Below are 72,089 nucleotides of genomic sequence, written 5' to 3' on the forward strand. Positions count from 1 at the left end.
TACTCTGGATGAACTATTTGGATGAACTATTCCCCCCCCCCCCCCTTTTATTTTTATTTTTTTATTATTTTTTTTACCACAGAAAGTCTTGAGATTTTCCCTCTGGTAAATAATATGAGTAGGTAGAGAAGGTGGAGAGGGGAGGGAAAGGGGAATGAAAAAAATAAGGAGGAGAAAAGGGAAGAAAAGAGAAAGAAAAAAGAGGATGAAAAATTAAAGGGAAAGAAGGGAAAAAAATGGCCCCTAAGCAAAATAGGCGTTTTGCTGAGTATACAGGTCCTTCAAAAATTTTTTGCATATTGTGATAAAGTTCATTATTTTCTGTAATGTACTGATAAACATTAGACTTTCATATATTTTAGATTCATTACACACCAACTGAAGTAGTTCAAGCCTTTTATTGTTTTAATATTGAATATTAATATTAATATTAAAAAAATTTGCATATCATGAAAAGGTTCTCTAAACGAGCTATTAACCTAATCATCTGAATCAACTAATTAACTCTAAACACCTGCAAAAGATTCCTGAGGCTTTTAAAAACTCCCAGCCTGGTTCATTACTCAAAACCGCAATCATGGGTAAGACTGCCGACCTGACTGCTGTCCAGAAGGCCATCATTGACACCCTCAAGCAAGCGGGTAAGGCACAGAAAGAAATTTCTGAACGAATAGGCTGTTCCCAGAGTGCTGTATCAAGGCACCTCAGTGGGAAGTCTGTGGGAAGGAAAAAGTGTGGCAGAAAACGCTGCACAACGAGAAGAGGTGACCGGACCCTGAGGAAGATTGTGGAGAAGGACCGATTCCAGACCTTGGGGGACCTGCGGAATCAGTGGACTGAGTCTGGAGTAGAAACATCCAGAGCCACCGTGTACAGGCGTGTGCAGGAAATGGGCTACAGGTGCCGCATTCCCCAGGTCAAGCCACTTTTGAACCAGAAACAGCAGCAGAAGCGCCTGACCTGGGCTACAGAGAAGCAGCACTGGACTGTTGCTCAGTGGTCCAAAGTACTTTTTTCGGATGAAAGCAAATTTTGCATGTCATTCGGAAATCAAGGTGCCAGAGTCTGGAGGAAGACTGGGAGAGGGAAATGCCTAAATGCCTGAAGTCCAGTGTCAAGTACCCACAGTCAGTGATGGTCTGGGGTGCCATGTCAGCTGCTGGTGTTGGTCCACTGTGTTTTATCAAGGGCAGGGTCAATGCAGCTAGTTAGCAGGAGATTTTGGAGCACTTCATGCTTCCATCTGCTGAAAAACTTTATGGAGATGAAGATTTAATTTTTCAGCACGACCTGGCACCTGCTCACAGTGCCAAAACCAATGGTTTACTGACCATGGTATTAGTGTGCTCAATTGGCCTGCCAACTCTCCTGACCTGAACCCCATAGAGAATCTGTGGGATATTGGGAAGAAAAAGTTGAGAGACGCAAGACCCAACACTCTGGATGAGCTTAAGGCCGCTATCAAAGCATCCTGGGCCTCCATAACACCTCAGCAGTGCCACAGGCTGATTGCCTCCATGCCACGCTGCATTGAAGCAGTCATTTCTGCAAAAGGATTCCCGACCAAGTATTGAGTGCATAACTGAACATAATTATTTGAAGGTTGACTTTTTTTGTATTAAAAACACTTTTCTTTTATTGGTCGGATGAAATATGCTAATTTTTTTAGATAGGAAATTTGTGTTTTCATGAGCTGTATGCCAAAATAATAAATATTAAAACAATAAAAGGCTTGAACTACTTCAGTTGTGTGTAATGAATCTAAAATATATGAAAGTCTAATGTTTATCAGTACATTACAGAAAATAATGAACTTTATCACAATATGCTAATTTTTTTAGAAGGACCTGTACATCTGTCAAAACAGGCCAGAAAGTGGCGGAATCGGCAAAAATTGAATAATTCTTAAAGTCTTCAAAGGTGCAAGAGCGGGACAAAAAGAGTAGTATGATTTGTATGTGGAAAAAAAAAGGAGAATTTAGAACGGAAGAAGTATTAGATCATTACATTCACGAGGTGGAGGTGGAGAGAGAGGACGTAAATGTCTTGTCCAATGATGAATTCTCACCACTGAATTAAATCTTGGGCGCGGTAAAAGAAAAATGGAGAGTTAATAAGACATCTCAACTCAACTTGGGGTAATTCAGACCGATGTGGTTCTGATAAAAGATGATGTCTCCAAAATACGGGACAGAGTAACTACCATAGAAAAAACTGTGGAGGTCCTGGAGAAGGAAGTTAAAATGCTTAAAACGGAAATCCCCATGTTGAGATCTGAGGGTAACACCTTTGAAAAAAAAGATGGTGGATCTGGAAGACAGGTCTAGACGATGCAATGTGAAAATTGTGGACCAACCTGGAGGCATGGAAGGGGACAATCCTGGTGATATGATACACAATTTAATTCTGGAGAGGTTTGGAAGGCAGCATTTCTCTCCATTGTTTTTTGTGGAAAGGGCCCATCGGGTTCCAGGGGGACACTCGCGGACACTCCTTGTGAAGATACTTGTTTCACTAGATAGGGATATGATCTTGAGAAGGGCAAGGGAGTGCCCCCCTATTCTATACAATGGAAATAGACTCTTCTTTTTTCCTGATTTTTCTAAGGATATTCAAGAAAAGAGAGGCAGTTATTCTGAGGTTAAGAGACGACTTAGTGAAAAGAACACTAAATATTTATTTTGTCTATCCGCCGAAATTGAGGATAATCTTTAATAGTGGAACATACTTTTTTGATACTCCTGACCTTGTGGTAGACAATAACATCTGATCCTGTTTTTTTCCATTGTGGCGAGTGGAGAGGGAAAGGAGGAGAGGTGGTCTCAGTTGAGAGATTTGTCCTAAGATGGTGGTGGATCAAGAGCTGGAGGGGTGGGGGTGGAGGTATCTAGTTTATGGGGTGGGTTGCGATGCGTCTCCCAGGTTGGGGGGGGAAGAGGTAAGAACTGTAATTTTTTATATTATTTTGGCAGATTGATGTCAGTTAGGATCCCAATCTGGAATGTTCGGGGCCTTGGTGATAAATTAAAAAGACAAGCAGTTTGTGATCGGGTTCGGAGACATCTCCCAGCGATTGTCAGCTTAGTGGAGACCCACTTTACTAAAGGTGAGATCCCTCGACTTGGTGGGGGTTGGGCCATGCAGACCTATCATTCCACTTTTACCAGTTATTCCAGAGGAGTAACAGTACTAATTCACAAAGAGATCTATTTTGTCTGCCGGGCCTCCTCCATCGATAAGCAGGAGAGATTTATTTTCCTTTATGGAAACTATGCATTTTGGCTTTTATTTATATTCCTTCCCCTTCTTCTCTTTATGTACTTAACTTTTTACTAACTTTTATGGACCAGTGGCCGGAATGCCCTGTCATTGTGACGGGGGACTTTAATTGTGTTATTGATCCAGAAAAGGATAGGGTTTCCATGGAGAGAGATACGTATATTCCACGTCAAGGGTCTCCTTTGTCCCGTTTCTGTCAGGAATCTGGCTTTGTGGATATTTGGGGATATCTAGGGAAGGTGAAGCGAGTATGTTCCTGTGTTAGTAAATCTGGGAGGTCGATGTCTAGGATAGATTTAGCCCTGATAAATAAAAACTATTTGAAATATATAAAATGTATGAAATATGAGGCTAGGTCTCTATCCAATCATTTACCTCTCTCCATTGAGTTATGTATGGTGGATGATAAATACAGTGTTAGACCTCCATTTAAATTGAACCCTCATTGGATTTTTATAATGGATAACCATGAATTGATTAAACAGGAGATAGAATTCTTTTGGTATAGTAATTATAACTCAGCAAGGACCCATTTGGTGTGGGATGCATTTAAGGCCTTTATGAGGGAGGTGTTTATTAGTAATATTTTTAATTTAAGAAAAAGTTATGCGAAGAAAGAGAGAGACTTGCAAGAAGCAGCGGCTGCCGGTATGGATGAATTTTCCAGTAACAACACAGAACAAACTAGGGAAAGTCAGGCTTTTTCTGGCTTTCTTCTGGATAAGGCTCAGCAAAGGCTTTTTTTTAGGGGACAAATTTTTTTTTTCTGAATTAGGTCGTCCAGGGAAAATGTTGTCTAGAGTGATCTCTAATCAGGATCCCCAAAAAGAGATGGTTAGCATTCGTTCTTCTGAAGGCACAATTATTCAAGATCAGGAATGTATTAAAGAGGCATTCGTGAGATATTTTCTGGAATTGTATAAATTAGAAAATAGTGCTTCAGATGAAGCGATTGATTCATATTTGGATTTTATCTCTCTTCCAGTCCTTACAGATATCCAAAGAGAGTCCCTTGATGCGGACCTCTCTTTAAAAGAGTTAGAGGCTGCTTTGAAAGCTTGTGTGGGAAACTCTTCTCCAGGATCTGATGGACTCCCATATGAATTTTATCGCAAACATAGGGAGGTTGTTTTTCCCCATCTTCTGAAGGTATTTATTGAGGCAATAGAGGACGGTAGTCTTCCGGAATCAATGACAGAGGCAGTAATAGTACTAATATTGAAAAAAGGCAAAGATCCCCTAGACATGAGTTCATATAGGCTGATTTCCTTACTTAATACAGATGTTAAGCTTTTCTCAAGGATTCTTACTACTAAAGTTATTTCATCCATTATACATCCTGACCAAAATGGGTTTATTCCTAATAAGGGTACTCATTATATGGTAATGTGCACCACCTTTTTGCTAATATTCAATCCTCCCGGTGGGTCTCTCGCTCCATCCTGTTTTTGGATGCCTCTAAGGCCTTTGACAGGGTGGAGTGGAGATACCTCTGGAGGGTGTTAGAGAAGATGGGATTTGGTATTAAGTTTATAAATATGGTTAAGCTTCAGTTCCCCAAGGCGAGGTTGAATATTAAGATGCTTACAAGGTGTATTTCCTTAGGGAGAGGTACTCGTCAAGGATGTCCACTTTCTCCACTATTATTTGATATTTATATTGAGCCCCTTGCTGTTCAGGCAGAATCCTAGGATTGAAGGGTTTGGGACATTGGGCACAGAAGACACGTATTTCCTTATATGCCGATGATGTTTTATTTTATATACAACATACTAATACTACTCGAGTTGTTAACTCCTTTGGTGAAGTTTCGGGTCTTGATATTAATTGGTCTAAAACTATTCTTATGCCTTTAGATAGATTAGAACCTCTGGCTGAGGAGTTGTCTAGCAACTTGAGGATATCTGATTCACTTGAATATTTGGGTATTACTATTTCTTCTAAGATTGAGGATTTCTTAAAGCTTAATTTGATCCCATTGATAACTAAATTGAGATCTAAAATAAAGATATGGCTCCAACTCCTGTTATCTACAGCTGATCAAATATCCCTGGTCAAGATGGTGATTTTGCCCCAACTAATGTATATCCTCAGGAACTCCCCAGTTTGGATTAAAGATAAGTTTTTTTAAACTGATTGAGAGAATCATAAATGATTTACTTTGGGGGAGAAAGCGAGAAAGGCTTAAACTGGAGTATTTTTTATAAGCTGATGGAACAGGGAGGACCCCCGCCGATCAGCTGTTTTGAAAAGGCAGCGGCGCAACAGCAGCGGCACGGCCTTCTTACTGTTTACCGCTGGCCGAGTGACGTCACCACTTGTATCAACTGGCCTGGGCGGGGCTAAGCTCCATTCAAGGGAACGGAGCTTAGCCGCGCCCAGGCCAGTGATACTAGTTGTGACGTCACTGGGCCTGCGGTAAACAGTGAGAAGGCCGCTGGAGCGCCTCTGCCTTCTCAAACAGCTGATCGGCAGGGGTCCTGGGTGTCGGACCTCCGCCGATCAGATGCTGATGATCTATCCAGAGGATAGATTATCAGTTTAAACAAAGTGCAGAACTCCTTTTAATAAAGGAAGGGGGGAAAAAAAGCAGCTGCTTGCCTAAGAAAGAAGATATATATAAATATAGTTAGAGCATATTGTGCCCTCCAAGGACAACAGAGCTTAGTTTTTGTTATGTAATGGCGTACATTGTTTTCGCACAGACAGTCGCTGTCTTAGTAAATGTCAAGGATGACACATCATTATTTTTTACATCAGCTGCAGAACACCGACAAATAAAAGAACCAAAAACAAATAACTAATAAAAGAACCAACAGAAAATTAACTTTATTTAAATGGATTGACCGAGCTACAGATATTGATGACGTATCATCCAGTAGGTCCAGTATCAGATTGGTGGGGTCTGACACCCGGCAACCCCACATTCAGCTATTTCGGGCAGCCGTAGGGCCAGAAATTATACAGTGTATGCAGTTGGATGCAGACAGCGCGATACACTGTGTAGTGGCCGTGTTGGGGTACTGCAGCTCAGCTCCCATTCAAGTGGCATCAGCATCATTGACCGTAGTACACATGCGTCAACACATTATGTGGAACTGTGCATGCGCAACCCAGAGTTTGTACCACGCATGATTTGAGTTTAGTGTTGGGTGATGTAGTACAGCCATGGGGATAGGGGGGGATAGGATATACCACCAATGTCAGAAAGATACGGGTCCCCCAACGTGGATGAAAGCGCATCGTGCATGCATGGCACGCTATCCGTTCACTTCTATGGGAGTTTTGAAAATAGCAAAGTGAGCTCGCTTGGCTATTTTCAGAACTCCCATAGATATTAAAGGAGGGTGGCCACGTGGCTCACTCTCGTTCACTTTGGAGGCTTCGTTCTAGAGAGGGGACTCACACCTATTTGACACTGGTGGCATATCCTACTCCTTTAAGGACCAGGCCACCTTTTGTTTACATTTTTTCCTCCCTGCCTTCCGAGGGCCATAACTTTTTTACTTTTTTGGTCACATAGTCATATGAGGGTGGATTTCTTGCAGGACAAGTTGTATTTAAAGTTGTGTTTTAATGCCACTATTTAATTTACTATATCTTCTTTTAAAAAATGAGAAAAAAAAAATGTTCTTTGTGGGATAAAATTGAAAACAAAAATGCAATGAAGCCATGTTTTTTAGGTTGTGTTTTTACGACATTCACTGTGCACTAAAAATGACATGACAACCTTATTCCGGGGATCAGTATGATTACAGCTATACCAAATTTATATAGTTATTATGCTTTAATGTTTTAAAATAAAATAAGGCTACTTATGGATCCGGTAGGGTTCAGCAAAAACACTTCCGTTACTGATAATACAGCCGTCTGCATCCGTTATGAACGGATCCAGTTGTATTATCTTTAACATACAGTAGCTAAGACAGATCCGTCATGAACTCTATTGAAAGTCAATGGGGGACAGATCCTTTTTCTATTGTGTCAGATAATCCATCCCCATTGACTTGCATTGTGGGTCATGACGGATCCATCTTGCTTCCCATCCCAGGATGGAAAGCAAACCTGCACCATACTGCTCTCCAGTATGGGAACGGAACGGAATGCATTTTGGAGCACTCCATTCTGTTCAGTTACATTTTGTCCCTATTGACAATGAATGGGGGAAAAAACGGAAGCGTTTTTTGGGGTATTGAGACCCTATGATGGATCTCAATACCGGAAAATATTAACGCTAGTGTGATAACTTTTTATATTTCCCTCTAAAGAGCTGTGAGAAGACGGGCAAGTTTATTGGTACCATTTTGGTAACCAAAAAACAGCAAATGGGCATTTTATTTTATTTTTTTGTCCATTACAAACTTTACCGCACAGGATACATTTTTCTATAATATTAGTTCGGATGATTTGAGATGCGGCAATGCCAATTATGTTTATTTTTTTATTGTTTATTTTTATATGTAAAATTGGAAAAGGGGATGATTCATGACTTCATAATATTTTAGTTGGTTTTTTAAAATATTTTTTTTAGTCCCCGTATTGGATTTGAACATGCGAACGCATGACTGCTTATAACATAGACTGCAAAGTTTTCTTTGCAGTCTATGGATTTCCTGTTGGCTTCCTATTAAGCCCTGCTGCAGGCCTGGAAGCCATCACAAGGCCCCAGACTGCCATAGAAACTGATCGGAATACCAAAATTTTGCTGAGTTGTTCCGATTAGAGAACGGAGAGAGCTGCTGACAGGGGTTAAATAATGCAATTTTGGGATGCAATATGTATGGAATAACAATTATTCAGATTTTTGTTTGGGGGGAGGGAAGGGTGCGATGGGAAAAAAGAAAAAAATTCTGCTACTATTTTTTGTTGACCATATGATATAAATTTTATTCTGTGGGTTGCTACAGTTATGACAATACCAAATGTATATAGTTTTGTAAATCATTTGTTTTGTGTTGCACCAAGATCTTTAACTGTGTGAGGGCCTGTTTTTTTGCAACACAACTTGTAGTTTTCATTAGTACCATTATGAGGTACATAGGATTTATTGAATAATGTTTATAACTTTTTTTTCAGGAGAGGGGGTGAAAAAAAAAGAAGGAAATTCTGGCATTGGCTTTAGCTTTTTTTATTTTTTATCCCCAGGCGCTTGCTGTGCAAGATCAGTAGCATGTTCAATTTATCATACAGGTCATTACGGATGCAGTGATACCAAATGTGTCATTTTGTTTTTTACTTTCTTATGTTTTTGCGAAAATAAGTGAGATTGTAAGAGAAAGGGGGTTGTTTGTATGTTTATTTGTTTTATTTACCTTTATACATGGAGTTTTTATATTGTTTTGAAAAGTTTTTTAAACTTTTGGAACTTTTTTTTTTTAGTAGAGACTTGAACATGCAATACTCTAGGCACTTCTATGATACATGACAATTGGGGGCCCACCAAATCCCTGTTCACTGTAATGGGATCTTTTGGGGGGACAGCTTTTTGCAGGAACATACCACTGCATGCCCCTTGAAGTTTTCCACATATTACACTCACAAACTGAAATGTATTTTTGGGGATTTTATGTGATAGACCAACACAAAGTAGCAAGTATGCGTGAAGTGAAAGGAAAATGATGCATGGTTTTCAAAACGTTTAATAAATAAAAATCTGGAAAGTGTGGTGGGCATTTATATTCAGCCCCCTATACTCTGATACCCCTAAATAAAATCCAGTCTGACCAACTGCCTTCAGAAGTCGCCTAATTAGTAGAGTCCACCTGTGTGTAATTTATTCTCAGTATAACTACAGCTGTTCTGTGAGGACCTCAGAGGTTTGTTAGAGAACATTAGTGATCAAACGCCATCATGAAAAGCAAGGAACACACCAGACAGGTCAGGGATAAAGTTGTGAAGAGGTCTAAAGCAGGGTTAGGGTCTAAAAAAAATATGCCAAGCTCTGAACATCTTACGGAGCACTGTTTAATCCATTGTCCAAAAATGGAAGTAGTATGGCACACCTACCAAGACAGGGCTGTTCACCTAAACCGACAACCCAGACAAGGAGAGAACTAATTAGAGAAGCATCTAAGAGGCCCATGGTCACTCTGGAGGAGCTGCAGAGATCCACAGCTCAAGAGGGAGAATCTGTCCACGGGGAAACTAGTGGACTACACAAATCTGACCTTTATGGAAGAGTGGCAAGAAGAAAGAAATTTTTGAAAGCAAGCCATAAGAAGTCCCGTTTACAGTTTGCCATAAGCTATGTGGGGGACACAGCAAACATGTGGAGGAAGGAACTCTGATTAGATGAGACCAAAGTTGAACATTTTGGCCTAAATGCAAAACACTACGGGGGTCCCTATGGCGAACTTAAACATACAGCCAGAGCCACAACGGAATGGTTTAGATCAAAGCATATTCACGTGTTAGAATGGCCCAGTCAAAGTCCAGACCTAAATCCCATTGAGAGTCTGGCAAGACGTGAAAATTGCTGTTCACGAACTCTCTCCATCCAATCTGACTGAGCTTGAGCAATTTTGCAAAGAAGAATGGGCAAAAATGTCAGCCTTTAGATGTGCAAAGCTAGTGGAGCAAAAAGTGGTCCTACAAAGTATTGACTCAGGGGGGCTGAATACAAATAAACGCCACACTTTCCTGATTTTTCTTTTCTTTTCACATCACACGTACTTGCTACTTTGTGTTGGTCGATCACATAAAATCCCAATAAAATATATTTAAGTTTGTGGGTGTAACGTGAAAAAATTTGGAAAAGTTCACAGGGGATGAATACTTTTTTTTTGAAGGCACTACATGTACTGGTGAATGTGTAATAGGCCAGTAACCTGCGGCTTCCGAGTCAATACCCAGTGCTCCACATACTAATGGAAGCAATTCTGATAACATTATAATAGGGAATTGCTTTCCACTTTACTGAAATGGTGGTGGGAGTAGAGTAATCATGGCTCACAATTCTCATAAGTGGTTCCCACTTATGGTTGTCTTCTGTGATAACATATGTTGGGTTTGTAAATCAGGACAGTTCTCTGAATGGAAGAGAAGTAAGACATGGCAGTGCACCTGACCCTCATCAGCACTAGCTGAAGATCTCTATAACTCTGCATTCCCAAACAGAGCCATGAAAATCACTTGCAGCTAAAGAAGTGCCGTCCATGTGTCCATGATTGTTAGGCTTCATGCACATGACCGCATCTGTTTTGTGGACTGCAAATTGTGAATGCGCAAAATACGCTTGCATTCTGTGTGCTGTCCGCATTTTATTTGCGGACCCTTTGTTTTTAGTGGGTCTGTGGTCCACATTTTGCAGACATTATATATCTTTTTGTGGAACAATTGTGACATGATCTTCCCTCCTCCTCCTTCCTCCCCTCTCACAGCATGCAGTCTCCTACAGTACACAGACTAAGGCCTGTATTAGACCAGCAAATTAGGCTGACAATTGTTGGGAGGGAAGTGTTCCTTCCCGACAATCGTCTGCTGGTCAGTGGAGGAGACTACTGCTACTACATGCAGCGATCTCCTCCACAGCATGGGGAGGAGCGATCATTACGCCATCGCTCATCCCCATACTGTCTACATTTTGCCAGCAGCAGATCGTGATGACACGATCTGCAGCCGGCAAAAGAGGATTTTTAAGTATGCTGAAAGATTTCAATCGCTCGTTCATCGGCAGTTTTACACTTGCAGATCATCGCTAACGAGTGTTCCTGCGAATGCTCATTATCGATAAACTAGCCAACATTGTGACATGATCTTCCCTTCTCCTTCCACCCCTCTCACAGCATGCAGTCTCACACACAGACTAAGGCCTCATGCACACGACTGTATTGTGCGGTCCCCAAAAAACGGATCCGCAAAAAAATACGGATGACGTTTATGTGCATTCCGTATTTTGCGGAACTGAACAGCTGGCCCCTAATAAAACAGTACTATCCTTGTCCATAATGCGGACAATACTAGGACATGTTCTATTTTTTTGCAGAACGGAAATACGGACATATGGAAACGGAATGCACATGGAGTACCTTCCATTTTTTTGCAGACCCATTAAAATAAATGGTTCCGTATACGATCTGCAAAAAAACAACGGAACGGACACAGAAAGAAAATACGTTTGTGTGCATGAGCCCTTAGGGAGAGAGCTTGTCACATAATCTTCCCTCCTCCTCTCACAGGATGTGCAACATGCCACCCCCCATGGTGGATTGTGTCCCAGGTTTATCGGAATGCAGAATGGTGTGGTGCAGCCTTAACAGTCTCTGTTTGTGTGACGGTGCTCCTACCTGGATACCGTCAATCCCCAGGGTTAGGCTCCGAAGCAAAAAAGGGGATGAATAATGGTGGAAGTGGAGAATAAATCAAGTCCAGACCTTTATAAAGTAAACTTGCATCCAGACAATATTTAGGCTTTCTCTTGGTTCTAGCAGGTTTTGGCATAAACTGGCAGCCAAACTTGAGTACTCTGCTTTATCTCTCTCACTGTGGTGCTAATCTCGGCTTTAATCTGGTCGCTGGACTTTAGGGCTGTTCTGGTACCTGTGGGGTGCCTTTGGCTGTTGACCCCCTTGCAATATTCTGTCTGTAAATCTGTAAGGAGTCGTGGTGCTCTATGAGCTGCTTCCCTCTGGAGAGACTCCTGGTGCAGGAGGGGGAACTCTCCCGTCGCTGCTACATCTTGGCACATATTTTCATCTCCACTGTCTAGACTAGACTGGAATTAACTAGAACTGCACATGCAGCCTTACACACATCATGCAGTCTCACGCTCGGGCTAAAGGCCCCCATACACATTAGTGTATTGTCAGCCAAATCAGCTGAGAACAGCAGGTTCATCCAACAGTGTGATATGTGTAGGGAATTTCCGACTCTCCCCCGACAGATGTCGGAAAGAGAAGGATTTGACAAAGTGAATATTTTCGCCCAATCCTTTTGTCTGGCAGCAGTTTTCTCCTCTCTCCCCATAAAAAAACATACACATTCGACCAAGCCGAACGTGCATGTATAGCGGTGAGTTAAGAGAGAGTCGGAAGAGATTACTGTTGGCTGAACCTTATGGAGAGAGCTTGTGACATGACCATGACTCCTCCTTCCTCCCCTCTCACAGCATGAAGTCTTGCATGCTGACCTAAAGGGGTTGTATCACTTTAGAAAATAGCATTTATTTGAGAAAGTTAATATCAGGCACTTACTAATGTATTGTGATTGTCCATATTGCCTCCTTTGCTGGCTGGATTCATTTTTCCATCACATTATACACTGCTCGTTTTCATGGTTATGACCACCCTGCAATCCATCAGTGGTGGGCGTGCTTGCACACTATAGAAAAAGCCCCATGAGCTCCCATGGTCTAGGCCACCAGTGAGGCTGGCGTCATGCCAACGCCAGCGAAACCCTGGATGAGGTAGTACCAGTTGGTTCTTTACCACAGTGCACCGCGCACGCCACTTAACTGCCCCTATGTAAATTTGAGTGGCATGGGGTGGGGATGTTGGTGCAAATCTACAAGCCTACAAGCAAGGAACTACTTAGATATATTACAATCTTCCTACTATACACATGCACCATATAATGTCATCGTAATTATTGCAGCCAGTACTACAGGAATGCGAGAGCATTACTGACCCCCCCCCATTATCGCCTGATGTGCTGCAATGAGAATAAATAAGGAAGAATCCTCAGCAAGGAAACCACCTGTAATGTTTTCTAAGTTCTTATAAATTCCTGTATTTTCCCGGTTGTAGGTCTGCACATCCACCTGATACATTCAGCACATGGAGCTCTAGCACTGCGGTGCTGCATGGACTGTAGGTCACGTCTCAGCAGGCTCGTATTACTTTTCCAAGAAACATATGGAAATCTTGTTTTTTCCTACGACTATTTTATGAGCACCCTCCAGTACTGCCATCAATCACTCCACGGTGCAATCATAGGAGCATTTTTCAAGTGACATTGCATATAGCTGCTGGGTTGTAATTATGTGGCTTCATTTTAGAAAAACAAGGTATAGGGTCCACAGTAAGGGTGCGGTCACACGGTCAGATTTCTAGATGCAGATTTGTAAGTCAAAATCCGAAGTGGATCAAAAAAGGTATGAAAGAAAGTATAAAGGACAAATACAATTTTTAAAACAATTTTTTTTATTTTATTCAATATTTTCTAACTCCCTAGCTCTGTAAATCCCCAATAAGTGATGGGACCTGAATCTGTCACATATATCCTGTGGATATGCCATAAATGTATATGATAGAATTCCACTTTGAAGCACATTTAGATGTATGGGTTAATGTGGCCTCTTTGTATCCAAAGCTGTTCCTGGCATTTTACCAAAATGATAATCATTAAAGGGGTTTTCCAGGTTCAGAGCTGAACCCCATGCAGCCCCTCTGATATGAACATTTCATGCTCCAATGCTCCCCCTTGCCCTGAGCTGAATCGCGCAGGGCAAGAGCTTTTTTGCAGATCCGGCGACGTATCGGGTCTCTGCTAAGCGGAGGCATCTTTAAACCTAAGACCACCTTGAATGCACATATGATCCGCACAAATTTTCAGGCAGATTTATGTGTTTCTGCAGCATATCTTCACCAAAATCCAAAGACGACAAGGAATCACTACTGGATCCTCTCTTCATTCTTCTCAACTTACAAATAACAATACTGGCCTTGAAGAATATCCTCAGAGGCCACTATGGACAGAGAAAACATGGCACCTCTACCTAACTCATAACTTCCTGAACTTGGGTCAGGTTTTCCTGATACCTCCCCTGATATACAATGGGACCTGACAGGTCGGTCTACTCCTCCTCTCTGTTTGATATTGGCTCTATCCTACTGGATTTTTGTGCTTCTTCCTCTCCTGATGTGGGTCAGGCCACTCTCCTGTTGGCATCTTGTTTGGAGCCCTCAGTCTGTGCTAAACTGCAGATGCTAAGGGAGATAATACAGGCACTGCTGTCCAAATATGACGTAGATTCCCTGGTGCAGCATTTCGAGCATTCACAATAGGAGGCTCTGGAGGTCATCAGAGGAGAGATAGTTTCTACCTGACGTTTTATCTTCTATCCCAGGGTCTAATTGGCTATCCCCAGATTGCCCTGCTCCATGGCCTCAGCATTCTAAAAAGAGTGACCATCGCCCTACTGTTAGAGGTGATGTTCTAGAGGCTATGTTCTAACTATCCTTCCTCCAGCTCCAGATCGGTCAGTGGACCTACCTTTGGTGTGTTGAATTCCTGCTGTAGCCTGACACCCCTTGTCATTCCAGTGGAACTGCTATCATTTCATCTGATTGACTACACTAGGTTTTTCATGGTTGTTATGGCCTACTTGTTTTCTAATCTTATTGCTGGAACTCCATTGACTATTCGTATCTGGCCTTCATGATTTCCATTAGTGGTCACTTAAATAATTTTTTAACCTGCGACTTGATTTATATTGCTCTTATCCAGGAAACTAATATGTGTAAAGACAAACCTTTAAACTTTCCATTTGGTGGTTGCCCACGGTCTACCACAACTGCATGCCTGACCCTAAATCTTGTGCAACTAGTATATTGAAAATTGTCCATAGACATAAAAACCATGCAACCATGTCCATGGACTAAAAACACGTGTACAGTGTGTTGCAGGGTTTGTCTAGTATTGGAAAAACCTGGCTACCTTTTTCCAGGGGCGGCACCGTCCCCTGTATGTAGGTTGTTTGCAGTGCTGCAGCTCTAACCCATTGACTTCAGAGGGGCTGAATTCCAGGCACAGGCAGTGTATGGAGGTGGTGCTGTTTTTGGAGAAGGCAGCCATGTTTTTCTGTTCCTGGAGAACCCCTATAAATATGATGTGCTATAAGATAACTGTTATATAATTTAAGGGATTGACTGCACACCTATATCAGGAATGCCCAACCTGCGGCCCTCAAGCTGTTGCAAAACTACAACTCCCAGCATGTTTGGACAGTCTACAGTTATTAGGGCATGCTGGAAGTTGTAGTTTTGCAACAGCTGGAGGGCCGCAGGTTAAGCATCCCTGACCTATATTAATACACAAGTAGTATGAACGTTCTGTATAGGAATGTCAAGTCCTATATTTAAGGTTTTCAGTATAAGAAGAGGCAGAAGCACCTACATGTGTAAGAGATGCCTTTATCTAGTCTATATATGACTGACAGGGACAGACATGATGCTTCTCTATAGGGGTTGTTGCTGGAAGAAGACCAGAAGGCAGCCACACAGAGGCCTGAGAAGGGGTCTCTGACCTACAATGTGATACCTTCAGGATGGACACACTGACATGGACAATGTACTGATGAACCTTAATACATTACTCCTGTAATCAATAAACTTTTACGAAGACTGAAAAAAATGCCAAATATCACATACACTACATTTCGAGAGAATATGCGATTTTTTTAAAATATTTTTATGGATATTTTACACAGTGCAGTTCACTTTTAAATCCACTTAAAATAATATATATTATAGTATAAAGAGCAGCTGAATATTGATTGTACAGAATAGTTGTGTATCTCCTGAACTTGGAAGACTTTAGCTCCTGGATGCAAACCTCTATCCTTGATTTGCAAAGCATTCGTGTTTTGTTCTTCCGCTTTTATTTATTCCCAAGTTAATAAAATATGTTCCAGCAGCTGTATGCATCACAATCAGTCAAGGAGAGGGATATGAAAATGCAGATAGTGTACCAAGCGTCTCTGTAATAATGACAGCAGAAACCATATTGAAGAATGCACACAAACAATAAACTATTGTCATGTGTTTAGCACTCGCTCCGTCAAAAGTTCCCACTTGCCACAACAAGATGAACTTATTCACGTGGATTCCAGAAGTAGACTGTATGTGTGTACAAAAGGAAACTTACTTCTCTCTTTGTCCTAGGCCTACAAAATGTCCTCAGGAAAGACAAAAAACAGCTTTGTTCCATAGCCTAAGGTTGGGTGGGAGGTGAGCATGAGCAAGATGGAGGCCGTCATCGCCCCAACTTGTCAGGGCTAGGTCTAAAAAGCAGTCCTGACTTTTGAGAACATCAGGAGAGACGTAGCTCAGATTGGACAGGCGCAGGGTCAGGATTTGGCCTAAGGCCTGCATTACACCAACAGATCATCTGACAGACGTTCTGGCCAATCATTGGTCAGATGGCCTATTACACATACAGATCTTTTGTTATACACTATACCAACTATATTGGTATGGTTGGACAGATATTGGTCAGATAATCTATTGATGTAATGCAGGCCTTAGCCAAACCAGAGGTGCAGCGAAAGGACGGTGCTACTACTGGGGTCCCTTAAACTAAAAGTTTTTGTTGTGACGCCAGTTTGCAGTGAAGCAACAAGGGACAGATTCCTCTTGAGTAGATGGTGTTGGTGGTTGGTACCCAGGGTAGGAATTCCAGAGTGGTGTTGGGTGGCCTAATGTCCTTTAGTGGTGTTGCACTTGTCACGGTGCTCCTACCTGTATACGCTGGAACTCCAAGCGTGGCCGTCCGTTGCAGAAAAAGGGGTAGTTGGTGAAGGGATAAAGACATAAATTGAGTCCAGACCTTGTGATGAACTTGATAACAGCTTTACTTAAATAAACTTTCATCAGGCAACAATCGTCCAACTTTATCTTGGTCACCAGCAGGCTTTGGCATGAATTCTGGCAGGCAAACACACTCGGCCCTGCTAGATCTGTTACTCTCTGGCTCTGCTGTGCTGTCGGGATTAAATAGGAACTTTTCCTTTGCTGTATGATGCAACTTAACTTTAACACAGAAATATAGTGATTTATGCAACTTAACTTTGGTCTGTCACTGCTTTTATCCAGAGGAGCTTTCTCTCCCTGGCTTAAGAGGCTTCAGGCTTTGGCCTCTAGGACCAGCAGAGCTGAAGGTGCTCTGCTGGCTTAGGCAGGGCTCGCCAAGCCGGGACGAACTCCCTGCTGGACAACCTCCCTTGGCAGGGGGTACTCTCAACACAGACTTTCACAAACTAAACTCCTCTCTAGAGGGAGAGAAGAGAATGGAAAAAAGGGTCCATCATCTGTCCCTGTAGCTCTGCCATCACTGACACCATATGCTGGTGAACCAGGCACATTACATCAAACATGACAGTTACATGGAAATAAATATAGACATTTTTCAGGATCTGGAAATAAGTGCAAAGATGACATTGAATCGACCATAGGAAATAGTGGAGAGGTGTAAAGGTGGTAATGCACCTCTGGAGCATTACAGAGGCAGCCAAGATCTTTAACTCAGTAGAATTGTCTTAGAATATTTGGATTTGGCACACCGTTCCAAAAATTGGTACAAATTTTGAATGCTACCCCTTTCCATCTGATAAATTGAGAACTAACTCATTGCTTTTCGGTTCACAGGGGGACCAGGCAGGGCAGTAGTTTAAGGGCATCTGCATGGGAGGCAGGGAGGACAGGACTGGCCTCTATGTGGATGGCATGATTTGTCTATGTCCCAGCCAGATTATTATACAATGACATTATATACAGTGACAGTATATACAGTGACATGACATACACTATATATGTGTAGGAAATGGACGGAGCGGCTGCCGAGTCTGTTCTGAGAGCGCTATCTTGGCTAGCCGCAGGAGTGAGGGTTGCAGGGGGATGCAGCCTGTTCAAAAAGCAGCGATGGCCAACCTGCGGATTTCCAGCTGTTCTAAAACTACAACTCCCACCATGCTGTGCAGTAGACCTATAGCTGTAGGCAGTTTGGGCATGCTAGGAGTTGTAGTTTTGCAACAGCTAGAGAGCCGCAGGTTGGCCATCCATAACATAGGGGTTGGCCCTCGAAAATAATTTCCTCTGAAGGGCCCAAGGAACCCAAGTTCGACACTGGGGAACTATTTGGAGTTGATCAATCTATGGCCAGTCCTGGAAATGTACACTCCTTTCCAAAACCTCTGTTACTGCTTCATTATATTGTGCAAATGGATTGGAGGGAAAATAAAACACGCCTCAAATTCAGTCATGATCTAATAGCCAATAATCCCCTATGGGACAATTGATGCCTACCTCACCTTGTAATGTTCAGACTGTTGAGATATGGTGTGGTGCTGGTGCAGTGGTGTAACTACAATTGACTGGGCCCCACAGCAAATTTTTGAATGGGCCGAGCAACTTCTTTGCAACCCCTAACTCACATAGAACCCCCACTCCTGTGGCTAGTCAAGACTGAGCTCTCAGACAAGACCCGTTAGCTGCCCGTAAGCAGCCACTTCCCCTACAGCTATACCCCTGTGCTGGTGTATGAATATTGGGTGACCTGTTCTCTCCACCACACGCCTTTTACGCCGCTGGACCTGTTGCAAATGTAAACTTCCTGCATGTACGGGGACACATACACCACTTCAGCCAATGTCACTGCAGAGTGTGGCAGGGGCAGTAGGAGCCGGGACCCAGCGGTGGGGATCAGACACGTACTGCATGCTTCCCTCCACAGTAATGTATAAACATCAGGAATGCCCGTCTAAATTAAACAAGGAATGAGGAATATGGTGTAATTCATCCTTAACTCATTGCCTCCCAAGCTTCGTCAGACCATTGCTTGGCAACATCATGTTTTTCCCCCCGCTGTTCCTCCCGCACAGTATTGAATGCCTACTTAATATTCTGCTATGTTCCCCTTCAGATTAGCATCACCAACTGCAGCTTAATTGAATCCACTGCAGAAATCTGCACGTAAAAGTGTAATAGTTTTTCCTTTTTCTTTTATGGTTTATCTTTCTGGTTGATATGATGTCTTGTATTTCTCCTTATGCTTAGTTATAATTGCAATTTACCTATTATATGATTTGAGTTTTATTTTTATATCCTCTGTTTCAATGACAAGTTGACAGCTGTAAGTACCGTGTATCTACTGAATGCTATGTAAAATTCACGGAAATGGAATGTATAATTTGTTGGACTGTTGCAACTAATAAACTAATTTTTCTTTATTTGCTCATGCCTGTCACCAACTCCGTAAATACCATATCATCAACACAAAAAGGAAATTAAAACTAGAACATAGAACATCTAATCATATGGTCAGGTTCTAAGCATTACCTCCCCTACAGTGCCACATACCAAAGTGCAGCACAAAATACTTTCCCAGCAGGCAAAATAAACACCATATTGCAGCATAAAATGCTACCCCAACAGAATCATTCCTACTGACAGCCGTATTATCCCCTAACAATCCCTACTCCTAGTAACAGCAGCATTGTCCCCCTAACCACCACTCCTTTTCTGACAGCAGCATTGCCCTCCAACCACACCTCCCCCACTGGCAGGAGCATTCCCCCCTCCTTCCAACCCCTCTCCCACTGCTAGTAGCATTGCCCCCCCCCCCTTCCCACCCCTGCCCCACTGGCAGCAGCATTGGCCTCCTAACTAATTACCAGTTATCGTCTGTACAATGTAAATAATAAAGTCAGACAACCAACATGAAATAAATGTGTACATCTGCTGTAACTGCAATGCAAAATTAAATTAGCACAAAGTTGTATAAGTACCCTGTAGGCACTAAGATACAGGCACCTGCGTACAAATGTGAGGTTATTAGCGCACAATTTGATGAAACTGTGTGAACGAGATGGGTCTTTACACTAACCAGTGTACCTGTACAAGAGGAGACTTACCTCTCTTTCTTGGACCTAGGCCTACAACATGTACTCAGGATGGGTAGTAACCAGCTTAATGTTATACTGATCATAAATAGCTTTATAAATCCAGCAAGATCAGTAAACATTGATATAAGGGGGTAACTGTATTGAATATATATCCAGCATGTTATTAATTAGACCCCTAAAATAATATTTTATTAGGTATACGTTAAAAATCCCTAAAGGATTCACTTATAAGCTATAGGACATACATACAAAGAGTGACCATAACCCACATCCAAGAAAGATATATCGTTATTTGGGGTAAGGGGAGATTGCTGTCCCTAAGTCTACCCCTGTCCTAAAGCCCTTTGCCCAGGGAGGGCTCCTGATGGTGGAGACCCCCTGTCCACGTGCCTATGCTGCTAGCCCTTCCTACTCCCTATAAGAGGTGAAGAGAGGCATGTGGACTGGTTTTGAAGGTAAGGGATTAGGATGTCGTATTGGTCAGCTATAAAAATAGACTGGATGGGAGTTAAACAATTAAAGACACACTGGTGATACAGACAGACACAAAAAACACGAATATACGGACATACACTTATTTAGTATTGGTGTTATAACTGTATACTATCTAGGGTTGACGTGGTAGTCAAACACCTCGCTTAGTCTAATTAATAACATGCTGATCATAAATAGCTTTAGACAGATGGGAGGTGTGCACGGCCAAGACGGAGGAAGTCATACCACCAAATTAACATTATCAAATACAAGCTGGTTAGTTATAAAGGCATTATGTTAGTGAAGAAACCTATCTGAAAGAGGTCTCCTTGTCGGGGCAGGTAGGCTCCCACAATGTGATCAAAATGTGGCTCACATTTAAAGGGGTTTTCAGAGATTATGATATTGATGAGCTATCCTCGGTATAGATCATCAATATCAGATCGTCAGGGGTCCAACACCCGCTTAGCTGTTTGAGATGGCCGCGGTACTCCGGTGAGCGCTGCGGCCTCCTCTTAGCTTACCAAGCACGGAACTGTCCATTGGATAACAGCTGTGCTTGGTATTGCAGCTCAGACCCCTTCACTTGAATGGGACTGAGCTAAACCTAGGCCATGAGACCAATAAACGTGACAGCTGAATGTCAGGAGTGGAAGTCGGCCCCCCACTGATCAGATATTGATGACCTTTAGGGCTGTTTCGCAGGAATCGTGCTCCGTGTGTGAGCGTCATCATCTGCTCTGGACACTGGAGGCATATATAAGTATAGTATGGCCTAATGGTACTTTACTGGCTCCGTATTACTCAGAGGTTGTATGGCCATGTGCATAAGACTTTATGGAGTGATCCAGCAATTTTTTTGTACATATAATGCTAACTCACTAGAAATATTCTACATCCTTATTGTATCTATACATTTTGATGCCCTTATAGGTAGCTCTGTTGTGTGATACCAGTCCAGACCATGCATTCCTATGCAGACGCACGGTCAGTCTCTCCTGTGTGGCTATCTTCCTACGAACTACATGATTACATCATCATCTATCAAATCCCTCAAGGCAATTGTTGAACCACTCCCTTTCTCACCGAGCCTGCCTTTCTTCGTTCCACTGTCCGTCCGTCCGTCCCCCCCCCCCATACATCCTGCTGAAGATATCATTTCTGCTTTATCCAAGGGACCAGGAATGAAGTGATATTGTAGGTCTTTTTTTACAATGATTAGCTACAAAGTTATAAAACCGCTCTGACTCATACTGTCTGTGTGCAGAATTTCCAGTGTATCCAGAGATGCAGTATCACACTGCTGTACTCTGCCTCCTAACAGGGAGAAACCTATCACAAGCAGAAGGCAGGAGAGACAGGCTGATGCTGCATCATATAGGTTACACTGAGGGGACAGAGGTTCTATGTCACCGATCTATCAGTTGCAGCCCTTATGTCAGACTCGGAGCTGAGCAAGTGTAGTAATGCCAGATGCATGATGGGAAATGTATGCTGCATTAGGGGAACCACATCAGAGGGGAAGGATAGCAGCCAACCCATAAATGGCACATCCATTAAAACATGAGGCATACACAAGAGCCTCTACATTATTCGCTAATTATAGCACATAGCACTATATAGGCAAATAATAATATGTAGTTTGCTATACGCGGTATGCATCTGTGACCTAACAGCATCAGGTCCAGGACCCAGCAGTACTTAAATGCTAATGATCCAACTTCTGAGTAATAAACTTTGTGTGCAATCAATACCATCAACCTGAACTATGACACAGGCTTTATTAATGTAGGATGGAGCATCATTTATGATGACATTTATATATTGTTATATATTACACAAAGCAATTAACCTATAAATTCCGTCATCTAGGCTGTTAGCTGTTTGATATACTTTTAATGGTGCACTTCTTCACCGCACTATTTAAAAGGTTTCTTCACCAACAGGTCGTTTTAAAGAATTTGGTCATCACTTGTACTTGACAGAAAGAAATAGATATAAATATCAGAATAGCCATCTACATGTCTTACTAATATCTAAAAGACATGCCATGCTGCCAACCACTAAGTTCTCTGATTGGCTGCAGTGGTCACATGGTTTAACCACTTCAGCCAATCAGCCGCAGATTGAAGCAGAACTACAAAGTGCTAACTGTATCTGCTGAGGCTCATCTTCTCAACTTACCTCTCACCTCCCTGTATGAATTGTTCTAATAAATGTGATGCATTGCATGTTACCTGTATGTAGCAGAGCAGATTTATCAAAACTTTCTTTTTACCATTAAAATCAACACAGAAATATCTCAAAATTGAAAACGTGTGACTTTTATTATAGATCCTTTAAAAACAGAAGTGTCATGCTGGTGTGCACAAACAACCTAAGCTCTGTGTTATTTGCAATAATGTAATGTGCTGTACTGCTCTTTTGAAACCAGCTGGGGGCGACATTTATCTGGAACACTGTGTGTACTGTACAGGACCCTAAAGAAGCTCCCGTCCTCCCCGTAGAGGATGATTTCCAGTTTCTAGAACCTCTTTCTGAGGGGCCACTTCTAATAGATTGAAATACAAGGTGATCCATAGAGAGAAAACAATTTATTAAGGTTATAATTTAATCACCTGAAGGAAAACCTCCAAAATGTAACTTTTTTTGTGTAGATTTTGAATTTAAGTCTCATAATTTTTCCCCACGTTCCAGCGGTTATCACATTTTTTTACTTTTTTCTCAGTTTAGCCATTTGAGACCTTGAATGAGTTGTAGTTTTTATAAGAACTATATCACCATATGGGTCACATATCATATATGAAATTACTTTAAATAATTTTTGGAGAGAAGAAATAAAAAACAGCACTTTCTGAATCTTAGATATTCCTCTAGAGATAATCATTCTCACTATTACTGTAGCATGTAATGGCTAGAGAAGCAGTATGCAAGTTTTACTCCTAAGATCCAGTATGGACAGAATGGGAACAGTGTTCAATGTAAACTTTATTGATGTTTGTGTGTGTGGCTTGCAAGGGTATAGTGTGACTTATTTGACCCCATGATTAGGGCATTGGTAAACATCTGGATGATGGCATCAATAAATGGCTTAATTTGGCCCAGAGGGGGGAATTAGGTGAACAAGCGCAATTTTTTTCAGTCCTTTACTGATTGATGGGGGGGGGGGGGGCTGACTGATAACATGCACAGATGTCCATGTTACCCTCTCCCTGGGGTCATGTACAGTTTTACAGGGAGAAAATATATAGCCCCTCACTGCCCCGCCTCCTCATCCATACTAGTGATCACAGAAGGAGATATGCTTTAACCATTAACTGTCACAGAAGGTGTACAGGAAACAAGACAATACAAAATTAATATATGACTCACTGGATCCAAAACTAAGGAACAAAAAGGGAGACCCCTGCATAAGACCTGGCACTCTCCCTGACTGCTCAGCCTATGCAAACATCCCAATGGTAGATGATCGCATATCCTCGTACCTCGACTGTATAACACCTGAACACCCTATAATAGTGAGGGGACACGACCACCGGCTCCCTACACTAGACACGGAGGGAGTCAGGGTCACCTGGGATCCAGCAAACAGAAAATCACAAATGAATGTACAACACTTATCTTGTAGAAGACTGGGAAATAGGATCAGCATGCACACACACACCAGGAAGTTGTATAAACCGCACACCAATGCATTATGGGGAGGAATTTAAAGGGATGCAATCAGTCCAACTACATGACAGCTGAGAGAGGCTAACGAGATGAGGAACTGAAAACCAAAACAAAGGAAGCTCAAGGAGGAGGTTCTGAAAGGCATCTGTCAGAGCTTCTCAGATGTCTGGTGGTGACATTAACATCTTAGGCTACAACTGAGCTAAAGTGGACTTTTTGCCCTGTTTTAAAGCTGGCAATCTAATCTTTGAAATAAGACTATGATTGTAGTGCAAACCTCTATAAAACAAAGATAAAGCCTTTGGAGATTGTATCGTAAGTGAGAGCAGTAGGTTTACGCAGCTCTCAATGGAGCTTGCTTTTATGGCTGTTACTCCGGTTGTATGGCAGCTAGCACCGTAATGATAGTCTTAAAGCTTAGATTGTCAGCTTTATAACAAGGCCAAGATCATGGCTCTAGCTTAATTGTAACCTGAGATATTAAAGGTTAAAGCAGATGTGATCTCAGACAAATACTGTAAGGTTTGCAGTCTGATTCTCAGGACTGGTGGGGGTTGGAGATTTTAGCTGCCAACCAATTATGAAATGATGATGGCTAGAAATACCCATTTACCATGAGCTTAAGTCAAAGTCTTCTGTATTTTGTAAACTGCTCCAATATGCAAGAATTTTCAATGTACAACAATTGGACGGCTAGGAAGATCCTCCCACATAATCGTAGAGCTGGCTAATTTACAAGACAATATGGGCAGATGTTTAGTGGCGGAGTGGGCATCAGAACCGTGAAAAAATGGGGAGAGGAAAGGGCCCATGGAGATCTGGGTAAACATGCTCTACATTTGTTCACCCAATCCTTGGCTTGACAAAGGGTCCTCTTTGACTGTAACGCCCCATGTACATTTGGAGCCAGCCCTGATTAGAAGTCTTAGCCATAATGGATAATCTTGACCCCTTTTAGTACTTGATTGGAAAATGGAGATGACAACAGGTTTATGTCATAGTATGACCCCTCTAGGGCTCCTTTTGTTCATGATTTGGCTCTCCACAGGATCCAGAGTTTTCTGTTACCTCCCTAATCACAACCTCTTCGTTGCCTCTGAATGTAATTGGAACAAATCCTTCTCCATCTTCGGTGAGGATGATCCACTTTGAACCTAGAGAAAACATCTATATACTTTAGAATGTTCCTGGAATAAAAATCAGTTTTAAAGGTATATTAAATATTTTCAAGATCCCTGCTTGCTGTCATAAATCTGTCCTGGTCATGTGATGAACACACAGGTGCATGGCTTATTTCAGTACAGTTATCAGAGATGTCAGACATCTATGTCTATCACATGACCAGGACAGAGTTGTATCTACTGGAAGTAAACAATTAACCCCTTAATGACCAGGCCATTTTGCACCTTCGTGACCAGACAGATTTTTGCAAATCTGACATGTGTCACTTTATGTAGTAATAACTTTGGAACGCTTTTACTTATCCAAGCCATTCTGAGATTGTTTTCTTGTGACATATTGTACTTCATGTTAGAGGTAAATTTGAGTCAATATGTTTCTCCTTAATTTATAAAAAAAATTACTGATAATTTGAATTTCTCTGCTTTTAAGGCAGATAGTGATACCTCACAACATAGTTATTACTTTACATTTCCCATATGTCTACTTTATGTTGGCATCATTTTGAAAATGTAATTTAATTTTTTTAGGACATTAGAAGGCTTAGAATTTTAGAAGCAATTCTTGCATTTTTTAAGAAAATGTCTAAAACCCACTATTTTAAGGACAGGTTCAGTTATGAGGTCACTTTGTGTGCATTACATAGTAGAAACCACTTAAAAATGGTCCCATTTTAGAAACTATACCCCTCAAGTTATTCAAAACTGATGTTACAAACTTTGTTAACCCTTTAGGTGCTCCACAAGAATTAAAGGAAAATGGAGATGAGGTTTCACAATTTCACTTTTTCGCAGCTTTTCCATTTTAATCAATTCTCACCTGTAACACAGCAAGGGTTAACAGCTAAAATAAACCTAATATCTATTACCCTTATTCTGCAGTTTACAGTAACTCCCAATATGTGCTTGTCGACTGCTATATAGGCGCACTGCAGAGCTTAGAACAGATGGAAAACATTATGGCTTTTGGAGGGCAGATTTCACTGGAATAATTTTAAGGCGCTGTGTCGCATTTGAAGGTACCCTGAGGTACCCCACAGTGGAAACCCCCAAAAAGTTACCCAATTTTGGAAACCTTGGCTGTAAAAAAGAAAAATAACATATTTTACTGAAAAATTTCACTTTTTACGCCCAAGTTTTTCATTGTCACAATGAGTAACAGGAGAAGGTCACCACAAAATTTGTTACCCATTTTCTCCTGAATACGAAAACACCCCATACAGTGCCTTGCAAAAGTATTCACCCCCTTTGACTTTTTCATATTTTGCTGCCTCACAACCTGAAAATTAACATGGATTGTTTGAGGATGTTCATCATGTAATTTACAGAACATGCCCACAACTTTCAAGTTTTTTTTATTGGGAAGCAAACAACAAACAGGACAAAATAACTGAAAAAGTCAATGTGCATAACTATTCACCCCCTAAAGTCAATACTTTGTAGAGCCACCTTTTGCGGTAATCACAGCTCCAAGTCGCTTTGGATTAGTCTCTATGAGCTTTCCACATCTTACCACTGGGATTTTTGTCCATTCCTCCTTGCAAAACTGTTCCAGCTCCTTCAGGTTGGATGGTTTGCGCTTGTGAACAGCAATCTTTAAGTCTGACCACAGATTTTCTATTGGATTGAGATCCGGGCTTAGACTAGACCATTCCAACACATTTACATGTTTCCTCTTAAACCACTCATGTTGCTTTAGCAGTGTGTTTGGGGTCATTGTCCTGCTGGAAGGTGAACCTCCGTCCTAGCCTCAAATCACGCACAGAGTGGGACAGGTTTTGCTCAAGAATCCCTGTATTTAGCACCATCCATCTTTCCCTCAACTCTTACCAGTTTCCCAGTCCCATACCCCCAGCATGATGCTGCCACCACCATGTTTCACTGTGGGGATGGTGTACTTTGGGTGATGTGACGTGTTGGGTTTGAGCCAGACATAGTGTTTTCTTCTATGGCCGAAAAGTTCCATTTTAATCTCATCAGACCAGGGCACCTTCCTCCATACATTTTGGGAGTCTCCCATACGCCTTTTCACAAACTCACACCGTACCTTTTTGTTTTTAGCTGAAAGTAATGACTTTCTTCTGGCCACTCTGCCATAAAGCTTAACTCTGTGGAGCGTACGGCTTATTGTCGTCCTATGTACAGATACTCCAGTCTTTGCTGTGTAACTCTGTAGCTCCTCCAGGGTTACTTTAGGTCTCTGTGCTGCCTCTCTGATTAATGCCCTCCTTGCCTGGCCCGTGAGTTTTGGTGGGCGGCTGTCTATTGGCATGTTTGCTGTTGTGTGATTGTGTAACACCCCAGAGTTATGTTACTAAACTCTTCTACCTCACTACAACCTGTTAAGGGCATTAACATTGTCATCTTGTGTAATTTCATGTAATTTCCTCACAATTGTGCATTCTAAGCCTTGTAAATGTATATTGCTGTCATTTTCATGTTCACCAGCAGGTGGCAGCAATGTGTTCAGCAAGGACTTGGTTACAGTTTAGTGTTTCTGAACTGGAATAGTTCATTCCAGTTCAGATCCCCCTCAATGAGCAAAAGTGGGCTGTCCCATATCCTGCCTCATGGGTGGGGAAGGAAGTTAGAGTTAGTGTGCCAGCCACCCCGGCTAGGGGAAGGTTGTGCATGTAGGAGCTCCCAGATATAGGGCTCCAAAGCCATGATCTTGTCTCGGCTGAGACAATTGATCATTATCCCCAGCCTGAGCCTTGCAGCCTCAGCTGGAAGAAAGCAAGCAGCCACCTCCAGTTACAGGAAGAAGCATACCCTGAGACAATAACTGTGAGTAACGTCCAGAGACCCAGGGGAAGCCAAATTCCTCCTCAGAAAGTCAGTCCCCAAGACAGCAGAAGACAGTCAGTGCAGAAGATAAATTCCTGCCAAATTACAGAGCTACAAAGCAGACGTCCTTTTCCTGCAAAAGCTCCAGGCACAAGATAGAGCAGAAGATATATTCCTGCCACACATTGCCAATACCTGCTGAGACCAAAGACTATTGCTGTATCTCGCTTGGATGAAAGCTGCAACTAGTAAAGACAAGTTTGAACTTTACCAAAGGTCTGGATCTCAATTACTGCTGCAAATTCCTCTATTACTCCTACTAGTACCACACTCATTTTATTGCAAGTGAGCTAGGATAGAGGAGTCCAGCCGTACCCAGGTAGGAGACACCGTTGACACTATTACTACTACCATACAGAGACATTACACCACTCTAGCATTCCTAACCTGGTACATGAGTTATAACACCTTAAAAACACCTTATAGGGCCCTGTTAGTACCCTGAGCACGCTGCAATTGGCGTCACAAAACAAACAATAGACTGTAATACACATATCCTGGCCCACTGCATAATTTGGCGTCCGTGTAACCGTACCACGGTGCGGCTCATTGCACATGTTCTTTCCATTTGGTTATGATAGATTTGATGGTGCTCCTGGGGATCATCAAAGATTTGGATATTTTTTTTTATAACCTAACCCTGACTTATACTTCGCAACAACATTGTCCCTTACTTGTTTGGAGAGTTCCTTGGTCTTCATGGCAGTGTTTGGTTAGTGATGCCTCTTAGGTGTTGCAGCCGCTGGGGCCTTTCAAAAAAGGTGTGTATATGTAATGACAGATCATGCGACACTTAGATTGCACACAGGTGGACATCATTTCACTAATTATGTGACTTCTGAAGGTAAATGATTGCACCAGAGCTTTTTATGGGCTTCCTAACAAAGGGGGTGAATACATACGCACATGGCAATTTTCTGTTTTATATTTCTAAACAATAGTTTTATTTATATATTTTTCTCATTTCACTTCACCAACTTAGACTATTGTGTTCTGATCCATCACATAAAATTCTGATTAACAAAACATTGACTTTAAGGCTGCAATGTAACAAAATTCAAAAAAAGTTAAGGAGGGGTGAGTACTTTTGCAAGGCACTGTAGTACCCCAGCATCTCAAGTAAATATAACATGGGGGGTTTCCTTACGCCTGAATTACTATCTTAGTGTCCATTTGACAAAATAGGTGCAACGTTACAGTCCCATATGGGAGTTATGATATGTATTACAAGCAGAATCCAATCCAGTTTCCTAGTGACCTATAATATCCGTATAATTAACACATATGGACGCATCTAACAGGCCAGCACATTGGATACGTTACCAAATTTCATTTCAATGGTGTTAAAGTGGAAGGTCTCCTGCAATGTCCTGAAATGAAGCTTTCCATGACACAGGAGAACAGCTCTCGCCTCGCTTGCTTGGTCATTGGATGAGTTCTTGGAATAAAAAGTAGAGATGAATAAAATTAACAGCAGTTGGGGATAGTTCATCATTATCAGGGGGGAAGTGGTCCGACACCTGACACCTCCACGTATCGCTATATCAGGCTGCCACAGCGTCAGGTACGGAGTGGAAGCCGAAGGCGCCATACACTGTGTAGTTTCCCGGCACCAGCATACTGAAGCTCAGCTCCCATTAACCTGAATAGGGGCTTAGCAGTAGTACCCTGGCTCCAGCGCCTGATCGCGTCATTGCCAGTTGTCAAACTCCTACCAATCTGATAGGATAGGCCTCAATAGTAAAATCCTGGAAAACCTTGTCATTGAAGTGAATGGGAGCATTACTGTGGTAGCCTATTCCGTCCACTATACAATGGATGGAGCTGTGTAATTACAGTCCTGAAACAGCTGATCGGCAGGGGGTGCGGGGAATTAGACCCCGCCAATCAGATATTGATGTCCTATCCTGGGTATGGGTCATGAATAGTAAAATCCTGGAACACCACATCTCAGAGTGTAGAGACACAACCTAATAGAAAGTAAAGCCCTGCCATCTATTTAGTCATATATTTCCAGGAAGAATAAACGAGGAATAGCAAAACAAGAAAAAATTCTACTGTTAAACATACTGCAAAAAAGTAATGCAATGGGATGAAATACCCAAGTCCATCAGGATGTAGAGGGAACCTGAGAAAGGGCTCCTTATCGGCAGTACACATGGGCTGTATTGGGAAGGCTCCTTTCCTCTAGTATTTCTCTACATTCTTACCTATCAACTGTCATTTATATTAATGGTTTCTTATGCTTGTGGTGGATGGGGCCTTTGGGCCCCAGATAGAGGTATTCCAAGGCCTCACAAATTTTAGATAACAACAGGAACCAGGGGCATAGCTAAAGGTTCATGGGCCCTGGTGCAAGAGTTCAGCTTGGTCCCCCCTTCCATCATTGCTTTGTGGCCAGGGGCAGGGAAGCACATTGCCTTCCTGCTGCCTGAGGCAAAAATGTAAACTGCACCCTCAACCATGCCGAATTCTTGACCTAACACCTTCCCTCCAGCCAGAGGTGTAACTTGACCAGGTGCACCTTCTATAAAACAGGTGTCTTCTCATGTGGTACAAGGGTCTTTGGGGCCCCTCAGGCTCCTAGGCCCGGTAGCGACTGCTATCTCTGCACCCCCTATAGCTACGCCCCTGACAGGAACTGTTCGAAATTACAGCAAGAGACAACGTACTTGTCCCTCATGATCATGCGCTGCCGCACCAGTGCAGCCCATCGGTCTCCGTTTCCAGCATTGCATTGACGACATCTCTAGCTCTGGCCTCAGTGCAGTACCCGAGAATAGGGTACTTGCAGATTGTTCTTGATTTGATGTTATTTAATCTGTTAATGCTTTGCATTATGCTTTATATGTATTCCCAAAAGCTGTCTGTAGGTGGCACTATTTAGGCTACTTTCACATTAGCGTCTTTCTTTTCCGGCATATAGTTCTGATCAGTTTTATCCCCATGCAATGTGAATGAAGAGTAATCTGTTCAGGATGTCTTCAGTTCAGTCATTTTGACTGATCAGGCAAAAGAGAAAACCTAGCATGCTACGGTTTTATCTCCGGCGAAAAAAACTGAAGACTAGCCTGAATGTCGGATCCGGCTTTTTTTTCCATAGGAATGTATTAGTGCCAAAATATAGGAATGCCGGATCTGTCCTTCCGGTCTGCGCATGCGCAGACCTTTAAAAATAAGAAAAAAATTTATACCGGATCCGTTTTGCCTGGTGACACCGGAAAAACAGATCTGGTATTGCAATGCATTTTTCAGACTGATCAGGCATTTTTCAGACTGATCAGGATGGAATGGAACTGCCTTCCGGAATCAAACAACGCAAGTGTGAAAGTACCCTTAGTTATTAATACCCTGACTCAGCAGAGGGAATTAGCTGTGTAGTTAGTATTGCATCAGACATTTCAGTTCAGCTCTGCCTGCTGTTCAGGGCAGAGGCTAATTCAGCTCCAGGAGAAATATAATTCCTGTTAAGAGAACAATCCCCAAGGGAAAGACATTCCTAGTCTGTTCAGGATCACAAGGCTGTGCAAACTAGCAAGGTATTCCTTGTTTATGTCCGATATAGACTTTGCTGCTTGTGGAAGTGTAATACCCTATTTCTATGCAACTGTTATTGTTCATGTAATGTACCTGGTTCACCAGAAGGTGGCAGCAAGCATGGGAGAGCTACATTTGCAGAGGATAGAACCTTCTTTCCATTCTCTTCTCTCCCTCTAAGGAGGAGTTTAGTTAGTTAGAGGTCAGTGGAGAGTACCCCCTGCTTGGGGAAGGAAGCAGGTCCCCGTCTTTGCTGGACGTGTCCTGCCTAAACCAGCTAGAGCACCTTCAGCTCTGCTGGACACAGAGGCCAAAGCCTGAAGCCTCTGAAGCCAGGAGGTATAGATTCCCTGGTATTAATCTAGAGACAGACTACAGAGAGAAGTTGCAGCATAAAGAAAGAAGAAAAGTTATACAGTAAGCTTGTTAGCACAGCAGAGCCAGAGAGCAACAGATGTAGCAGAGTTGAGTTTGTTTGCCTGCCAGAGTTACTGCTAACACCTGCTGGGAACCAAGACAAAGCCTTAAACGGCTTCTGTCACCCCGCTAAAGTAATTTTTTTTTTTTGGGCTACTTAAAATCCTAATACTGCGACATATCACTATATAGTGCTCTTACTCATTTCGTTCAGTAGTTTCTTAAAAAAACAGACTTTTATATTATGTAAATTACCTCTCTACCAGCAAGTAGGGCGACTACTTGCTGGTAGCTGCCGCATCCTCCTTTCATAAGACACCCCCTTTCATGTTGATTGACAGGGCCAGCGAACGTGCTCGTCCTCTGGCTGGCCCTGTCTGCGTTCAAAATTTCGCACCTGCGCCGTACCGGTCTTCAGTCGGCGCAGGCGCACTGAGAGGAGGACGCTCGCTCGCTGCTCCTTCCTCAGTGCGCCTGCGCCGGGTGTAGATGTGACTCCAGCACCTGCGCCTCCTGTTTTGCACCCATACAACACTCATAACACCAAGGGCACCCGACTACCATCAGGCAGGAGCTCCAACATCAGAGTGTCCCCCAAGGGAAAAAAGGGTGCACCCTCCTATCTCTGCATGGGCGCGAGGATTACCACTATGAATGATTATTGCATCCAGATCCCTATACCACTCCCATCCTCTGCTTGCTCGCGGCAGTAGTCAGGGACGTCATCTCTGCAGTGTCAGTCTCTCTACATAAAAATGACATTCCTGACGATGACATGTCACCACTGTGGGCAGCGATTGGCTTCAGCCATCACACGGGGCAGCCAGGGACCTCATTCATGCAGCATTGGAATGGAGAAGCAGCAGACACGCGAGTCCTGATATTTTCTACAATTTTAGGGCCCAGGAGCCACTGCTATCTCTGAGAATACTATAACTGCTGGTATATGTGATGTGAGATACAGTATAATTCATTAACTATTCATGAACACACTGCCCCCATTAATCAAAAATATCTAACATACAAAATGGCCGCGTTGGACACAGCAACCAATCAGAGCTCCGGGTTCATGTATTAAACTGCTCTAGGGAAATGAGAGCTGTGCTGTGATTGTTTGCAACAAGGTCACTTCTTTATGTTTGAAAATTTTGATTAATGGCTCATAATTTTTTTTCACCAAAATCAAGCTGAACTAATGCCCTGTGGCCAGTACCCTGTGCATAGTGCACCCAGTAACCACCCTTTATGTGGTATGCTCATTCGCTATTATGTGTGTTGTATGATTAGTCCACTACCCAGTCATCACCCTGTACGTGTCGTACCCAGTTATCACCCTGTACATGTCGTACCCAGTCATCACCCTGTGCGTGGCGTACACAGTCATCACCCTGTACGTGGCGTACACAGTCATCACCGTATATGTGGCGTACCCAGTCACCATCCTATACGTGGCGTACCCAGTCATCACCCTATACGTGTCGTACCCAGTCATCACCCTGTACGTGTCGTACCCAGTCATCACCCTGTACGTGGTGTACCCAGTCATCACCCTGTACGTGGCGTACCCAGTCATCACCCTGTACGTGGCGTACCCAGTCATCACCCTGTACGTGGCGTACCCAGTCATCACCCTGTACGTGGCGTACCCAGTCATCACCCTGTACGTGGCGTACCCAGTCATCACCCTGTACGTGGCGTACCCAGTAGTCACCCTGTACGTGGCATACCCAGTCATCACCCTGTACGTGGCGTACACAGTCATCACCCTGTACGTGGCGTACACAGTCATCACCCTGTACGTGGCATACACAGTCCTCACCGTATATGTGGCGTACCCAGTCATCACCCTATACGTTGGGTATCCAGTCATCACCCTGTACATGATGTGCTCGGTCGTCACCCTTTATGCCCAGTTATCACTCTGTACTTTTTAGGCCCAGTATTCTCTCGGTATGTGGTTTACCCAGTCACCACCCTGTATGTGAAGTGCACAATCATCACTCCATTTTGTGTACACAGTCATCACCCTGTACATGCCAATCATCACCCAGTATATGGTATGCCCAGTTATCACCCAGTGTGTAGTGTGCCCAGCCAGCACCCAGTGTGTGGTGTGCCCAGCCAGCACAAAGTGTGTGGCGCGCCCAGTCATCACCCAGTTTGTGGTGTACCCAGTCCTCACCCAGTTTGTGGTGTACCCAGTCCTCACCCAGTATGTGGTGTACCCAGTCATTACCCAGTATGTGGTGTACCCAGTCATTACCTAGTATGTGGTGTACCCAGTCATTACCTAGTATGTGGTGTACCCAGTCATTACCCAGTATGTGGTGTACCCAGTCCTCACCCAGTATGTGGTGTACCCAGTCATTGCCCAGTATGTGGTGTACCCAGTCATTGCCCAGTATGTGGTGTACCCAGTCATTACCCAGTATGTGGTGTACCCAGTCATTACCCAGTATGTGGTGTACCCAGTCATTGCCCAGTATGTGGTGTACCCAGTCATTACCCAGTATGTGGTGTACCCAGTCATTACCTAGTATGTGGTGTACCCAGTCATTACCCAGTATGTGGTGTACCCAGTCATTACCTAGTAAGTGGTGTACCAAGTCCAATTGAAGTGAAAAACAGCAGCACTCTCCAGCCTTAATCCTTAATGCTTTATTTTCACCAAGACAAATGCGACGTTTCGATCAGTGTGATCTTTCTCAAGCAATCTAACATTGTGAACTCAAAATCAAATACATATACCCTGCTAAGCTGGTCATCTGACCTAATCAATTATGCAAATACATCATTAAAAAAGACTGTGTGTACCACCCCCATTTCTGTTCGTCTGACAGCGGGGTTAACCTGATCCACCATATTCAAACTTTATCCATTGTGCATACATTAAAATAAAACTCCATCAACTTACTGTGGTGTGAGGTGTGAACCTGGGGAATCCGCTACTGTCGCAATTATAGCTATGTAGAAGGCCGATCGCCTCTCTTACTACGGCGTTTCTCAATCTCCAAAGCGCCTGCGCCTGCGTGTCTCACCCATGACGTCAGTCTCAGGACGCCCGGCCAGTGCCATGGAGACCGAGCGCCTCTCTTCCTCGTCACTACCAGGATAGTGTGCGCATGCGCGCCTAGCCTCAGCGGTGACGGGATTCAGCGTCTAGTCCCGCGTCACTACGTAGCGTCCCTAAGGCTGTCGCCATGGAGATTCCAAACATCTTGTCTTATGTGAAGTTCACAAGCCAGTTCAGGCTTTCATGTTTGTCACTATGCACGTTCACCAATCGTATGGGGCAAATCGATCTAGATTTATTAAAATTAGGGGTTGATTGCACATCAATGTTAGTTTGATTTAAGAAAGCTATAGGTGGCTATATGTACCAGGTGTCCACTACTCAACCATATCTTAAGATTAGAGTACCCAGTCACTAAGTTTAGCCTCATGATGATTGATCAAGGGTCCATAAACTCATATACAAAGAGTGGCACTACTCAATCCAGTACAGTAGGGGTAAATATCCCCCCTGTCATGGAGTGAGCTTGTGCCCACCCTCACCAGACGGACATGGTGGTCCTAATGGCAGTGCGTCTTCCCCTGTTATGGGGTCAACGAATGTAGCCATAGTCCACCCCACACATTTTTTAGGGGGGCATACCCTCCAAATCGAAGGGACATCCGTCCTATGAAGCCAACCATTCAAACCCATATAGTCGGATAATAGGTATCCCTGTCTCCGGGTATACATCTATATTTCCGACCAACCTAACGGTAAACCAGTTATCATCATTTTTTGTTATTTTGCTGTGTTCGCCTAGTGAGGGGACAAATTTTGTTAATTTAGATATACTAGATGACAATGTGCTGGTTTCACTACCTTTCCATATATGGGAGAATGAGATGCACAGTTTCTGTGGAACAGCCGTATGAAATTTATATATATAATAGAGGGGGTTGAAGTGCTTGAGATGACCTAGTGGTCGGAAATATAGATGTATACCCGGAGACGGGGATACCTATTATCCGACTATATGGGTTTGAATGGTTGGCTTCATAGGACGGACGTCCCTTCGATTTGGAGGGTATGCCCCCCTAAAAAATGTGTGGGGTGGACTATGGCTACATTCGTTGACCCCATAACAGGGGAAGACGCACTGCCATTAGGACCACCATGTCCGTCTGGTGAGGGTGGGCACAAGCTCACTCCATGACAGGGGGGATATTTACCCCTACTGTACTGGATTGAGTAGTGCCACTCTTTGTATATGAGTTTATGGACCCTTGATCAATCATCATGAGGCTAAACTTAGTGACTGGGTACTCTAATCTTAAGATATGGTTGAGTAGTGGACACCTGGTACATATAGCCACCTATAGCTTTCTTAAATCAAACTAACATTGATGTGCAATCAACCCCTAATTTTAATAAATCTAGATCGATTTGCCCCATACGATTGGTGAACGTGCATAGTGACAAACATGAAAGCCTGAACTGGCTTGTGAACTTCACATAAGACAAGATGTTTGGAATCTCCATGGCGACAGCCTTAGGGACGCTACGTAGTGACGCGGGACTAGACGCTGAATCCCGTCACCGCTGAGGCTAGGCGCGCATGCGCACACTATCCTGGTAGTGACGAGGAAGAGAGGCGCTCGGTCTCCATGGCACTGGCCGGGCGTCCTGAGACTGACGTCATGGGTGAGACACGCAGGCGCAGGCGCTTTGGAGATTGAGAAACGCCGTAGTAAGAGAGGCGATCGGCCTTCTACATAGCTATAATTGCGACAGTAGCGGATTCCCCAGGTTCACGCCTCACACCACAGTAAGTTGATGGAGTTTTATTTTAATGTATGCACAATGGATAAAGTTTGAATATGGTGGATCAGGTTAACCCCGCTGTCAGACGAACAGAAATGGGGGTGGTACACACAGTCTTTTTTAATGATGTATTTGCATAATTGATTAGGTCAGATGACCAGCTTAGCAGGGTATATGTATTTGATTTTGAGTTCACAATGTTAGATTGCTTGAGAAAGATCACACTGATCGAAACGTCGCATTTGTCTTGGTGAAAATAAAGCATTAAGGATTAAGGCTGGAGAGTGCTGCTGTTTTTCACTTCAATTGTACCTGGATTTGGGGAAGCAAAGGACTGGCTTCTGGCACGGCGAGCACCACCACAGTAAGGAAACTACTAATTTTTGTAGTGCTGCTACATTTTTTCTTTTTTGGTTTACCTGGTGTACCAAGTCATTACCTAGTATGTGGTGTACCCAGTCATCACCCAGTATGTGGTGTACGGAGTCATTACCCAGTATGTGGTATACCCTTTCATCACCCAGTATGTGGTATACCCTGTCATCACCGAGTATGTGGTATACCCAGTAGATACCCAGTATGTGGTGTACCCAGTCGATACCCAGTATGTGGTGTACCCGGTCGATACCCAGTATGTGGTGTTCCCAGTCATTACCTAGTATGTGGTGTACCCAGTCATTACCCAGTACGTGGTATACCCAGACATCACCCAGTATGTGGTTTACCCAATCATTACCTCATTACCTAGTACTTGGAGTACCCAGTCATCACCCAGTATGTGGTGTACGTAGTCATCACCCAGTATGTGGTGTACCCAGTCATTACCTAGCATGTGGTGTACCCAGTCATCACCCAGCATGTGGTGTACCCAGTCATGTGGTGTACCCAGTCATCATCCAGTATGTGGCTTACTCAGTCATCACCCAGTATGTGGTGTACCCAGTCATTACCCAGTATATAGTGTACCCAGTCATCACCCAGTATGTGGTGTACCCAGTCATCACACAGTATGTACAGGGAGTGCAGAATTATTAGGCAAATTAGTATTTTGACCACGTCATCCTCTTTATGCATGTTGTCTTACTCCAAGCTGTATAGGCTCGAAAGCCTACTACCAATTAAGCATATTAGGTGATGTGCATCTCTGTAATGAGAAGGGGTGTGGTCTAATGACATCAACACCCTATATCAGGTGTGCATAATTATTAGACAACTTCCTTTCCTTTGGCAAAATGGGTCAAAAGAAGGACTTGACAGGCTCAGAAAAGGCAAAAATAGTGAGATATCTTGCAGAGGGATGCAGCACTCTTAAAATTGCAAAGCTTCTGAAGCGTGATCATCGAACAATCAAGCGTTTCATTCAAAATAGTCAACAGGGTCGCAAGAAGCGTGTGGAAAAACCAAGGCGCAAAATAACTGCCCATGAACTGAGAAAAGTCAAGCGTGCAGCTGCCAAGATGTCACTTGCCACCAGTTTGGCCATATTTCAGAGCTGCAACATCACTGGAGTGCCCAAAAGCACAAGGTGTGCAATACTCAGAGACATGGCCAAGGTAAGAAAGGCTGAAAGACGACCACCACTGAACAAGACACACAAGCTGAAACGTCAAGACTGGGCCAAGAAATATCTTAAGACTGATTTTTCTAAGGTTTTATGGACTGATGAAATGAGAGTGAGTCTTGATGGGCCAGATGGATGGGCCCGTGGCTAGATTGGTAAAGGGCAGAGAGCTCCAGTCCGACTCAGACGCCAGCAAGGTGGAGGTGGAGTACTGGTTTGGGCTGGTATCATCAAAGATGAGCTTGTGGGGCCTTTTTGGGTTGAGGATGGAGTCAAGCTCAACTCCCAGTCCTACTGCCAGTTTCTGGAAGACACCTTCTTCAAGCAGTGGTACACGAAGAAGTCTGCATCCTTCAAGAAAAACATGATTTTCATGCAGGACAATGCTCCATCACACGTGTCCAAGTACTCCACAGCGTGGCTGGCAAGAAAGGGTATAAAAGAAGAAAATCTAATGACATGGCCTCCTTGTTCACCTGATCTGAACCCCATTGAAAACCTGTGGTCCATCATCAAATGTGAGATTTACAAGGAGGGAAAACAGTCCACCTCTCTGAACAGTGTCTGGGAGGCTGTGGTTGCTGCTGCACGCAATGTTGATGGTGAACAGATCAAAACACTGACAGAATCCATGGATGGCAGGCTTTTGAGTGTCCCTGCAAAGAAAGGTGGCTATATTGGTCACTGATTTGTTTTTGTTTTGTTTTTGAATGTCAGAAATGTATATTTGTGAATGTTGAGATGTTATATTGGTTTCACTGGTAAAAATAAATAATTGAAATGGGTATATATTTGTTTTTTGTTAAGTTGCCTAATAATTATGCACAGTAATAGTCACCTGCACACACAGATATCCCCCTAAAATAGCTAAAACTAAAAACAAACTAAAAACTACTTCCAAAAATATTCAGCTTTGATATTAATGAGTTTTTTGGGTTCATTGAGAACATGGTTGTTGTTCAATAATAAAATTAATCCTCAAAAATACAACTTGCCTAATAATTCTGCACTCCCTGTAGTTTACCCAATCATTACCCAGTATGTGATTTACCAAGTCATCACCCAGTATGTGGTGTATCCAGTTATAACCCAGTATGTGGTGTACCCAGTCATTACCTAGTATGTGGTGTACCCAGTCATCACCCTGTACGTGGCGTACCCAGTCGTCACCCTGTACGTGGCGTACACAGTCATCACCCTGTACGTGGCATACACAGTCCTTACCGTATATGTGGCGTACCCAGTCATCACCCTATACGTTGGGTATCCAGTCATCACCCTGTACATGATGTGCTCGGTCGTCACCCTTTATGCCCAGTTATCACTCTGTACTTTTTAGGCCCACTATTCTCGCGGTATGTGGTTTACCCAGTCACCACCCTGTATGTGAAGTGCACAATCATCACTCCATTTTGTGTACACAGTCATCACCCTGTACATGCCAATCATCACCCAGTATATGGTATGCCCAGTTATCACCCAGTGTGTAGTGTGCCCAGCCAGCACCCAGTGTGTGGTGTGCCCCGCCAGCACAAAGTGTGTGGCGCGCCCAGTCATCACCCAGTTTGTGGTGTACCCAGTCCTCACCCAGTATGTGGTGTACCCAGTCATTACCCAGTATGTGGTGTACCCAGTCATTACCCAGTATGTGGTGTACCCAGTCATTACCCAGTATGTGGTGTACCCAGTCATTACCTAGTATGTGGTGTACCCAGTCATTACCTAGTATGTGGTGTACCCAGTCATTACCTAGTATGTGGTGAACCCAGTCATTACCCAGTATGTGGTGTACCCAGTCATTACCTAGTAAGTGGTGTACCCAGTCATCACCCAGCATGTGGTGTACCTAGTCATCATCCAGTATGTGGCTTACTCAGTCATCACCTAGTATGTGCTGTACATAGTCATCACCCAGTATGTGGTATACCCAGTCGATACCCAGTATGTGGTGTACCCAGTCGATACCCAGTATGTGGTGTTTCCAGTCATTACCTAGTATGTGGTGTACCCAGTCATTACCCAGTACGTGGTATACCCAGACATCACCCAGTATGTGGTTTACCCAGTCATTACCTAGTATTTGGAGTACCCAGTCATTACCCAGTATGTGGTGTACGTAGTCATCACCCAGTATGTGGTGTACCCAGTCACTACCTAGCATGTGGTGTACCCAGTCATCACCCAGCATGTGGTGTACCTAGTCATTATCCAGTATGTGGCTTACTCAGTCATCACCCAGTATGTGGTGTACCCTTTCATTACCCAGTATATAGTGTACCCAGTCATCACCCAGTATGTGGTGTACCCAGTCATCACCCAGTATGTAGTTTACCCAATCATTACCCAGTATGTGATTTACCAAGTCATCACCTAGTATGTGGTGTATCCAGTCATTACCCAGTATGTGGTGTACCCAGTCATTACCTAGTATGTGGTGTACCCAGTCATCACCTAGTATGTGGTGTACCCAGTAATTGCCTAGTATGTGGTGTACCCAGTCATCACCCAGTATGTGGCGTGCGCAGTTATTACCAAGTATGTGGTGTACCCAGTCATCTCCCAGCATGTGGTTTACCCAATCATTACCCAGTCATCACCTAGTATGTGGTGTACCCAGTCATCACCAACTATGTTGTATACCCAGCCAGCACCCAGTGTGTAGTGTACTCACTCATTATTCTGTACATGGAGTACCCAGTCATCACCCATTTATGCGGTGTGCCCAGCCAGCACCCAGTGGATGGTGTACACAATCAACACCCAGTGTGTGGTGTACCCAGTCCTCACCCAGTATGTGGTGTACCCAGTCATCACCCAGTATGTGGAGTACCCAGTCATTACCCAGTATGTGGTGTACCAAGTAATTACCTAGTATGTGGTATACCCAGTCATTACTCAGTATGTGGTGTACCCAGCCATTACCCAGTATGTGGTGTACATAGTCATCATGCAGTATGTGGTGTACCCAGTCATTACCTAGTATGTGGTGTACCCAGTCAATAACTAGTATGTGGAGTACCCAGTCATCACCCAGTATGTGGTGTACGCAGTCATTACCTAGCATGTGGTATACCCAGTCAACACCCAGTATGTGGTGTACCCAGACATCACCCAGTATGTGGTGTACCTAGTCATTACCCAGTTGTCACGGCTGAGGATGGGGAAAACCCTCAGCCATGCGATGCCAGAAGATGGATGGTCGATGCAAGGCAAGGACAGAAATCAGGGAGCAGGTCACCTCCTATCAATCCCTAATTCTTACCATGACTCCTAGCCATATGAGCCGACCCTGATGGTAGGACGGCTCATACTCCGGAACATGATATTCCTGCTAGCCCTCAGGGTGGCCCTGGACTAGGAGCAGGGTAAGACTACCTGTTCCTCCTAGATACAGACGAACAGATATCTCACTGGCCAAGCTATAAAGAAAGGGGAAACATAAACAGACATATGGCAATTGCAGGTAAGTGAAACTAGTACCACACCTACCTTCCACAGACACACAACCTGGAACCCATGTACAAGTGCTGCTGTCCACAACAACACAAAGGACACACCACACATCACACGGGAACCCAGGAAACCATAAGCTGCAATAAATAAAGAGACCAAAGAAACATCTTCATAACACCATGTAACATAACTTATGACCACAAGGGTGGCCCCCACTGGCAGATGGTATATCACAGGAGGATGACTCCAGCTAGCCATGGCTGAAGTACCCCTCAGACTACTGATCACAGCAGAGGCTAAATAGCCCATGTAGCCACACCCACACACAGACACACCCAGTGCACACACACTAGGAAGGAAGTTAACCCTTCTCACACCAGGGAAGGAAAGACAGCCACTTGCACTGTGCACTCATAAGCAAATACACTGCAGCTGTTACCGCAGGCGTGGCAACCATGTCCTGGGAGTCAGCCAGGAGACCGAGACACTGCCGCCACATGTACACAATACAAAACGTTGCCATGGGCAGCCACAAGTGAAGGGAATTGTCACAGTACACACCTACATAAACCTCGTGCACACCAGACAAGGAAAGTGCACACAAACACACACACAAAGTCAGAGGCAACCGCACGCATACCTGTTGTCCACGGCAACCGCACTTGAGGCAAACAACTAAGTGCCCCCAGCTGCGGTTGACACAACACCCAGACCGCGGGCAACTGCATGCGGCTCCCAAGGAGTCCTGACCATAACCATGGGCGTGACACCAGTATGTGGTGTACGCAGTCATCACCCAGTATATGCTGTATGTAGTCATCACCCAGTATGTGGTGTATGCAGTCATCACCCAGTATGTGGTGTACCCAGTCATCATCCAGTATGTGGCTCACTCACTCAGTCATAACCCAGTATATGGTGTATCCAGTCATCACCCAGTATGTGGTGTACCCGGTCATTACCTAGTATGTGGTGTACCCAGTCATCACCCACTATGTGGTGTGAGCAGTCATTACACAGCATGTGGTTTACCCAATCATTACCCAGTCGTCACCTAGTATGTGGCTTACCTAGTCATCACACAGTATGTAATATATCCAGTCATCACCAGTATGTGGTGTACCCAGTCATTACCCAGTATATAGTGTACCCAGTCATCACCCAGTATGTGGTGTACCCAGTCATCACCCAGTATGTAGTTTACACAATCATTACCCAGTCATCACCCAGTATGTGGTGTACCCAGTCATTAGCTAGTATGTGGTGTACCCAGTCATCACCTAGTATGTGCTGTACTGTGTCATCACCCAGTATGTGGTGTACCCAGTCATTACCTAGTATGTGGTGTACCCAGTCATTACCTAGTATGTGGTGTACCCAGTCATCACCTAGTATGTGCTGTACCCAGTCATTACCTTTCTATGTGGTGTACCCAGTCATCATCCACTATGTGGCGTGCGCAGTCATTACCCAGCGTGTGGTTTACCCAATCACTACCCAGTCATCACCAGTATGTGGTGTACCCAGTCATTATTTAGTATGTGGTGTACCCAGTCATCATGCAGTATGTGGTGTACCCAGTCATTACTAAATATGTGGTGTACCCAGTCATCACCCAGTATGTGGTGTACCCAGTCATCATGCAGTATGTAATGTACCCAGTCATTACCTAGTATGTGGTGTACCCAGTCATCACCCAGTATATGGTTTACCTAATCATTACCCAGTATGTTATTTACCCAGTAGGTGGTGTACCCAGTCATCACCCAGTATGTGGTGTGCCCAGTCATTACCTAGCATGTGGTGTGCGCAGTCAACACCCAGTATGTGGTGTACCCAGAGATCACTCAGTATGTGGTGTACCCAGTCATCACCCAGTATGTGGTTTACCTAATCATTACCCAGTATGTTATTTACCCAGTAGGTGGTGTACCCAGTCATCACCCAGTATGTGGTGTGCCCAGTCATTACCTAGCATGTGGTGTGCCCAGTCATCACCCAGTATGTGGTGTACCCAGACATCACTCAGTATGTGGTGTACCCAGTCATCACCCAGTATGTGGTGTACCCAGCATGTGGTGTATGTAGTGATCATCCAGCATTTGGCTCACATAGTCATAACCCAGTATATGATGTATCCAGTCATCAACCGGATTTGGTGTACCCAGTCATCACCCAGTATGTGGCGTGCGCAGTTATTACCCAGTATGTGGTGTACTGTAACATCACCCAGCATGTGGTTTACCCAATAATTACCCAGTCGTCACCCAGTATGTGGCTTACCTAGTCATCACCCAGTATGTGGTGTACACAGTCGTTACCCAGTATATAGTGTACCCAGTCATCACCCAGTAAGTGGTGTATCCAGTCATTACCTAGTATGTAGTGTACCCAGTCATCACACAGTATGTGGAATGTGCAGTTACCTAGTATGTGGTGTACCCAGCCATTATTTAGTATGTGGTGTACCCAGTCATCACCTAGTATGTGGTGTACCCAGTCATCACCCAGTATGTGGTGTACCCATTCATCACCCAGTATGTGGTTTACCCAATCGTTACCCAGTATGTGATTTACCCAGTCATCACCCAGTAGGTGGTGTAACCAGTCATTACCTAGTATGTAGTGTACTGTGTCATCACCCAGCATGTGGTTTACCCAATCATTACCCAGTCGTCACCCAGTATGTGGCTTACCCAATCATTACCCAGTATGTGATTTACCCAGTCATCACCCAGTATGTGGTGTACCCAGTCATTACCTAGTATTTGGTGTACCCAGTCATTACCTAGTATGTGGTGTACCCAGTCATCACCTAGTATGTGCTGTACGGTGTCATCACCCAGTATGTGGTGTATCCAGTCATCACTAGTATGTGGTGTACCCAGTTATTACCCAGTATATAGTGTACCCAGTCATCATCCAGTAAGTGGTGTATCCAGTCATTACCCAGTATGTGGTGTACCCAGTCATCACCCAGTATGTGGCATGCGCAGTCATTACCTAGTATGTGGTATACCCTGTCATTATTTAGTATGTGGTGTACCCAGTCATTACCCAGTATGTGGTGTACCCAGTCATCAACCAGTATGTGGTGTGCGCAGTCATTATCTAGCATGTGGTGTACCCAGTCAACACCCAGTATGTGGTGTACCCAGACATCACCCAGTAGGTGGTGTACCCAGACATCACCCAGTAGGTGGTGTACCTAGTCATCACCCAGTGTAACCAGTCATTACCTAGTATGTAGTGTACTGTGTCATCACCCAGTATGTGGTGTACCCAGTCATCATCCAGTATGTGGCTCACATAGTCATAACCCAGTATATGGTGTATCCAGTCATCAACCGGATTTGGTGTACCCAGTCATCACCCAGTATGCTGTGTACCCAGTCATCACTCAGTATGTGGTGTACTGTAACATCACCCAGCATGTGGTTTCCCCAATCATTACCCAGTTGTGACCCAGTATGTGGCTTACCCAGTCATCACCCAGTATGTGGCATGCGCAGTCATTACCTAGTATGTGGTATACCCTGTCATTATTTAGTATGTGGTGTACCCAGTCATTACCTAGTATGTGGTGTACCCAGTCATCAACCAGTATGTGGTGTGCGCAGTCATTATCTAGCATGTGGTGTACCCAGTCAACACCCAGTATGTGGTGTACCCAGACATCACCCAGTAGGCGGTGTACCCAGACATCACCCAGTAGGTGGTGTACCTAGTCATCACCCAGTGTAACCAGTCATTACCTAGTATGTAGTGTACTGTGTCATCACCCAGTATGTGGTGTACCCAGTCATCATCCAGTATGTGGCTCACATAGTCATAACCCAGTATATGGTGTATCCAGTCATCAACCGGATTTGGTGTACCCAGTCATCACCCAGTATGTGGTGTACTGTAACATCACCCAGCATGTGGTTTCCCCAATCATTACCCAGTCATCACCCAGTATGTGGTGTACACAGTAGTTACCCAGTATATAGTGTACCCAGTCATCACCCAGTAAATGGTGTATCCAGTCATTACCTAGTATGTGGGTACCCAGTCATTATTTAGTATGTGGTGTACCCAGTCATCACCCAGTATGTGGTGTACCCAGTCATCACCCAGTATGTGGTGTACCCAGTCATCACCCAGTATGTGGTGTACCCAGTCATCACCCAGTATGTGGTGTACCCAGTCATCACCCAGTATGTGGTGTACCCATTCATCACCCAGTATGTTTTTTACCCAATCATTACCCAGTATGTGATTTACCCAGTCATCACCCAGTAGGTGGTGTAACCAGTCATTACCTAGTATGTGGTGTACCCAGTCATTACCTAGTATGTGGTGTACCCAGTCATCACCCAGTAAGTGGTTTACCCAATCATTACCCAGTATGTGATTTACCCAGTCATCACCCTGTACATGACGTACCCAGTCATTACCTAGTATGTGGTGTACCCAGTCATCACCCTGTACATGACGTACCCAGTCATTACCCAGTATAATAATAATATTAATTATAATTTTTTTTTTATTCTATTCACCAGGCCACAGAATTTTTTGGGAAAAATTTAGTTCGGTCACAATATATTCGCTGTGAATCTCGTTAAAAAACATCTATTTCCTGGCTGCAGAGAACCTGTATAGTGGTGTAGAACACTTGTGCCTTGCAGTAACACGCATAGGGAGTCTGCTGTGGTAGTGAAACAATACTGTGAGTCAGTATGACATGCAGATGACAGGCGTCGCTCTTAGAATCACTGCACACTTCACTTATTTGGGCAGTCACAGGGCCAAAACTGACCAAATAACTCAAGTATGAACTCAGCCTTACAGGTCGATGTTAGCGCCAAGAAGAAGCACACTCCTTTTACACCGTCATCAGCTGATTCCACATAGATGTCTACAGAACCTGTTCAATTAAACGCTTATACAAGTAGAGCCCTCTCCCCCGACAGAGTGGAGAGGGTGTCAGCAGTAAGTTTGTGTAGATGTCACTGATTTGCCCTTCCTCTGATCCGTCAGAGAAATAACCCCCCAAAAAACAAATCCTATCTGTGGAGCTTCCGTCTTCACTCGGTCAGCATTTTGTCATTAATCCATCAGTATCGCTAATGCCCAAAAAAACAGGAGTGGATCAAAAAAAAATGTGTCATCCACAGATATCTTTATAACAGTGTCATCCACAGATGCCCCCATAACGATGCGAAATCCACAGATGCCCCCATAACATTTCCATCTACAGATCCCCATAATAGTGTCACCCAGAGGTCCCCATAACAGTGCGTCATCCACAGATGCCCCCATAACAGTGCGTCATCCACATATCCACATAATATTGCCTCATCCACAGATCCCCCATAACAGTGTCATCCACAGACCACCAATAGTTCAAAACCCACCGAAATCACACCTTTTGGTTCAAAACAATTTTTTTCTTATTTTCCTTCTCAAAAACCTAGGTGCATCTTTTTATCAGGCGCATCTTATAAAGCGAAAAATACGGTACTCCGTGTTGCAGTGGCGGCACTGCAATGCTAGGGTGAACCTTGGTCTCCTTCCTGAACTGCAGAGCGGTGCCCACTTCCAGCCCTGAGCCCAGCTGCCCAGAGCACTGATCCTGAGCCTGCTGGGGTCTTCAGACCTGTGAGTATTTACAGTCATTCACTGTAAGCTATATTATATATACACTGAACAAAAAATATGAATATAAATATTTCATGCTGTCTAATCAGCACCTTGATATGCCACACCTGTGAGGTGGGATGGATTATCTCGACAAAGGAGAAGTGCTCACTAACACAGATTTAGATTTGTGAACAATATTTGAGAGTAATGGGTCTTTTGTGTATGTAGAAAATGTTTCAGATCTTTGCTCATGCAAAATAGGATCAAAACCGAAAGTGTTGCATTTATATTTTTGTTCAGTGTATATATATATTACTTGTTTTATGTGGGAAGGCGGGATCCAGGGGGCCCAAGTAAATGCTTGCACAGGGTCCAATCAATATTAAAGACGGCCCTGCTGCCACCCCACCCCTCCCCAGCAGCCATGGCTGTGGAACGTGAGCGCAGAGAGCCCTGCAAGAGGATGGATGATGGCACAGATAGGCAGCTGCCAACTGACTACTAGTGCTGATCGCAAAAATTATATTCGCAAATTTTTATTGCAAATATCGGCACTTCGAGAATTCGCAAAGATGTAGAATATAGTGCTGTATATTGGTAATCGTGAATATTCTAGATTTTTTTTAAACAGTAACCTCCCTTTTTGCTTGTGGGCCAATGAGAAGGCTGCAATATCTTTGTCAGAGCTTAGCAACATCCCTAGCAACCAATAAGAACGTAGCCTACCCCTTACTATATAAGAACCTCCCCAGCAGCCATTTTCTGCAGTTTTTTGCAGATCTGAGAGAGAGAGCAGTGTCATTGCTGTGCTCTGTGCTTTCATCTGGATCCTATTCCTTATCCAATTACATTAGATAGTTAGTTAGCTCCTATATATAATACAGATAGTTAGTAGGAGATAGTCAGTGTAGGTTATATCCCGATATAGTGTAGCTGATAGGTTCCAGTGCAGGGTGTTAGGTAGTGTGATAGGAATTACTGTTTCTCTGCTGTCCATACACACATGCTACAGACATAGTGCTGTGATGTCACAACAATACTTAGTGCACCAATCAGTAATATCTACTCAGACCTGATAAAATGTGAAGTTTTATGTATTGTGCAAAAAAATGTGCATCATTAGTGCCGATTTGCGCAATCGTGAAAATAATGACTGGAGATCGCGAATTCTAGAATTTATAGTGAATATTAAGCAAAAAATGTGCGAAATATTGCGAAAACAAATATTGCCTATGCCGCTCATCACTACTGACTACATAGGATGTCTCTATAGTAGTTCAGTTTGTCCTCCTTCTCAGCAGGTGTAAAAAAGGCCCTCATTTTGGACCGGTAGCGAGGGTCCAACAAGGTAGAGAGCCAGAAGTCATCCCGCTGCCGAATGGTGACAATTCGGCTGTCACTACCCAAGCAAGTGAGCATGCAGCGGCCCATTTGTGCATGTGACTTGGAGGAGCTCCCTGCCTCCATCTCCACTGCATACTGCCATGGTGTGTCTGGGTCCTTTGCCTCGTCCTCCTCATCGCCCTGTAGCTCCTCTGGCTGCTCCTCCTCTCCTGTCCCCTGTGTAGAAAAAACACCCATTTCGCTACACATTGCTTGTGCTCCAATGTCATCCTCCTCCAGTTCAGCCCCCACAGGACTCATGTGGCCATGAGATCTAGGCGACATGCAACGTGCCGATCCGCAGGGGGAGAACATGTGAGGTTCACGGTGGGCCAAATGGTACAATAGTTGATCGGGTACTCACGGTTAGCAGATGCCTCCCTTGGCCAGCAGTGCAGTGAAGGGGAGAACAGCACTGGATTCCCTGGGGCACACTCTATTACAGGGGACACCGGCCAGGTGGTGATCAAGGTGCCCTTGATGGTGATTGGGTTTCTGAGTGCTTGTGCGGCTGGGCCCCTGACTTAGGTAATGTCGTGAAGCCAGTACCTTGATGGTGCAAAATTATGAGAGTGGTGGTAGTATGGAGATAGAAGAATGAGGCAGGTTTTAAATCCCACTAAGAACTTTACTGTAACCAGGATCTTGACAGCAATTTACATCCAGTTATAAAACAGTCCCTTATGAACATGTAGGTTGGATGTGGCAAATCCTAGTAACAGGCTGTATATGTGGCTATATCTCAGGCTACCGTAGGAAGTTGTGTACTCACTGGTATTCAGCTCTTTGCCTTGTTCCAATCTCAGTAAAGGTGGTTCAAGTCCTTATCTTCTAAACACAAATGATGTAACAGATGTCCTATCTGTCCTTGAAGTAACGGTGAGGCTACGGAAGCTAATAAACCTTCACATTATTACAAAGGTGACTAGAGCCTAGAATAATGGCTATATTTCCTTCCTTTGTCTTTCCACAATAAACTTTGTAAAATCCACTTGGCACTCCGGAAGAGTAGACAGTAGAACAAAGACTTCACCTCTGCCTATTTTCCTTGCTTGACACCGAAACCATGAATTGGCTCCTCTGGGCTGTGGAGCCCAAGAGAGAGCTGAGAGGAGGGGTCCTCTCCTTCCCCCCCTTGCCCCTCACTCCATCTCCTCCTGCTTCCACACTCTAACTCCAACTCCCTCACTAGGCCTGAACTGTAGTATATATACTGTGGTGCTATCTCCATCTAGTGGTGGAATGTGTGTAGTGCACTTAACAGCCTGGTAACAGGGATTCTACATAAGAATGAAATACAGCATGATATAACATATGACATAACAAGCTTTTGCAGTGCCCACATACACTAGTGGGAAGCTGCAGACACGTCTCCAGTCCCCTGACCAGCCAGATTTACCAGCATCTGTTCCAGAACATGAAGCAGTGGAATTACATAGTTCATCACGTAGTCCTGGTGACTGACAAATAATGTGGCCTCCTCAAAGGGCCTGAGCAAACGGCAGGTGTCACGAATGATCTGCCGCTGGCTGACATCGAAGTTACACAGGGGAGTACTCCTGTCTGCTTGGATCATCAGGAAATCATTTATGGCCTTTCTCTGTTCGTACAGTAGGTACAGCATATGGAGGATGGAATTCCAACGGGTGGAAACGTCGCATATCAGCCTATGTTGGGGCATGCCATGTTCTTCCCATTGTCGGCCACCATGTTTCCGATTTTCAGTTGTTGCGGAGAAAGCCAGGATTAGATTTCTTGCTGAAGGACACAGAGCAGTTCTTCCCCTGCGTGACTCCATTCGCCCAGGCAAGCCAGGTGCAGAACAGCACTGCCACGCCCTGCACATGTGGTATGCTGGAGGAGCACTGTGAATTGTCCCTGCACTGGAGACTGAGGACACGGTGAAGGATAAGGAGGCAGAGGCGGACATTGTCGCAGAACCAAAGGCGCGAGAATGTGGAGTCGGAAGCTGCGTCACCTGGCCAAGTTGCTGGTGTGGCTGTGCAGGAACCACATTCATCCAGTGGGCCGTAAAGGACATGTATTGTCCCTGACCGTAGTTACAGCTCCACACGTCAGCGCTGCTGTGCACTTTGGCAGACACGGAAAGGCTCAAGGACTGGCCCACCTTCTGTTCTACATGTGTGTGCAGGGCTGGTACTGACTTTTTGGCAAAGAAATGACTGCTTGGGACTCTCCACCTCGGCTCAGTACAAGCCATCAGTTCTCTGAAAGTTGCAGAGTCTACCACTTGGAAAGGGAGGGACTGCAGCACCAATAACTTGGCCAGGAGCATGTTCAGCTTCTGCACCGTTTGATGAGTGCACTCATACTGTTGTTTCTTGGCAATCGCTTCACTGATCGATTTCTGACAGAATGACTGATGAGAAGTAGGAGGAGGAGCAGAAGCATCAGGACCAGCAGATGATGCGAAGGACAGACAGCTCCCTTCGGCTGAGGTGGTGCAGCCTTTACTGCCTGAAACCGGGTGCGTGCCACTGGGTGATGTAGCGGTTGCTGCGGCAGGCTGGACCACCACATCGGAGCCACGGTTCTCCCAGGCCACTTTATGGCGATGATGCATATGTTGACGCAGGGCCGTAGTGCCAACATTGGCACCCTAGCCGCGCTTCACCTTCTGCCCACAGATTCTACATATGGCCACGTCCACCTTCCGACGGCTTTACAAAAAACTGCCACACCGCCGAGTAGGTGATGTTACCCCCAACACTACGCACTGATTGACTGCTACCGCCGCTGCCTCCATGAACATGTGCACCACTACTTTTCGGGCAGGTAGGCTCCCGCGAAGCGGGTGGTCTACCCGGGAATGTTTTGCTCCCGACCTCCCACTGTTGCCACCCTGCTGACTCCTGGCCATGCTAGCGCCTTGCTGGCTCCGCTGCTGCCTCACAGGCAAGCTGCCACCCTTTTCTCTCGATGATGATGAAGCCCCTTCGTCACCCGGCATCATCATCATCGAGTACTGTCTGCACGTCACTGATGTCCTCCTCAACCGTCTCTGGGTCAGGAGCCTGACCGCTCGCAACACCTGCTCCTACCCCACTCTCCCCATCACTACTTGCCCGCCGAGTGGAGAAAGCGGCAGATGTCTGCTCCAGATCTTGGCTGGGCAGTAGCTGCTGACTGTCCTCTAGTAGCTCATCCTCACTGTATAGTGGAGCTGAGCCCACAGCATATAATACTTCTCTGGCTGAGGGAGCAGAAAAGGACAGAGGCAGGTTGAGGACAGGTAAGGGCACAGGGCCTGCTCCCGGGCCATGCCAACTAAGAGTCGTGTCAGAGGAACCCACCAACTCTTGGCCCACCGACTCTTGGCTGGGGGTGTCTAATGTCACTAAGGACACTGCGCCTGTGCAGAATACTAAACGGGACAGCGCAGGCGCGGGATTTACGGGTCACTGAGGAGAAGCTCGGACGTCAGTCAACTGTACATGGGTGTGCCAAAGCCAAAGGGTGAGAAGACGAAGCCTTTAGGTGCTGCAGCAACGCCCCACTAGCACCTACAGGCTCATTAGCATATTATAAATGCTTTTATTTTGCGGGAACGGCGGCAGGCAGGTAGTTATAAAGCATACTGTTATGTACTGCTGACATTAGCACATCGCTAATGTCAGTCAGCTACATAACCATTTTTCTCATTACAGAAACCCTTTAAAACAGATAACAGCACCGCTGACTGGAAAATATATTTTTTCTTTTTACGGTAATACACGCCACAAAGTCTTTACAAGATATACAGTAACTGCACCGTCTAAATGGCAAATATATTTTGGCTTTGCCACTAATACACAGCAAAAATGGCTTTAGAACAGATAACATCACAGTTGACTGGCAAAAATATTTTGGTTTTGCCACTAATACATGGCAAAAATTGCTTTAAAACAGATAACAGTACCGCTGAGCGGAAAATATATATTTTCTTTTTACGGTAATACACGCCACAAAAGGCTTTAAAAGATATACGGTAACTGCACCGCTAAACGGCAAATACATTTTGGTTTTTCCACTAATACACAGCAAAAATGGCTTTAGAACAGATAACTGCACCGCTGAGCAGCAAATATATTTTTTCTTTTTACGGTAATACACGCCACAAAAGGTTTTAAAACATATGCAGTAACTGCACCGCTGAGCAGCAAATATATTTTTGGTTTGCCACTAATACACAGCAAAAATGACTTTAAAACAGATAACCACACAGCTGACCGGCAAATATATTTTGCTTTTGCCACTAATACACGACAAAAAGGGCTGTAATGTTAGCACTACAACGGCTAATAAGCCCTTTTCTTCCCACTAATAAAAGCCAAAAAATGCTTTAGAACATGTAACTGCACTGCACAAGGGCAAATAAGGCGTAGAAATATTTCCTTGTGATAAACCGTGTTAATGGCTGTATCAAACACCACTTGCACCCCAGTAACATTTCCCTGCACTGGTAAATCACTTTTTCTGCACAATTAAATATTTTTTTCTATCACTGTCCCTAGCGCCTGCAGACGTCTCTCCCTGCACTCAGAACACTGGTAAATGGCAGAATCTAAGATGGCTGCCGCTATTTATAGGGCTGTGACATTACAGGGCTGGCCGCTGATTGGCTGCATGCATGCATGTCAATCTGGGTGATCCCGCCTTCCCAGAGTTCCTTTCTCCATGTCCTCACAAGTGCAGCAGACATTTTAGGAAAAAATGTGATTCGTTGCCACGAAGCGCGAAATTCGGCTTCGGTGCGAATCAAATTTTTCCTGACATTCGGATCGAATTCCACTTCGTCAGCTTCGATTCGCTCATCTCTAATAATAATAATATGTGGTTTACCCAATCATCACCCAGTATATACAGTGCCCAGTCACCTAGAGGCTCAGATTTCTCTCCGCAACTGGTGCGCCCTCTACACTTTGACAGCAACAGGCAATGAAAAATGTCCCGGCCCTGTCAATCAAAGTGCAGAGGGGGCGGCAGTTGCAGAGAGCAAAGCCTCTAGGTGTAATGGTAATGCTCCTAGAGGCTCAAATGTCTAGGGAAAAAGGGGACTGAAATACCGTGGGAATCTCTCTGTCTGGATGCTATGTCATCAGGCGTGGCATCAGCATCCAAACAAAGTGATACAGTTGTGCAAAGGGGCATGGCCTATGAAACGGGTACTTGGTCATGACAAAAAGTTAAAGTTGAAATTGTCCTGCGTCAAACACAATAGTGTTTCTCTTGGGATCCTGTTTCAGAAAGTTGGCAAGTATGTTATATGGAATGGTCATTTTTTAGATAAATGTCAAGAATGTATAAAAACATTTTCACAATGGCATAATAATCTAAGAAATACCTGCTGACTTATGGATATATAAGGTGGATCGTCAGAAGTTGGGTATGGCAAACTTTTTGAAAACATCTTCGAAGAATCTTTTGTTCCTGAAGGGTGACCTTGAAAATTTGTTTTCCCCTCAATATCATCATTGGTGCCTACTGATAAATAATTGTCGTTTGTTTCTTGAAGGTCATCGTTAGACCTCTGAGAAAATGATCTGTGCAGTTTCTTTTTATTTATACCCTTTACAGGCCTCCGTACGGTTGGCTCAGCTTTAAGGTTCTCCAGAGTTACAGGACATTCTGCTAGAAGTTTATTTTCATTATAGTCATCGAGACTTGATGTTGGGCTTTCGTCTCCACTTGCCTCTTGAACGAGATCTCTAATTTTCCGTTGCATACGTGGAGATTTATTTCCGATATGGTTTGGCATCCAAAGCTCTTTGCCAACATTGAGGTCATATGCTTTAAGACAACCAGTGTTCAAACCAGATTGGTCAGATATTGAATTCTGGTCACAGTTTATTCTAGATGGTATATATTCAATGGGCAATATACTTCTTGTCACTAACTGCACAGTATACTTTTCAGAAGCCAATATATGCAGAAAGCCTAAATCACTGGATTTTGGTCTCCCAACCAAGATTAGTAGTAATGTATCCGTAAGAAAAGATAGTCCTTTGGCTCTTTCATTCTCTTCTAGACGAATTTGTTGAATGTTGGGCATACATGATGGAGCAATGGGGTAAATCAATACCAGGTTGCAAGTGTTAGATGCTACTGCAACTCTTTCACTATGAGAATCAAGAGCTATGATGTCTGGGGAGGAGATACCTGGTATTGATACTTTTCTTGTAGTTGTTGAGTTCTTCTCAAAAGTTATTAGCAAAAGATTGGACAATTCTGTCTTATTTTCACCAGTAATGCTCCTCTGCCTTAAGTACATGAGTGGACTGGGGTCAGATTTACGATGCCTGGCCAGCATCTTGGACATTTCTGTTGGCATCAGTGATGAGACCTTTAACATGTCAACTGGCTCTGATTTTCCTGAATCTATAGAGACCCTTCTGTTCCTGGATAATTCTTCATCCAACATCAGCAGAGAAGATTGCATAGCAGATCCTTCAGAATCTTTGTAATGGCCATATGGGGGTTTTGTTGAAATTTCAGAAGTCACAACCACTTGGTAATCCATAATGGGTTGAACTGCAACAATCGGTGCCTCAATATTAAATATGGGGCAAAAGGAACAAGGACTTAAGGTCTTTAGGTCATCATTCCATGTGTAAGAATGAAGAGAGTCCTCCATAGCTACCACTACACGACTACCATCCTTTGTCCAGCAAGCACATCGAACTACACTACTACATGTAATGTCCGCTTTAACGCTACTATTGTTGTTAGAGACTGTATACAAAACTGAAACATCCTTCTTAGTTAACACCACTAGGATATCTTTTTTTGGATGCCATATGCATCCTTGTGGAAGAACGGGGAGAGGATCTCCATACTCACAGGTCTGGGAGACAACTAGTTTGTTCTTTTCCAATGGGTTGTAGTAGAGTTGCCATATGGTGACATGTTTCTTATGTTGAACTGCTAGCAATGCTGGAGGATCAGTTGCAGGGCCCCAAAATAGGCCATGAACATGTTCAAACTGTCCGATGACCACCGAGCTGCCAAATTCTACAGCGTCCTTTTGGAGGTGCAAAGCTGTAAGGATGACCTGTTTTCCATCTGTCCAAGCTAATCCATGGATGTTGTGAAAGGCCTGATGAAGGGCATTCATCCCACATCTCAGGAGCTTTGCTCGTCCCAAGTCCATTTCTTGTTCTCTTATGGATGTCTATATTCCTGGGGATCACAAACTTCAGCTGCCAGGTGGTAGTACACATCCCATGTTGTCTTGTCATTAGCCACAGAGAATACTGTAGAGCAAACCTCCTTCCTAACATCTTATGCTGTGTTTACCTTTATCCCTAGAAGACTTAAACCCTTGAAGATTCAAGGAAGGTTTAGCTAATTACATTTTACTTAGGAAGCTGTCCGCTGGCTTTAAGTACTGACATTCTCTCTCTAAATATAACTTTTTAATACGTTAACCCTTTCTTGAAAGAAGATTTATTATGTAGGAGATTATGACATAACCAAGCAGCAGAAGTCAGGGGATAATGGGCGTTTGCATAGAGATCCTCTTAGTTCTTTATTAAATTACCAAAAGATATCAAATATTCATCCTCCGCTTCAAGATAAAGCTCAAATTCAGGAGGAGTTATCAAGAGTTCAGTAGATGCTTAATCTTCCGATGCAGAGCGTCTATTCCTGGTGGTAATCTCATGCCAAAAATACATCTAAATGTCTATCTAATTATTTATCTGTCTGCCTGTCAGTCTGTCTGTCTATCTATCTACTATCAGTTTAATATCTATCTGTCTGCCCATCCAATCTATCAGTTTGTCTGTCTATGTAATATCTGTTTAATATCTATTTCTAATATTTATCCATCTATCTGTCTCTCTAATCTACTTATCTGTCTATCTAATATCTATCTGTTTAATATCTATCTATCTCATATCTAAGATCTATCAATTTATCGATCTATTTTATTATCTAGCTATCTATCTATCTCATGTCTATGATCTATCTATCTATCAATTTATCTATTTCATTATCTATCTATCTATCTATCTACTGTATATCCTATCTATATATCTATCTATCTCTCATATAAATCTGTTTAATATATATATCTATCTATCTACTATCTATCTCATATCTATCTATTGCTTGAAAAAGGTTCCATAGAGAGGACCGAAACATTGCACCTGGTGTAATAAACACACTATTTTTGAAAGTGCCGACGAATTTCTTATTTTTCTTTTAATCTATCTATCTCATATCTATCTATCTCATATCTATCTATCTCATATCTATCTATCTAATATCTATCTATCTCATATCTATCTATCTATCCCAGCTCCTGAACCTACTACATACACATTACAACCTATCACATACTTCTACATCATAAGTCATTAAAGGATTAAAGAGGAAAACTGACCAGAATGTACAAGAACAAAGGCTGAAATAGCCATAGGCAGAGAGTGGTTCTGACAACCTGAACGGTGTATTGCCTGGTGCAATGATACCGATACCCTGATCCAAGTATGCCAGTAACCATAGCAACTAGACACTATAGCAGCCCCTATAGTTGCCACATATCATAGTGTCAGCAGTGCAGTACAACAGCCACAAAACCATAAGCCCCCATAACTACTGTAATGTGCATCATGCAAAGATTTCTGTATAATCCAGGATGGAAATTTATAGGAATAGGAGGATCCTGCAGCTGAGTCAGAAGAGACAAAAACATGCTGTAGTGTTCAGACACTATCACTCTAAACATACTAGACACATAGACAAGTACATACTTACCAACATTTTAGCTGGTACATTCAGGGCATCTAAGCGCTGCCCCTGAAAATGCCCAAACCCCCCCCAGGCACACCCACTTGCGGGTTTGCATTAGTGCTGTCCATTTCAGCCTGGGACAGCCCGAATTTGCCAAGACTGTGTTTGAAAATGAGGGATAGTCAATGAAAATTCAGGGCAGTTGGCAACTATGTAAATAATGGGCAGGCATGTTCATCATCGTTTACATTAGTACATTAACCTTGAAATCAGTGTTAAAGGGGATGTCCAAGTTCTTTATAAATTTGTTCCATGCTATCTTATGCTTTAAAGGCTATGTACATCTTTGGGGGTATTTTTGTTATTATTGCATTGTAATCATTTTCAGCTAAAAAAATTTTTGAAATTGGTCTTTATTAAAAATGTTGAGCCCTTGTCTCTGTGCAGGCTTGAGTTTTTCTAGTAGCAGGCTCTGAGTTTTCTCTCTGTCCCATCAGATCTCTGATCTTATAAACGATCATTATAGCTCAGTTCTCAGCGAAGGGTATCATTACATTCAGCTGAGCTAGTCCTACAAGACATTGTTCCCGGTGTACCAGTGAATTTCTGGCTCCCTTTCACTCTTAATAATTAACTACAAGGAAGAGAATTGACCATACATCTAGGGTGACATTTTTGGAACTGTTGAAGAATATTCCTATCAGTAGGGTTTGATGGCAAATTAAAATAAACGCCCATCAATGTTATTGGGCATTTCTCCAGTGTCCCACATTTGAACACTGATGCAGAATATGGGAGTCAATGGCCCCCCATCCCCTCTTTTCACTGTCATAGAACACAGGCCACTATGCCTAAAGCCTGTGAGGCAGTAGGGTGGTATAGGTAGCTGTGAAGCAATGACATATATGCGACTGCCTGCTCCGGGTCTCAAACAGAGCAATGATGTAATTGCGACTGCCTTGGCCAGGGGCACATAACTAATGGAGGTACTACAGGGGAATTAAAGCTACTCCGGCCCCTCTAACATGAGCATTGGAGCATGAATATCAGGGGGGCTGCCTGGGTGAAAATGGGGGTATGTCCGGGTCCAGCGGTAACTTTTCAAATATGTGTTATGGATGTTGGGGTATACTTTGCTGGACTGTGCTCAGCTTCAGTAGGAATAAAAACTAAAATGAATAGATAGGTAAGCAGGTAGGTAGGTAGATAGATACATAATGAAATAAAGATAGTCGGACTGATTCTGTTGTATAAATGAGTGATAGTGGATTATGTGGCATGCCATTTGCAAATCAGTCATGGCTCTGCCTATGCAATAATCCATAATAATTATAACACAGCGGTGCATTTTTGGTTCACAGCTCAGCCTAAAACATTTTTAATGAGGGAATACAAAAGCTTGTTGACAGATAGACAAAGTGTATTGAAAAGCAGGGAGATTATATTGAAAAATGATGTAGTTGTCTTTTCTGAAAGTTTAGTAAAATTAGATCTATAGGCTGAGTGCGGCTATTTAGTGACTCAACCTCATAGATATGATATAGATAGATAGACAGGTAGTGTCACGCTTCGGTGTGGGAGGTAAACACCACACCGAGCATAAGAGGGAAGGGGGGAACAGGGAATCAGGCCTGAGAACTAGGGAAGGAAGATGGACACCTCCTAGTAAAACCCTAACCAAAATCCTGACTGACTAACAGTATGAACATACCCCAGAAGTAGATGTGTTCATACGCAGGAATACCTAGAGTCCTATCTAGCCCTATAGGACCCTGGTACTAATAGCAGGGATGAATCTACCTGTTTCTCCAAAAGGAAGGATGAATAGGAGTCTCCTTAAGGCCTAATACAAGCAATAGGGAAATGCAACACACAGAACCCAAACAAAAAAGAAAAAGGGAAAGGAAAGACTTAACTTCTAAGGGGCTATGGAAGCACCAGGAACTCAGTAGAAATCCACACACCAGCAATCCACAACTGAAACTGAAGCTATAAACCGCACAGCATTGTGGGAGAAGCAACAATAAATAAGGAAGGTTAAATGACCCCATTAGCAACACCTGAGGCAAAGGGTGTGGCCATTACCAGAAACAACACAGAAGCCTATTGATCCACAAGGAAAACCTGTCAGATCAAACCACGCATTGCCAGTTTCACCGATCTCCTACCACCTGTCGCAGGACCTCTGGGCACCCAGGACTGACCTTATCTGGGTGAGACCTGTGAAAAGCTTTCACCAAACGACTGGCATTCACGTCAGATGCCGGTACCCACATCCTCTCCTCTGGTCCATAACCTGTCACTGGTCCCTCAGGTGACTGATGTCAGGAAATCAAGGAGATTGGTTGAGCATGGAGGAATCTAACAGCCTACTTGATTTCTCTTGATTCAGTGTTGATAGGGTTAATGACCACTTCCCTTTCTCAGCTGTTGCTTAGTGGTCATCACTTCTACCCTTTATAGTCTGACCCCACCCTTCTGACTATGCAGTAGATAGCTTCATTTGGGTTTGGCTCAGCTGGTGTGAGTTTGTCTCTGGTGTTCCTGCTCGTTCATCTCTACAGAAGTTAAGTGTTGCGTTTGTTTGTTTTATTCCCTGTTGTTTGTATCTGGGCCAGAGACTTCCATTCGTCCATCTGGGGAGGAATGGGTTGTCTCTGGTCCTAACCTTTTCCATGGCCTTATAGGGATATTAAGGCCTAGGTACACGGCACATGAATATTCCTACCTTCAAGGTCTATTCATATTGATAGATAGTTAGGGCCCGGATTAGGGTTGTCTAGAAGGTGACCTGTTTCTTCCCTAGTTTCCAGGCCCAGTTACTGCTCCCCTTACCTCCTGTGTTCTTGGTGGAGTTTCCTCCTCACACTGATTGTGACATAACCCTTCCAGTGAACAAGATACTGAAGAGATCTACGGAGAACTCGAGAGTCAATTATCTTGGCGATCTGAAATTCCAAACTACCATCAACCATGACAGGAGCGGGTGGCAAGGAAGACGGCTACAAAGGTTCAACATATCTCTTCAATAAAGATTTATGAAACACATTATGGATTTTCAGGGCCTGAGGAAGTTCAAGACGATAAGCTACAGGATAAATAATGGCAGTGATCTTATATGGACCAATAAATCTTGGACCCAACTTCAAAGAAGGTACCGTCAACTTAATGTTTTTTGTGGACAGCCACACAGAATCACCCACTCTTAGGTTCGGACCCTTCATACATTTCCTGTCAGCCACACGTTTATACATGTTGCCCATATTCATCAAGTTATCTTGAATTTTCCGCCATATAGATGACAATGATGGCGAAAAATGTTCCTCCTCAGGGATAACAGAAGTATCAGAACCAGAAAATGTGCCAAACTGCGGGTAAAACCCGAATGCCCCAAAAAACGGTGACTTACCAGTGGACTCCTGTCTAGGATTGTTTTTGTCTTTGGCAGAGTTTGCCATAAACAAAGACCACTCCTCCTCGTTCTCAGAGACAAAACATCTCAAGTAAGTCTTCAGACTTTGATTAGTGCGTTCTGTCTGTCCATTCAACTGTGGATGAAAACCTGAAGAAAGGGACAGTTGTACCCCCAGTCAAGTACAGAACGCCTTCCAGAATCTGGAAACAAACAGAGTCCCACTAGCCAAGACCACATCAGAGGGAATGTGAAGGAGTTTCACAATGTTGTCAACAAACATTTGTGCAAGTGTTTTACCATTAGGTAGGCCCAGCAATGCTATAAAGTGCACCATTTTACTAAAGTGATCAACTACCACAAGAATAACTGTCTTTCCTGAAGAATTAGGTAGATCAGTGATAAAATCCATGGATAAGTGAGTCCATGGTCTGGACGGGATGGGCAACGGAAGTAGAGATCCAGAAGGCAGAGTATGTGTCACCTTAGCACGTGCACAGGTACTACAGGCTGACACATAGTCCTCAACACACCTATGCAACCCAGGCCACCAGAATCTACAAGAGATGAGGTCGGTAGTGGATCTACTCCCAGGGTGTTCCGTAATTCCGATGACACAAACAGTTTCCCAGAGTGACAAGAATCCGGTGCGTCTCCCTGGGCCTCTAACACCTTCACCTCTAGGTCAGGGTAAAGAGTGGATATCACCACCCCTTCCAACAGTATAGGACTCAGATTTTCCAAATCACCACCTCCAAGAAAACTATGCCTTGATGTTCTTAACCCCAGGACGATAGGTGACAATGAAATTGAATCTGGTGAAAAACAAAGACCATCTGGCTTGTCTCGGGTTCAGTCGTTTAGCCGACTCCAGGTAAGCCAGGTTTTTGTGATTTGTGAACATGGTGATCGGATGAATCGCCCCTTCTAACCAATGATGCCATTCCTCAAAAGCCAACTTAATGGCCAGTAACTCTGTTCCCCACATCATAATTTCTCTCTACGGAAGAGAGTTTTTTAGAGAAAAAGGCACATGGACGCCATTTACCAGGTGATGGGCCCTGCGATAAAACTGCTCCTACCCCCACCTCGGACGCGTCAACTTCCACAATTAAAGGTTGTGATACATCCGGCTGCACCAATATAGGGGCAAAAGAGAAGCATTCCTTAATCGCAGAAATGGCTCGCAACACCAAATCGGACCACACTGAGACATATGTCCCTTTCGTAGTCATGTCAGTTAAGGGTTTTATTATTGTCGAATAATTCTGAATACATTTTCGGTAATACTTGGTGAACCCCAAAAACCGCATAAGAGTTTTCAGATTTTCGGGTCGATACCAGTCTAATACAGCACAGACTTTCTCTGAATCCATTCAAAAAAGATGACAGCAGGTATCCCAAAAACTGCACCTCATGTACAGCAAAAACACACTTCTCTCATTTTGCGTACAATGTATTGTCCTTTAGGATATGTAACACCTGTCTAATGTGATCCTGATGTGTTTCCGTATCTGGAGAATAAATTAGAATGTCATCCAAATACACGACTACAAACCTCCCCACAAGGTGATAAAAAATGTAATTAAAAAAATACTGGAAAACTGTAGGAGCATTGGTCAACCCGAAAGGCATGACCAGGTTCTCAAAGTGCCCCTCAGGAGTATTAAAAGCCGTCTTCCATTCATCCCCTTCCTTGATCCTAACCAGATTATATGACCCCCTTAAGTCCAACTTGGAGAACACCTTGGCACCAATAATCTGGTTAAACAAATCGGGAATCAAAGGAAGAGGGTAAGGATCACGGACAGTAATCCGATTGAGTTCACGGATATCCAGACATGGCCAAAGACCTCCGTCTTTTTTTTAACAAAAATGAATCCTGCTGCCACTGGAGACTTGGAAGGTCTTATGTGTCCTTTAGCCAAACTCTCGGTAATATACTCATGGCCAGTCTTTCAGGTTCAGAAAGGTTATACAACCTAGATTTTGGAAATTTAGCTCGGGACCGGGAATACGATTGATAGGACAATCATATTCCCGTTAAAACAGAAAAAGATGTATTCAGACAATTGTCAATGCAATAATCACCCCAATCCAGACTCTGTCTTGCCAATCGATGGTTGGATTGTGCTTGCTTAACCACGGTAAACCCAGAACCACCGGTGCAGGGAGACCCTCCAAAACAAAACACAAGATAAATTTATGATGAAAATCAGCCACTCTTAATCTGAAATCATGCACCACATGAGATAAACACTTCTGAGTTAGAGGTGTAGAATCAATAGCAAAAACAGAAATGTTTTTTCCTGATGCACTTGGTGACAACCCATGCATACGGACAAACTGAGCATCAATCAGGTTTACCCCGGCCCTGCTGTCGATAAACACCTCAATCCCCACAGTTTTTGACTCTAGCACCACCTCAGCAGCCAGGAGAAATCAGTTACTACCAGTAAAAGACAAATGCACATTTTCTGACTCTCCTCTCACTCCTCCATTTCATGAAAGGCCAAGGCGTCCTTTAGGCTCTCTGATAACCCCTGACAAAACTGGCTACGGAGGGCAGGATCGTTCCACTCCGTATCCGTAGCCCACCTCCTAAACTCAGAGCAATAAATCACCCTGACAAAGGCTGCGCACCTTGGTTTTGGCTAGAGAGGTCCAATTCGGATCTTCATAGATAAGACCCAAAGCTTCGAAAAATTAATCTAATAAAGAGACTGCGATGCGGTCGGCAGAGAAAAAGCTCATGACTGCGCATCCCCCTTAAGCAAGAAAATAACTACACCGACTCGCTGTTTCTCACCCCCAGATGAGTGTGGACGTAGCCTAAAAAACTGTTTGCACACCTTCCTAAACATAATGAATTTATCATGTCCCACAGAAAATATGTCCAGGAGGGCAATTTTAGGCTCCAGATAGGCCTGGTCTCCACCACTACAACCAGGACCAACAGTCTGTGATCTCTGCATCTGCGACACGGTCGTGCGGAGGTCAGCTACTCCAAAGATAGCCCTTGCAGCTGACTTGCCAGAGCAGCAATAGGATCCATGGCTGCACACAAACAAACAAAAAATGACGGTTTTGGCGGTTTATAATGTCACGCTTCGGTGTGGGAAGGAAACACACCGAGCATAGGAGGGAAGGGGCGAACAGGGAATCAGGCCTCAGAACTAGGGAAGTAAGATGGACACCTAGTAGTAAAACCCTAACCAAAATCCTGACTGACTAACAGTATGAACATACCCCAGAGGTAGGTGGGTTCATACACGGGAATACCTAGAGTCCTATCTAGCCCTATAGGATCCTGGTGCTTATGGCAGGGACGAGACTACCTGTTTCTCCAAAAGGAAGAAAGAACAGGAGTCTCCTTCAGGCCTAATACAAACAATAAGGAAATGCAACACACAGAACCCAAACAAAATACAAAAAGGGTAAGGAAATACCTAACTTCAAAGGGTCTATGGAAGCACCAGGAACTCAGCAGAAATCCACACACCAGCAATCCAAAACTGAAACTGAAGCTATAAACCGCACAGCATTGTGGGAGAAGCAACAATAAATAAGGAAGATTAAATGACCACATTAGCAACACCTAAAGCAAGGGGTATGGCCATTACCAGAAACAACACAGACGCCTATTGATCCACAAGGAAAACCTGTCAGATCAAACCACGTTTTGCCAGTCTCACTGATCTCCTGCCACCTGTCGTGGGAACGTCCGTGACAGGTAGATAGATAGAAAATAGATAGATATATCAATGGATAGATAGATGGATAGACAGATAGATATGAGGTAAATAGATTATAAATTTTGTATTTACAGTGTAATGTCTTAGCTTGCATGACAATAATGATGATTCGGTTACAATTACCCCCACCTCCTCCCAAAAAATAAATACATTTAGTATACATGGCTGCTATCATGCAGGTATAGGAGTTCACATTCTCTCGCTTTCTCTCTCAACAGATGCTGAAAAAACAAACAAGAAAAAAAAACTATATATATATGACCTCACGCATTTCGTTATCTGCCAAGTGCTGGCCAGTGTCTTAAAGGGGTATACCGGGACCAACTTATAATATCAGATCGGTGGGGAGTGAATGGAAGGTAAACCACAGTACCCGAGAACCGCTAACCTCACCAAGTTACAGTGGTCTGGCTCCTGCCACTAACAGCTGATCAGTGCGGGTGCTGGATGCTTCCAAATTGACACTAACAATTAATAGTTCTGGACTGGGAAGTTTCTTCTTGACCCTAGATCTTGACCTCTGTTTTACCCCAGTCCGTCAGCGTCTTCTGAATTTTCCCTGTTGCCCTTATTATCCCACATAGTTTAGTTGCTGTTGAGAGTCCTGAAGACTTTGTCTTGACCCTCTGCCTTCTTCAGGCCTCTCCTCTCCTATCAGTGTTATATTGCAGCTGTTTGTTAGGTCAGAAATAATAATTATATCTGTAAACTGCAGGGGCTGAGGACCTCAGAATCTATCCTGGATCTAGGAATATGTGGATGAATTATGTCTAAACCACCCATAATCCAGAGAATTAACTTTAATGTGGCATCATCAACAACAGATAGGTGTCATATTATCACCTACACCGAATTATTGGAAGGTCATAGAAATGTATCTAAAACTCACCTTTAATTATGAAGAGCTCAAAATAAAACTTAAAGGGTTTTATTCAGAGATTTTTTTATAGATTAGGGACAAAATGCTACACTTTAAATGCTAAAAAACAAAAAAGCTACACTCACCCTCTTTGATCTCCCGCTGCTGCCATCCTGGAATCTCCTTGACAGTCTCCAGCTCCTGGTCCCGTTTCGGCACACAGGAAATGCCCACTCAGCCAATCACTGGCAAGGGCGTGTCACCACTGTTAACAGTGATTGGCTAAGCCGCTATCTTCTGCCATTTCCTGTTTGTCGATCTGGGATCAGGAAGTGGGGATCTGGTATGTGTTGGAACGGCAGAGGCGGAGAATCGTTGATGTATTAGGCTACTTTCACACTTGCTTTGTTGGTTTCCGGTATTGATAACCGCCAGGATCTGAATACCAGAATAAAACATATCCATTTGGCTTTATGCATTCTGAATGAAAAGAGATCTATTCATGATGCATTAGGATGTCCTCGTCAGCTTTCCGTTTTGTTACCAGACACAAAACCGCTGCAAGCTGCGGTTTAGTGTCCGGTCATAAAAAAAAAAAGGAAAAAAACGGAACAATGTAAGTCAATGGTGAAGGATCCGTTTTTTTAGGAGACTAAAAAAACTGATCCATCACCCACTGACTTTCAATGTATTTAGTGAGGGATCCATTTTTTTCCGTTTTGATTTCACATAACCGCATCCTAACGGAACGGATGCCTCTTGATGTGCAAAATCAAAACAGATCCATTTAATTCCGATATTGAGATCCTCTGCCGGATCTCAATACCGGAATTAACAATGCAAGTGTGAAAGTAGCCTTAGACAAAATTTAAAATTATACCATAATAGGTTCTTTCAGCTCAGCCTTTCATCTCTGGTTTTGTGAAGCTCTACTTACAGCAGTTCCAGATTATCGGATTCCAAAAATTGCAAATTATGGCCCTATGTAAACTATGGCACCAACAACATGGTCTCTTTCTTACTTTCCAACATTTTAGTCCCCGTTTGCTGGACTTACGCATTGAAGGAGTTGTCCCACGAAAAACAGCCCCTGGATCTGAATACTTTTGTAATTGCATGTAATAAAAAATGTATTATAGCTACTGAGATATTCAATGAAATGTATCTGTATAGCGCCACCTGCTGTTTGTTTTTTATTGTCCACCTCACTCAGGTGGTCGCACCTGCTCAGTTTAAATCTTCAACTGTCAGTAGCCATATCTTTTGTTAGAAGCTGTGGGAGTTACAGGGAAAAAGTTACAAGACAAAGGGCACGTCCCCTGAGCTGCTATCCTGAGGAGAATCTAGTAGAGCAATTGGGGCAATGAACGGGGAGATCTCTGGAAAGAGATTGTCATGTACAAACCGGATTCCAAAAAAGTTGGGACAATATACAAATCCTGAATAAAAACTGAATGTAATGATGTGGAGGTGCCAACTTCTAATATTTTATTCAGAATAGAGCATAAATCACGGACCAAAAGTTTAAACTGAGAAAATGTACCATTTTAAGGGAAAAATATGTTGAATCAGAATTTCATGGTGTCAACAAATCCCCAAAAAGTTGGGACAAGGCCATTTTCACCACTGTGTGGCATCTCCCCTTCTTCTTACAACACTCAACAGACGTCTGGGGACCGAGGAGACCAGTTTCTCAAGTTTAGAAATAGGAATGCTCTCCCATTCTTGTCTAATACAGGCCTCTAACTGTTCAATCGTCTTGGGCCTTCTTTGTTGCACCTTCCTCTTTATGATGTGCCAAATGTTCTCTATAGGTGAAAGATCTGGACTGCAGACTGGCCATTTCAGTACCCGGATCCTTCTCCTACGCAGCCATGATGTTGTGATTGATGCAGAATGTGGTCTGGCATTATCTTGTTGAAAAATGCAGGGTCTTCCCTGAAAGAGATGACGTCTGGATGGGAGCATATGTTGTTCTAGAACCTGAATATATTTTTCTGCATTGATGGTGCCTTTCCAGACATGCAAGCTGCCCATGCCACACGCACTTATGCAACCCCATACCATCAGAGATGCAGGCTTCTGAACTGAGCGTTGATAACAACTTGGGTTGTCCTTGTCCTCTATGGTCCGGATGACATGGCGTCCCAGATTTCCAAAAAGAACTTCGAATCGTGGCTCGTCTTCCATTTTGCCACACTCCATTTTAAATGATCCCTGGCCCAGTGAAAACGCCTGAGCTTTTAGATCTTGCTTAGAAATGGCTTCTTCTTTGCACTGTAGAGTTTCAGCTGGCAACGGCGGATGGCACGGTGGATTGTGTTCACTGACAATGGTTTCTGGAAGTATTCCTGAGCCCATTCTGTGATTTCCTTTACAGTAGCATTCCTGTTTGTGGTGCAGTGTCGTTTAAGGGCCCGGAGATCACGGGCATCCAGTATGGTTTTACGGCCTTGACCCTTACGCACAGAGATTGTTCCAGATTCTCTGAATCTTCGGATGATGTTATGCACAGTTGATGATGATAGATGCAAAGTCTTTGCAATTTTTCGCTGGGTAACACCTTTCTGATATTGCTCCACTATCTTCCTGCGCAACATTGTGGGAATTGGTGATCCTCTACCCATCTTGGCTTCTGAGAGACACTGCCACTCTGAGAAGCTCTTTTTATACCCAATCATGTTGCCAATTGACCTAATTAGTGTTAATTGGTCCTCCAGCTCTTCGTTATGCTCAAATTTACTTTTTCCAGCCTCTTATTGCTACTTGTCCCAACTTTTTGGGGATTTGTTGACACAGTGAAAATTTGAATCAACGTATTTTTCCTTTAAAATGATACATTTACTCGGATTAAACGTTTGATCTGTCATCTACGTTCTATTACAAATACAATATTGACATTTGCCATCTCCACATCATTGCATTCAGTTTTTATTCACAATTTGTTTAGTGTCCCAACTTTTTTGGAATCCGGTTTGTACTAGATGATTTCATTTTTTACATCAATCATGGCGTAACCCCTTTAAGGAGCTGGTCTGGCCTCGATTATATGGTGGAAAACAATGAAGTTTTATAAATGCCGGCCATTAGGATTAACAGCGAGGACTGGACTGCTGTCATGTAGAGGAGCATGGGCCTGATATAATATTTATACTGCGCAGTAGAGATGAAATGTCAGCGCTCAGCGTGGGAGAACTGCTCTTTCCATGTATTGATGAAGTCGCTGCACATTTTATGATGTGAATTATAGGACTGCCCCTGGAGATGTCCCAGGTGAGGGGGAAATGTTAACAGAAGGGGGGAGAGCTCCAGATATATGATCTGAGGTCAACAAGTCAACAAGCATCAATACAAATTTAGTGGAATATATACAGCAGACGATATACAAGGATAGATGACATTTATGTGTAGGATGATCTGCCCCTTACTGTAAATTATAAGGATTCTAGCAGTCACCAAAGGAGGTCTAGAAATTCACAGGCAGCAGCTGAGGTGTGTATTATAAGGTTCTGCAGCAGCTGAGGTGTGTATTATGATGTTCTGCAGCAGCTGAGGTGTGTATTATAAGGTTCTGCAGCAGCTGAGGTGTGTATTATGATGTTCTGCAGCAGCTATGGTGTGTATTATAAGGTTCTGCAGCAGCTGAGGTGTGTATTATGATGTTCTGCAGCAGCTGGGGTGTGTATTATGATGTTCTGCAGCAGCTGAGGTGTGTATTATGATGTTCTGCAGCAGCTGAGATGTGTATTATGATGTTCTGCAGCAGCTGAGATGCGTATAATGAGGTTCTGCAGCAGCTGAGGTGTGTATTATGGGATTATTCAGCAGCTGAGGTTTGTATTATGAGGTTCTGCAGCAGCTGAGGTGTGTTATGATGTTCTGCAGCAGCTGAGGTGTGTATTATGAGGTTCTGCAGCAGCTGAGGTGTATTATGATGTTCTGCAGCAGCTGAGGTGTATTATGATGTTCTGCAGCAGCTGAGGTGTGTATTATGATGTTCTGCAGCAGCTGCGGTGTATTATGATGTTCTGCAGCAGCTGAGGTGTGCATGAGCATGTTCTGCAGCAGCTGAGGTGTGTATTATGAGGTTCTGCAGCAGCTGAGGTGTATTATGATGTTCTGCAGCAGCTGAGGTGTGTAGTAAGCTATTCTTCAGCAGCTGAGGTGTGTATTATGATGTTCTGCAGCAGCTGAGGTGTGTATTATGATGTTCTGCAGCAGCTGAGGTGTGTATTATGAGGTTCTGCAGCAGCTGAGGTGTGTATTATGAGATTATTCAGCAGCTGAGGTGTGTATTATGATGTTCTGCAGCAGCTGAGGTGTGTATTATGAGGTTCTGCAGCAGCTGAGGTGTATTATGAGGTTCTGCAGCAGCTGAGGTGTGTATTATGATGTTCTGCAGCAGCTGAGGTGTATTATGATGTTCTGCAGTAGCTGAGGTGTGTATTATGATGTTATGCAACAGCTGAGGTGTGTACTATGAGGTTCTGCAGCAGCTGAGATGTGTATTATGAGATTATTCAGCAGCTGAGGTGTGTATTAGGAGGTTCTGCAGCAGCTGAGGTGTGTACTATGAGGTTCTGCAGCAGCTGAGGTGTGTATTATGAGATTATTCAGCAGCTGAGGTGTGTATTATGATGTTCTGCAGCAGCAGAGGTGTGTATTATGATGCTCTGCAGCACCTAAGGTGTGCATTATGAGGTTCTGCAGCAGCTATGGTGTGTATTGTGACATTCTGCAGCAGCTGAGGTTTGTGTTATGAGGTTCTGCAGCAGCTGAGGTGTGTGTTGTGATGTAAGAAAATATAGAATTAAAAGGGATCGGCACTCCCATTTCAGAATTACTCCAAGAACCAATTTATTTATGCTGAGTACATAAAAAAATTAATTGAAAATTAATGATAGTATATTCTCTATGGCGACAAATAGAATATACTATAAACGTTTTTACCCTCAGCAATTAAAGGAACAATATATATGCGCTGGACATTAAATACCACAAGCGACATCAGGTCCTTTACCCTGGGTTCACACCTGAGCGTTCTAAAAGGAGCGCTCTGTATGCGCGATTGTACCGCCGTTTACAATCGCGCATACAGAGACAAGCGAACGCCCATTGTCACGCGTTCCCGAAAGTCTATGTACGGGAATGCGCGACAAAACGCCCCAAAGAAGCTCAAGAACTTTTTTGAGCGTAGGGCATTTTACAGCGCGTTCAAACGCGCTGTAAAACGCTCAAGTGTGAACCATTCCCATAGGGAAGCATTGGTTTTCATGTGTTGAGCGTTTTACAGCGCATTTGAACGCGCTGTAAAACGCTCAGGTGTGAACCCAGCGTTATGATTGCAACAAGACTGCATGGTGTTAAATACTAGTCAGTGCCTTACAAAGAGATATGGAGATTCAATATGGAGTCCTGCTGCGCAAAATATAACGTGGACACCATGTAAATTGGATGGATTTGTAAAAGTATTATTGCTTTGATGACCATATTATTATATAACTGCGTATGGGCATATATTAGTGGATCCTCACGAGATGGTTTTCATTGATTTTTTTTTTACATTTTTTACGTAATTTTATAGTTTTTTATTTATCCTTTTTTGGTGTACTCAGCAGGGGACATCCTCTGCGTCTGGAGGAAAGAAGGTTTGTACACAAACATAGAAGAGGATTCTTTACGGTAAGAGCAGTGAGACTATGGAGCTCTCTGCCTGAGGAGGTGGTGATGGTGAGTACAATAAAGGAATTCAAGAGGGGCCTGGATGTATTTCTGGAGCGTAATAATATTGCAGGCTATAGCTACTAGAGAGGGATCGTTGATCCAGGGAGTTATTCTGATTGCCTGATTGGAGTCGGGAAGGAATTTTTTATTCCCCTAAAGTGGGGAAAATTGGCTTCTACCTCACAGGGTTGTTTTTTTTGTTTTGTTTTTTTCCTTCCTCTGGATCAACTTGCAGGATGACAGGCCGAACTGGATGGACAGATGTATTTTTTCGGCCTTATGTACTATGTTAAATAAATTGGTTCTTGGAGTGATTTTGAAATAGGAGTGCCGATCCCTTTTAATTCTATATTTTCTCATTTCTTTTACTGTGACAGGGTGAGTCACAGAGGTCAGTGCACCCTTTCCATATGGTGTAGGGGAGAGCCACCCTATTTTATATATTGTGCATTGTGATGTAACAGCAAAAGGCATGACAACAGGTATGTAACCGCTGAAGGCGCCGTAACAAGTATGTAACACTAGGGGGAACTATGACAAATAGGTAAGACCATGGGGTATGAAAACAAATATGTAACGCTGTTGGGTGCCACAATAAGTATAGAAACATAGAATGTGTCGGCAGATAAGAACCATTTGGCCCATCTAGTCTGCCCAATATACTGAATGCTATGGATAGCCCCTGGCCCTATCTTATATGAAGGATGGCCTTATGCCTATCCCATGCATGCTTAAACTCCTCC

The 72,089-nt window shown here is 43.6% G+C and overlaps 1 protein-coding gene across 1 annotated transcript; it reads right to left on the reverse strand.

Moving 5' to 3' along the window:
- Positions 1 to 25,054: 25,054 nt before the first annotated feature.
- Positions 25,055 to 56,010, reverse strand: LOC122934068 (WD repeat and coiled-coil-containing protein-like). The gene is made up of 3 exons (XM_044289219.1): positions 54,205 to 56,010; positions 29,392 to 29,506; positions 25,055 to 25,197 (listed from the first exon to the last, which is right to left on the reverse strand). The coding sequence occupies exons 1-3, from the start codon at positions 56,008 to 56,010 to the stop codon at positions 25,055 to 25,057; spliced, it is 2,064 nt and encodes a 687-aa protein (XP_044145154.1).
- Between the last annotated feature and the right edge of the window lie 16,079 nt (positions 56,011 to 72,089).

Source organism: Bufo gargarizans, chromosome 4, assembly GCF_014858855.1.
Source record: "Bufo gargarizans isolate SCDJY-AF-19 chromosome 4, ASM1485885v1, whole genome shotgun sequence".
Lineage (NCBI taxonomy): Eukaryota > Metazoa > Chordata > Amphibia > Anura > Bufonidae > Bufo > Bufo gargarizans.

Coding starts and splice junctions, on each gene's coding strand:
- LOC122934068 (XM_044289219.1), bottom strand. CDS start 56,010: ATGGACTTGGGACGAGCAAAGCTCCTGAGATGTGGGATGAATGCCCTT. Junction 29,507..54,204: donor ATATATCCATAAGTCAGCAG/GTATTTCTTAGA, acceptor TTTTATTCCAAG/AACTCATCCAATGACCAAGC. Junction 25,198..29,391: donor CACCATTGAAATGAAATTTG/GTAACGTATCCA, acceptor TGTTTTCTCTAG/GTTCAAAGTGGATCATCCTC.